This window comes from Pezoporus wallicus, unplaced genomic scaffold, assembly GCF_028554395.1.
Source record: "Pezoporus wallicus isolate ANWC-B61680 ecotype Strahan unplaced genomic scaffold, APGP_CSIRO_Pwel_v1 contig_10094, whole genome shotgun sequence".
In the NCBI taxonomy this organism is placed as follows: Eukaryota; Metazoa; Chordata; class Aves; order Psittaciformes; family Psittacidae; genus Pezoporus; species Pezoporus wallicus.
The window spans coordinates 1-72,089 of record NW_026639160.1 but is presented as its reverse complement, the minus strand read 5'-3'; the positions used below and the strand labels follow the sequence as shown (position 1 = coordinate 72,089).

General features: G+C 39.6%; 2 protein-coding genes across 2 annotated transcripts in view; both read right to left on the bottom strand.

The window, feature by feature from the left end:
- The window catches only part of NXNL2 (nucleoredoxin like 2), a 7,735-nt gene extending 5,783 nt beyond the window's left edge, over positions 1 to 1,952 (bottom strand). Inside the window, 2 exon segments of the mRNA XM_057413808.1 lie at positions 1,496 to 1,823; positions 1,826 to 1,952. Coding sequence (XP_057269791.1) covers positions 1,496 to 1,823; positions 1,826 to 1,952 — 455 coding nt within the window.
- An 11,712-nt stretch (positions 1,953 to 13,664) lies between these two features.
- SPIN1 (spindlin 1) lies at positions 13,665 to 71,152 on the bottom strand. Its single transcript, XM_057413799.1, has 6 exons — positions 71,080 to 71,152; positions 43,920 to 44,141; positions 29,536 to 29,584; positions 23,585 to 23,838; positions 19,710 to 19,943; positions 13,665 to 16,898 (listed from the first exon to the last, which is right to left on the bottom strand). Exons 2-6 carry the CDS (start codon positions 43,969 to 43,971, stop codon positions 16,699 to 16,701), a joined length of 789 nt encoding a protein of 262 aa, XP_057269782.1. The 5' UTR covers positions 43,972 to 44,141; positions 71,080 to 71,152; the 3' UTR covers positions 13,665 to 16,698.
- Positions 71,153 to 72,089: the final 937 nt, after the last annotated feature.

Here is a 72,089-nt window from a genome sequence, read left to right as displayed (position 1 = left end):
GGATTAGTAGATACCAAATAAAATTACTGCCTGGGGAGCCTTTGAAGAACTGTGGAAAACAGCATTGCTATTTCAATCTAATTTTAAGTCAGTGGAAACTGTCATTAAAAAGGCATAACATTAATTGCCTGCTGACATCCAGGAATAAGCCAAGAAAGGATGAAATAGCTTCTGGCTTCAGGCATGAGGTTGCCAAAGTGCACTGATTAGTAAAACCTGCTCCACACCGAGTAGTAGTAGGTTTCACAGCTCTATCCTGGGTGGCACACAGGAATGGATCTACAATTAAATGAATACTAGTATAGACTTCTCTGTTAGAACAAATCTCGCTGTGAGTTTAACTACCCAGCTTATGTTTAAAAGTCACATTAACTCCTTGACTTTGATGTCATCTGTAACAATGTTTTCCACAATCTACTTGCACATTATTTATGGGGGTGAGGAGGGGGTGGAAATCCCTTTACAGTACTTATACATACCTTTAGTCCCTAGTTATAGGCACTTCAGTAGCCACAAACATCTCACCTGTTCCCCCATAATCCCATCTATACTTCTTCTTATGAGCTAAATCATGTTTCTGACAGCCACACAAATGAACCTGCATCCTTAATTTATATCATCAAGACACATGATTCTTGATATTATCCTTCACCCTGTTACTTTTCAGCATTTCCTTTCCTTTTGCTATTCTGCTGAGCAAGCTGCCTACACGAACGCCCCTTTAGGGACCTATGAGCAAAAGATTTTCAACCTGGCTGCCACGTGCATCTATTTGCCTCAGCTACACCGCAGCTGTTACGATGTTTCTTTTTCATCTAGCTTACCTGTATCTGCTCCAAACGCTCCAGTTTGATACGCTCTCCTCTAAGCTGTAAAGCTACAAGTTCTGCTGCTTCTTCACTTGCCTTTTCTCCAGAGCATTAAAAAGCTAGGCAACTCAGAACAATCTAAACAGCAATTACTGCTGTGCTGAAAAACAACCGTTTGCAGTTATTTTTGACTCACTGTTCAGGTCATCTCAATACGCGGAAGTCGTTATTAAGCCTTCTTCAAAGCTCTTTTAAATTCTAAATTAGCTACACAAACCTAGTTTTCCTTCATCGCGTTCTTTACAGATGTCCATAGGCTAAAGCCCCAGTTACTTCTGTGAAGCAACTAAGCTGTTAGTTCAGTGTTAGTTTGTGGCACACCTTCGCGGGAGCCCAGGGAGGTCCCCCTAACAGTACCCGCTGCCACAGGGCAGGAGGGAGACAGGACTGTTCTGACGGGGTGCTGAACAGTGCGCTCCCCCGAAAGGACCCCAGTGCAGCCTGGGGGCAGGCGTGGATCAGAAGGGCAGGCGGAGGTCCCGCGGTGCTTTAGCAACGAGGACGTCGTGGTCACACCTCCCTACTGCTAAACCACCCGCACTTCGGAGGAGGGTGTCCGCAGAGACACAGCCCGCAGCACTGCCCCGGGCCCTGGCGGGCGGGGGGCCGCTGCCACCGGTACTCACTGTTTGTAGGGGTCGTGGAAGGGCAGGGCCAGCCAGTCCCCGTGCATGTCATTCATGTAGCCCGCCATCTCCTCGGCGCTGTGGTCGGAGGAGATGAAGACGACCTCGAAGGGGGCAGGAGGGCGCTTCCCCTCCAGCAACTCCTTATAGAAGTCGCAGAGGATGGGGGTGAAGTCGCGGCACGGCGAGCACCAGCCAGCGGAGAAGTACAAGCCCACGACCTTGTTTTGCAGGGCCTCCTCGGGGTCCACGCTGCAGCCGTTCTTGCTGACCAGGAGCCTCCCGCTGAACACATCCACCATGTTGACGCCGGCCGGCCACGCGGGACTGCAGGTGGCACCGAGGGCTGCGAGTCCAGGCTGCTCTCGGAGAGTCCCCGCGGTGGCACCTCCGCGCTGGGACCAACCTTCCCGCTGCCGCCGCAAACAGAGCACCCAAACCGGTCACCACAGCGCATCCCGGAGCGTTCCCCTCCTCGCCGCCTTTATAGCGGTCCGCACCGCCCGCGCCCGCCCGCCGCTGACTGACAGCCTCCTTCGCCAATGGCCGCGTCTGGAGGGCGTGGCAGCGCCCCGCCCTGCCGGAGCCGTCGCTGCCCGGTGTGACTGACCACCTGCCGGCGGGACAGACCCGGCGCCCCCCGCAGTCCGGAGGGCACTCGAGGCCGCGCTGTGGACTGCAGGGGCAGCGCGGCGGGACGCTGCCGGCTGCCCGGGGAACGCTGGCAGCGGGGTCCGCAAAAACACAGTGGGGCGCCGGTGGTTGTGGCAGAGCGTGCGACAGTGGTGCCGTGCCCCGCGCAGCCTTCGACGAGCCAGGGCACCGTCCCGCCGGGAGGACCGGGTGCGGCGCGGTAGGGTGTGGGATCAGCGTAGGCGTGAAGTTACCTTCGCTGTTACGCGGATTTCGGCGCAGTGACTGGTGCCCTCCGCCTTTGTCACCTGCGGACACGTTGTCTAAGGAGGATATTGCAAAACAAGAAGTGTGATCTAGAGACGCTCTGGTGGTACCCCACGTGGGGCTCTGTGTCCAGATCTGGGGCTCCAACACAAGAGAGACGTGGACATGAGAAAGAGACATACATAGCAGTAGTGAAATGGAAGTAAAAAATGCTTAGACTTGCTAACTCCTATATAATACAACACATGCTTAGGGGCGGTGTAATTCATGCACTTCTGGTCTCTATAGGCTACGTACAAGTTAAATTAGGAGAATCACAGAACACCAGGTTAGAAGTGACCTCAAGGATCATCTGGTTCCGCCTCCCTAGGCAAAGCATGACCTAGATTAGGTGTCCCAGCACCCTGTGCAGCTGAACCTTACAAGTGCCCAGCGCTGTGGAATCCACCACTTCCCTGTGGAGGTTACTCCAGTGACTGATTGTTCCAGGAAAAACTTTCCTCTTGTGACCAGTCAGAATCTCCCCAGCAGTAACTTGCACCCATGACCCCTCAGCTTTTCCATGTGACTTCTTGTAAAATGAGAATCTCCATTTCCTTTGTAGCCATCCCTCAAATATTGGAACACGGTAATAAGGTCTCCCCTAAGTCTTCTTTAATGAACATACACTTCACTCTTTCCTTCATGCACCTTTTTTATAGCTGGCACTGTTCTGCCTATTAAAGGATTTGATCCAGTAAACACAATAAGCAGTCTCATAACTAGTGGTACATGCATAATAATGGATTTTTAAGTGAAAAGGTGTGAAACGCAAACATTCCATGTTCTTGTAATTCTTAAGGGGTCTATAGGAAATGCATACCTGCATAACACAATTGGCATTGACAAGTCCTATATACATCCAGTGAAGTTGTAAGGCAAAAGCTGACTGTTTGCTAGAAGGAGAGTGTTACCTGGGTGAAGGCTTGTTAGACCTGTGTTCAATTTAATCATTAGCACACCATGTACTAAATTATATAGTAATTAAAAAATAGAAATGACCAACCCAATCAAGATAACTGGTTGGGCAAAAGTATATGGAATACAATCCCTGTAGAAGTCAGATTAGAAAATAGAGAATTCCACTGTGTGTGAACACTAGACAGTCAGAAAAATCAGACCCAAAAGAGACATCAAGGGATGGAATGCACAGAATAAAAGAAACACACCAGTGGATGAAAGAGTTAAAAATGTAGGAAAAATTGATACAACTAGATGAAGTAACTGGGTTTTAATTCATTTTCACAGTACATATCAATATACTTTACAGGAAAGAGTTATAATCTGAGTTGTTGATGAGAAACAGGTAAAATTACTTTCCACAGTGTACAGTGTGAAAAAAGTGAAAGTTCTTAGTCTCAACCCAATACATTAACCAGTGAGCTGTGAAAAGAGCCAGTGCACAAAGAAATACTGAGCAAACAAAAAATCAATTTTACCAAACACAATCTGCCAAGTAAAGTAGTTATTGGATATCCACAGCAATCCTTACAGCTGCCACATTTGGTACTCCCTTTCCTCCATTGGGATCATGAGACCGAAGCACACGAGTCATTACTACATAGTCAGCACTAATACAAATACTTTGTGAATGTTCCTTCCTCACTGTTCTTGGACCTGCTTCCCTTATGTAACCTCCAAACACAAAATAAATAACATATTCTTTTTTTCCTTTCAAATGGGAAAATCAACCAAACAAGTAGTGCATAGGTTCTTCAAATCACAATTTTATTACTGTTATTCAGACTGTTCTGTGAATAACAATATACTTCAGACATCAAAGCCTAGCTACAAGAGACTCTTGCTTTTCCAGGAGAGGAGAAATACTGGGATGTAGCTTAAGTGTTCTTGGCACCATGAGATCCCAGCACCAATTCATGACTGAATAAGAGCTGTGACAGATATCAATGAACCAAAATATTTTAGTACAGAAGACACTATTTAGGTAAGGAATATTGCCTTTATTTAGGCAACAAGATTTCTGCAAACAACAAGTAATAATTATTATAAGTAATAATTGTTATTTGGCATTTGGAACATACCCCTTGGTCCCAGCTTAATATGCATTTTTGGCATAAATAAACAATAGCACATACAGCAAAGAGGACAGGATGCCATTAGAAATAATTGTAAATTAGCTGGAATTGAGAGATTGCAAGGAACATATTTTTCTTTTAATCAGGAGATACTCAAACCTATTAATAGATTCCAACTAAGCAAAAGTCTATAACAAAAAGTGCAACAACTTTTCAAAAAATACATTCTTCGCATTGTTCCCTGGATTCAAAATCATAGCAATGCTGAATATTGGGAAAATAGCAAAGGTACACAAATTTCTTCTTGCAGCACAAAAACCCTGATTCAACCATCCTTTGCCTCTAACTTTATCCTGGTTTGTGTATCGAATTGCCAGATAGCCTTAGATAATCTAAATATAACAGTGCTGTAGCTTTTCTGACTTCCAGACAGGTACAAAAGGGAAGCAATTCAGCAGCAGCATGGCAACAAGGAGCAGCGTTGGTGCCTGCAGCAGTGGAAAAGTACTGTAATAAAATTCTGCTCAAGTTTGTTTGCTTTGGGACACTCCTTCCTCTTCATTCTTTATCCTTTTGGCAGTCTGGTGTAATTAAGTAGACTTTTCTTTTTTTTTTTGTGATAAGAGCTCTTCACTAGGTGCACCCTTTTCAGGGTCAGAATCATCCAATAGTAGATCCAGCATTTCTATGTGCTATCAGCAGTATAAGGCTGCGTGAGACTTCCTGTAGAATAGGAATCCTTAGTCTTTAGTTCTCTGCATCACTATCTAATTCTATTTGTTCCCAGAGCTTTTAATGGACGAAGGAGTCCTGATTGTCACAAGGATTCTGTTACAAGGAAGGATTCCAGAGTTTTGGTGGTAGTTTCAGTTGCTTTAAATAATTTGATGGGCGCATATAAAAGTAAGTGGCCTCTGCTGTATAAACACATGCTTTTCTGGCAAAACTCAAATGAGAGGCTTCAGTTCTGGAGAAGACAGCCTGCACATACTCCTGCCAATCTTGTTAGTGGCCCCTGTTCCGGTTAGATTGACTTGTAATTATTTAATTAATCCAAGGATTGCAGGTGATCATTTGCCATATATCAGTTCTGGTGATTTGAAACAGTTATATTTTAAAGAAGTGTTATATTCTCTTATTTCTAGAAAGAGAGATGACAGTACCAAAAAGCTCGTCATGTATAATGGCATCATTTCAGCATAATAACATTTTTTCCAGCTTCACCTTTAAAAAAGATACTTGAAATGACCTGTTGTTTTATTAGATTATTATGTTTGATACACTCATAATATGTAATGCCAGTACAGACAGAGCATGCTTTGAGTACTCAGACTTGGTCTGTACTGCCCTCATTCCAGTTTCCCACTGAATGCACATCTTTATCAGCTAACAGAAGAACAAGTCCTGGGAAAAAAAAAAAAAAAAAGCCAAGCCGATGTAAGTGTTAGAGGGCTGCAAGCTAGAATACTTTCCTGCAAATAAGCAAGCTGCCAGCACAGCTGTTGGAGCTGCTGGTAGGAGCTCCTAATAGGAGTTTTGGCAAAGCAGATTGACCCTGATGCAGTCATTTCTCTCAGGGGTGTGCACATAGAGTCCAGGAGGGATTTTGTGTCTAGCATCCTGATTTTAATAAGAAATCTCTGGGGGTTTTTTTTTGTTTGTTTGTTTTTTGTTTTTTTTTTTTTCTGTTTGCATAAAGAGAATGATATTCTAAGGCTGGGATTTGCTGTAATTTATATTGTACGAGTTTTATCTTATCACCTTCCCTTTGCACAGACATACCCAGAATAGATAACACTCCTAGCCTTTAGTCCCACACTGTCTCATTCTAAAACCATTAGAAACCGAGAAATAATTAAGAGCTAAGACTGTTAAAACATGATGTGGTTTTTGCATTAAGAAAGAAACATCACTAGAAAATTGGCATAGGGTGAAAGCTCCACTACAGAAAGAAAAAGCCTAGGAAAAGAAGACCTCATCTTTCAGCTGAACATTCATTAAGAAAACAGAGACTATATTTTAGAGCTCTGAAATGATGCTTAAATTGGGAGAATTAAATATGTCAAAGATTCAGGTGTCTCCTGATAGTCTCTCTGACGCATTAGCTTTGCTTTTCATATAATCATATCATTTTCAGTTACATACAAAATTACCCTAGCTTGGGGGTGGTGGAGGGGGACAAGAATTGTAAACAAGGTTGTTGAGTACAATAAATCCTTATGCTATTGTAGTGAGTTAATCTTGCCTGGCTGCCAGAGGGGTCACCCAGCTGTTCCTCATTCTTCCTCCTCCTCAACAGAACAGGGAGAGAAAGCATGATGAAAATCTTCATCAGCTGAGATAAAAGACAGGGAGAATGCTCACCAATTACCATCATAAGCAAGACAAACTTGACCTGGGGGACATTAAATTAATGCCAATTAATTTGCTCTCCAAACAGCGCAGGCAGAGCCGGAGGGGGTGTGTGTGCGGTGTATGACCAGATCAGAACACTCCATCCCTGCTACTCATTCCTCATTCTTTTCCCCGGGTCCAGCAAGGGGGCTCTCCCACAGAAGCAGTTCTCACAAACTGATTCAGTATGACTCCTTTCCATGGGCTGCAGTCCTTCAAGAACAGAATGCTCCAGTGCAGGTTCCCCATGGGCTGCAGTTCTTACCATGAGCCTGCTCCAGCATGGGCTCTCTGTGACCTGCAGTTTCCTTCAGGGCATGTCCACCTGGCTGCAGCATTGGGTCCTCCATGGGCTGCAGATGGAATCTGCTCCATGGTGGATGTCCTTGGGATGCAGGGCCACAGCCTGCCTCACCATGGTCTGCACCACAGGCACCTCCTCCCCTCCATCTTCACTGACTCTGGTGTTTGCAGGGCTGTTTCTCTCATATTCTTACTCCTTTCTCACAGCTCTTTGCAGCATTTTGTACCCTTTCTCTCATATGCTTTCCCTGAGGCACCACCAGCTTGGCTGGTGGGCTCAGCTGTGTCCTGAGGTGGGTCTCTGGGGCTGGCTGTGCCCAACACAGGGGTAGCTGCTGGCCTCTTCTCCCAGAGGCTACCCCTACACTCTCCCCACTGCCAACACCTTGACATGTATACCCAATACAGCTATATTACATTCCTGCATCCCAAGAATAACTTCATCCAAAAATTTGTTCTATGGCTGAAACAATTCAGAGAAATAAGTATTTGAACTCAATCATCTTTATCCTCTTCATAGTCAAGAAATCAGAAGGCTGTTTACTCTAAAAACTGGCTGCTCCAGAGACCCTTCTGGGGCTAAGCCACAGGAACACATCACTGGAAATGGGACACAGTGAAGAGGCAGAATGTCAGGCCCAGGGTGCAAGGACCTTGAAGCTCTACTTCGCAGGTTATTTGCTGCTAGAAGGGCAGATACGTTTCCTGCATAGATATGGAGTTAAGTTTTAAAGAAGCCTCAAAACATAAGTCTTCAATATTGACAGTGAAACTGTTAGCGTCGAGACAAACACATAACCACCGGAATGGTTATATGAGGTGCTTTATTGAGGCGCCGGGAACCAGGGCGCACCCAAATACGGTTCTGACCCTGTCACATCGTGTTCACAATTTATGCATAAAAGTTTCGCAATTAATGCATATTCAACGTGTGTTGCTACATTAACTAATATATATGCATCAAGGATTACTTCATTAGTCCATTACGACACCAGCCTCTTCTGCGCTTGCCCAGCCCCCTCTGGTGGTCCTCCCGATGAACTAAAGAGTCTTCCTCACCTTGTTCTGTTCACCTTTCCGTTCTTTGGACAGGCCCCAACCATTATGTGGACACCAGCATTCTCACATCCTCACTTGGCTTGTCCTTTTATGTTGAAATGATTTCACAAAGCTACCAATATTGCAGAGATGAAATTTTCTGCTGCTTAAGGTACATGGTTTCTATTTCTAGACAAAGCTTCCTTTTAAGCAATACAAAAATTATGAACGTCTGTATGCACAGTTCCTTGTTCTAAACTACAAAGTCTTAGGCCAGACATCCTGTGTTCTTGTGGTTATGTTAGTTTCTACTGCTAAGGCTACCATTGTGGTGTTTGGTTATAAAGCAACTAAGATACAGAACAGCAAAGTTACAACATTCTTCTAATATACAGAAGTCTACTAGTGATTCGAAAACTTTTCTAATATAGTAATTTCTATTGCTCTATATAATTATTTTAACGTAAAATTTCACTCTTTTTCTAACAAAACCACATCGCATTCTGCATCCCCAGTTGGCTGTGGCACAAATCCTTTCTGTGAGATGGACTTGGGCCTTGAAAGCAAGTAACAGATTGAGACAGGACTCCTCTACACCACAGCATCAAGGCAGAGCCTTCGTCATGGGTTATTAACCACCTTGCAAAGAGGTCACTATGGCATGGGACAGGGCCAACTTTAATTTAGCCCAGTGATTAAAGGATTATTGCTTCAGAACTAAGTATCTATATCTCTGTAGCTATGATAGAGCCTTATAAAAAGTGGGTTTGGTTGCTGCTCTACCTTGGTGGTGCCTGCTGTCTTACTGCCATCCCAAAAGGCAGTCCAGCTAACTGGACCATTGTCAGTCCATTGGCCAGGTGACTTCTTCACTCCATAGCACCATTTTCTCTGGTGGTTATTCTGCACCTTTACCCTGCCAGGATCAATGATTTATCCCAGTAAGATAAACAAAACCAACACAAACCAAACAAAATTGCATTAGTTATTTCTAAGATCCTTGCCAGTAATATAATCAGTTAGTTTATGGAAAAGCAGGTATCTACAGGATTCAAATTTCATCTCCAGCAGCACAGTATGTACTTTGTTTTTATTGACTCACAGTGGACAAAGTCATCAGCATTGCTCATCTTTTCAATCTAGAACATATATTGAATGTAAAAAACAGGTTTTAATCCACAGAGGAGCATCTCAGCATAAAGCATGTAGTAAAAAATGGTTTTCAGGGATATGAACACATGTATCACAGATCTTCTGCAGTGACATTTTTATCATTCTTCAAGCTTTTCCTTCCTTCTACCCATGACAGCATTCTATAAACATCTCAAGCAATTCAGACCTCTGTTTCTACACTTTCAGATTATCTGTAGGAATATGATTGGTTAGTAATAATTAGTAGTAATTTAGGTAGTTAGAATTTTGTAGTCTGCAAGTGCTGTTTGCTGAACTAAAAATTCAGACTTTAGAGTACATATAATGTTGATTTGGGCCATTTGCCTGCATAACTTATGTCTTATATATGAGAATTTCTGTTTATGAAACTAATTCTGTGGAAGACAAAATGCTATGAATCTTCTCCCACATACACTGCTAGCCTTGTAATACCAAGTTAAGATCAGGATAATGATGTTCGGACTTACAGCATTAGAAAGAATTGTCCATCGTAGGCAAGAATTAGTAATTTCCTTTTGTGCTCTGTAAAAACATTTTATGAGCATCTTCTTGGTCAGTCTTACTTCCATTCATTTGAAATAAACTCATGTTCTCAGCTCACGATCAGTATATGCTGGGTCCATTTTTATTTTTTCTCCTGCCATCACAAGTTCTGAATCAGAGTAGTTAGCTTTTCTGCCTCGCTTTTTCAGGAAATGGCACCATAATTCCACTGTTTCATTTTGTTCTTCCCATCTGCCAGGTTCTGAGTAGAAAACACACTGAGCCACACTTATAATAGCAGAGAGTTTTGTGTCAGGCAGAATGAGTTTCCATTTAAGGCAGAAGACTGTGAATGGGTGAACAAAGCCAGACATTAACAAGGATTCCCAGCAAGACACCTTCCCTAATGAAACGTGTGGTGATGTAACAGAAAAGTACTTCTAAAACTTGCTATTGCTATCCTTTTTATATTTTTGAACATAACCTTTGAATCATTACAGGTTTCTTCTCCAATGCTTTTGCTGTTAGCATTGATTTGTTTTGTTCTAACAGCTTAAAAGGTTACTTTGGTTTTTGATTCATTAAATTCATGAGAGTTTAAGTTAGACACCTGCTTCTGTAAGTTAAAAATAGGTAGGAGTTACTCTTCAGTGTTGTAAAATCAAATTAATTTGAACTTTTATGGAAAGCATAACCAGTATTCCCACTGCATGACTCCAATTGTAAAAGTCTTTGTGAAGGTAATTTAGGAAGTCATCATACAGTCCAGTTCAAAGGTGAGTATATACTATGTGTAGCTAGTTAGTGTAATGGGACTAAAAATCATCATCCCAAAATCCAGTTGAGTGAAACGGGTAAAGCCCTTTTCTTTTTCATACTCAGTGCCGCCCTGTTACTGAGCAAACTTCCATACAAATGTAATAGTCTCCTCTCCCAAAATAGTGGCTGTTTACATGACAATAATTAACATGAATATGCATTTAAAGCTGTCGATTACTCAGATGTCAGGTCTGGGTGGAACATGATTAAGAAGTAACCGAAGAAGTTTGCTGAAATCAATGTGCAGATGTCCACATTCATTACCAACATCAGCTTCTAACAGATCAGTCTATAGTGCAGACCTGAGGAACAATGCGGCACCAAAATGCACCCAAATGTTCAAAAAGGACTTGTAGAAGTCAGATTCCACTGAATACAAATAAACTTAAGGATTAATTGCATGGGGATGGGTTGAAACAGCACCAAAGCATATGGGTTTTTTAACCGTCAGGCTGGAAAACCATTTACACTGTGTACAAGTGAAGTTATGCAAATCATAACTGATTTCAGAAAAATAGTGTGCAGAAATACAAAATCAACATCTAAGCAGAACAGGGAAGATTTAAATTGACACCAGCTTACTTACACTGCTGAGAACCCAACTGGTATGTTGTGCATATGTAGTTCCGCACTCTGACTTTGGAGGAAGTATCAGGGAATTCACAGGCAGTGATTAAACTGGGAAGCACAGAGCTTGGAAGAAGTGCTAAGTAGCCTGACAGCTTTCCCAAGCTGCCTATCCTGAAATGAATTAAAATGGTAAGGTATTGATTCTGGCAGAGAGTGATGTAACATTCCAAGACAAGAACTTACCAAAAAAGAAAATATACACATTGAAAAAACTGCTTCTAAGTGTGTGAAAAAAAATATGTTATTAGCCAGTGCTTGAGGATGAATGAGCACACCTCTCCTTTTAGACTTTAATGAGCTTAAATTGCAGCAGCCCAGCCTTCTCCAAAATATCCTTACTAAAGCTTATCCTTTCAAAAATATAATGGGAGTCCACTGAAGTCCTCAGTGGCTCAACTGCTTACAGCATGACTAGTTTCGAAAATACTGGTTTCAAAATAAGTAACTCACTGAGCAGCGAGAAGCTATTTTTCTGAAAGTATAAACTGTTCATATGCACGAGGAGCCTGACACATACGAAAACAGAATACAGTAGTATTAAGGCTGTAGCTCCAGGCAGGACTCCTACCCCCACTCTCCTAAATCTGTGGGACGTTACTGTCTTCAAAGCATTGACATTTGAGCTGCTTGCGAAGGAGCTTAGTAAGTAACCAGCTTTCAGGGGCAGTTTCATTACTAGAGTAACAGAGAACAGAAGTTTTTTGTTTTCATAAAGCTCCTTCCTATATGATGACAATTGATGCTACAAGACTGAGGGTGGCTCATCAGCTGAAATAAAGAACAGGTTCAGGAATTAGTCATAAAAAATTAGTGTTGTCTATTTTTAACTATAATTTAATGTAGCCAGCTCACAGAGAACATGTGCTTTTTGGATGGGGTACTTTTGTTAAAGCAAAGCCTCAAGACTCTCCCTAATTGGCAGATGTACACAACATAAATCTTCACTGGGACCAACCTCTCAGGCAACAGGATGCAATAAATAGGACACTGATCTAAGGGAACTGAAGAGGCTTGGGTATTCATCCCAACTGTAAGCTGGCATGCCCGAAGATCTTCAGTATCTTCAACACTTGGCACCAAGCTTGACATCAAAAAATGTATTCTGGGGTATCCATGTAACACTTTCCTCTTTGTTATCAGAAATGAGGTAGGAATAAATAAATCCTGTTCAATATTGAAATCTGCCTTAACAACATAACAATATTAATTCTAATGCATTAATTATAATAACTTATGTGACTTTAAAAAAATCTGCATCCGTTATTGCCTTTGTTCATCACCTCTAATTCAGATCAACTATGCTTATCATTTATAAAAAGTGTGCTTCATTTTGAATTTTATTAATTCAAAGCAGTCAAATGTATCACACAAACACTATCAAATGCTTCTGCTGTTTCCAGCTGCTGAAATACTTTTTTATCATATGGAAACAGACTCCTTCACAGACTTGCATAATCCCCTGGAGGGGAGTGTTTCTGTGTTTGGTAAAATACAGTTTAAGCAGTGTTTCACCTTTGCCAAGTTCTATCTTATCAGCATTTATACTTACTTGGAAAAAAGAGAGAAAAAAAAAAAAAAAGATTTGGCTTTGCAAGCAAACTTGCTTCATGGGGCAAGTACTATCTATACTAGCATACATGGCTCAGCATTAAAATAATAAATCCTGTTTAATTAGAAAACTGAAGAAACTGCTTCTTCACAATTGGAAATCACATCGCTACGTTTTGCTCATGAGAACAAAGTTTACAGTCGTAAGTTGCACATAAAGGGTTTATTTTAAATGTTTTAAGGATAGAGTTACATCATAATTATAAAAATTACTTACAGAATTAAGTAACAGATTTAAAGTGTTTATACTTCTAAATGCAGAGAACAGGGAACTGTCTACATTGTTCAAAATAAAATAAAAATAATGAAACCAAGCTCTAACGATGAAGTCATTACCTAATTTAAAAATGTGAACACGAAGACCTTTGAACTATACACATACCAAGAACCATCCAAATTGCACTAATGATGTAAAATACAAAAAGCACAGCATTTTCAAGGAACCAGAAACTGTTTTTACCACGATTTTTTTCCCCTAAAGCAACGGAAGTCAATTCTACCTGAAGATAAAGCCTCCATTTTAAAATAATTTCCTTAAAGAAGGCTTCTAGCTATAAAAAAAAAAAAAAGAAAAAACGGACAAAACAAACCCCCCAAAAACAACCAAAGAAACAAAACAAAAAAAAACCCAATCTAAAACCCCAACAAAAATCAACCAACCAAAAAACCCAAAAAGGGTTTTCACCATAGCCTACTCCAACATTGTTTAGGGATTGGCACTCAAAAGAAAGAAGAAAAATGTAGTGTTTTGTTAATCAACTGCAATTTTATTTTTTTCTGTAACAGAATACTTGGTCCCTTCAAATGCTGTATGACACATACAACTGGAAAATTACCTTCTGTTGGCACTATGCTCGTCTCACCGGTGCATTTAATCCTACTAACAACCATTAAAACAGCACAATAAGCAAATTCACAAAAAACTGAACACAAAATAAAAACGGAACAAAACAAAAACCTAAACATTTTAACATGCAACTTTAGTTTGTTACATTGAATGTTCTAACCCTCTAAGCATGCAAAAAAGGATGGTCTGCATTTAATTTTTTTTTCCCTTTAAAAAGTTTTACATGGCAGCCTGACATCACACACACGCACACACACAATATACAACAATACTACAGCAGGTAAATGTGAAAGGCGAATAACTTTTATACAAAGATCCATGGCTTGTGCCATCACAAGCCCTATGTGGTTTTGGAAAGTAATGTTGAACCCCTATAACAAGGAACCAACATTTAGTTACCAGGGTAACGCAAGCACTGCATGCAGATCTGAAACATGAGCCTAAAACAAAGCCCAAAGCAGATGGGCAGGGAGTGGAATTAGTCTCAAGCCTCAAAAACGGTGGTCTAAGCTATTAAAAGAAAAAAAAAAAAAAGAGGCAAAATAAAAGATGAAAAGAAATACCCACTGAACAGACAATGGGGACATCAAAAAACAACCATTAAATTTACAGTTTATAGATTATACTCTAATTGGCAGAATACATGGTGTATCCAAGAGGCTTGCAGAAAACCCACAAATGCAAGCCTAATGCTAAAATTGTTCCAGTAGACCTAAACCTCAGATATTTCAAAACAAACCTTGTATTCCTCAGATGTATAGCATAAAGTTCAGTGTACTAGGTTATTCATGTATCTTGTGTATAATCAATACACTCACTCATTCTTGTGCCACAGATATCAACTTGGGCTCATGGAGCCAGGCTCAGCTTTGAGATTTACATGCAGGACTCTTAAGAGTCAATAGAAAACACATAACAGATCTGCAGGATGAAAACACTGTGTTGCAAATCTGCTTTGTTCAAAACGAAAGGAACGTTTACGACTTGGGTACCTAGTGCTTAAGGACTGCATTGAGAAGCTATTCACTGAAAGACAGCAGCCTGCCTTTGGTTGCCCATGATGAAATACTGGACATATGCAATATAATAGCAATGGACAAAGAATTAAGGTATCATATTTATATGGAGAGTATTTATTACCATTCAACAGCATAATGAGGCACAAGCCTTAAGGCTAAAATATGAAATCAGGCAAAAAAGTTGACAAAGGGGCTTAAACCACTGAGTCTTCAATATCAAGAATACCCACAACAGAGGTCACTCGGACCTCTGATCTCCAATTAACAGCATCTCTCCTGCATCCTTCCACTAATGGCATATGGTTGGATTATCAGAGTATTTGTTCCTTCCATCAACAGTGTTGACTGTCTTCACATACTGTATTTCTGTGAAGCAGTTCTTTGAAACTTGCAGAGCTCTGCCTTTATGTACCATGATGATTTTGTTGCTGTGCCGATCCTTGTTGCAGTTCTCATGCTTTTAAAGACTGCCATACTTAAAATTCTCTACTTAAAAACCTTTACAACTAACTTGCAAGATTAAAACTATGACAGGATTTTGCTGTTGTGGGCTGCTATTTATATCCACAATCTAATGCAGATGACTGAACCACTGAGACTACCTACAGCTTCCATCAGATAGTACACCACTGGCATGCAGAACTCTAGTGTTCATAGAATGAAATTCATGTTAACAGCATACCTCAAAGCAAGTACAATGTACACCACAAAAGGCAACAGGTTTAAGCTGTAGATTTCTCCAGACACTCCTTATGTGGAAAAGCCAGAAAAAGAATTAATTGGGAAGATGCCTTCCTGAACCAAAATGGTTAAGAACAAAACAAAGAAATGCAACAGACTGAGCAGAAGGCAACAAATGCTTCTCCTTCCCTAAAGTAAATCTTGAGTGTGAAAGGACACCCCCTCCCCACTCCCTTGGCATGAGATTGTATTTATTTATTTAACTACTGTTAGGCTTCTAAGTCCACACATAAACATTCAGGTTGCTAGGTTCTGATATTAAATAAGAGACTACTGATTGCCAATGTGTAGTCTAAAGTCTTCTGAAGTAGCATATATACTGTTAAAGTTGCGGCACCAAGCACTTGGGTTTTGCTAAGAAGTGTGTATAACAAAGAAAGAAAGAAGTACAACATTTAGGATTGAAGGCAGCCTTGTGGCATGTATTTTACTGGTTCCTACAACTTGTCAGTATGGGCCATTAACCTGCATTTTCTAATTAACTGGTTATACAGATTAAACGCATTTTTATAGTTTAAAGCCTTTTCACTGAAAGGTGCATTAAGTCCAACACTTGGTATCCTACTGCCCTGTGACTAGTAAAAATGCACAGGTATTCCTATGTACTGCAAGTTCTTAAAAAGCTAAATTCGAAACAAAGTGTAGAAACACAGCAGACTGATGTTACTTGGGTTAGGCACTCCTCAATGCTGAACAAACTGTTGAGACCTTTCAAAAAAGTCACCTCTGTCCCAACCCTGAAAACAAGGACTGCTAGTAGCCAAAAAATTAAATTTAATGTTACAAAAGAAGGCATATCAAAATATCAAACTACACCTGCATGTGGCAGTTGAACAAGTGAGTGCAAAGTTGAAGAAAAAGTTAAAATCTATGAAAAAATTTAGATTAATGGTTACAATACTAGATCAACTTTACACAGCTTGAATTTGCAGCTGTTCTTTGCTTTTAACTCCCTCCTGCCCAAATATATCAACTTCCTTCACCAAAAGGAGCTCTCTTACACAAAATGTCACATTTGTTTATATTATTCAGAACAAAACAGTTTTGCTGGCAGAGATTGTGGGTTCGCAGGGACATTTAAGCTTTCATTAAACTGGAAAGCAGTCAAGTCTTTGTGTCTACAAATTTTACATTTAACAGTTCCACAAATTTGGCAAAAGTTCACAATGATGTCTAGGATGTCTTCACCAAATCGTAGACATAAATATGGAAATCATCATCAAACTTGATGAAATAGACAGATGGTTTGGCTTCAACTTGATGAATGACCATGCCAGTCCTTTTTGAGCCATCTTCTTTGGCATATTCCACTTGTTTGCCTACCAGGCTGTCCACAACTTCACCTGGTTCCCGTTCTGCAGGAGGCGAGTCATCTGTAACACAAAACCAGTGTATTTTGATAGACATTAATGGAATTTTTCAATATGGAAAACTACTGCAGAGTCTCCTTTAAAACTCACATGGAATTATCAGAATTTTTAAATACAGAGTATGCAGAAAGTTAGTTTTGTTCAGACAAGTATCTAATGATTGCCATGCTTCTAGAAACTGCAGTTGCAGATGAACTTTTGAGTAGAATTGTCTTCATTTTTTTAAGACAAAAATGGCACTCTGATTGGTAAGAGAAGTAAAGCCTTTGACATGAATGTTTATCCACACATTATAGAAAATCTCTGTGGATAATTAATTTAAGCCACTACCAGAAAAAGGCACTGGCCTCCTTAGCAGAAAGGCAGCCAAACTGAAATCTACCTCTTCCCACATGCATTATTCAGTGTTTCAATGCATGCACACCACTGCAACTAAAACATCTCTTCTAAAGTGCAAGTGTAAACTCCTCATGAAAAGAGGCTTTGGACTCCATAGTGGAGTAATGCTGTGGATAAAGTCTAACCATGTTATTTTCTTGTCTGGCAAAACTTAACCCAGAATATCCTTGTATTACAGATTATGCCTATGCCTGATTTGGGTACAAAAATGCATGACCTGTAACATGCTATTTACCAAGGGGTTGGTTACAACCTGATCACAAAACAAATGTGACAGTAGGTGAAAAGACAGTACTGGAGAACTGGAAGCTAACCACAACGTATTTTCTCAGTTTATCTTCTTTTTTGACCAGTTTAGGTAAACCTGTGTTTTGTATCGCAGGAAGGAAATTTCTTAGTAAAGGTCACACCTGATGTAGCTTTTTATTTTGGAAATCTTAAGCTTTTAAATTAATATTTTTGTTCCAAGTTCACATTAAGCAACCTGTACAGAGTTCACCCATTTCCTTTTCTGTTTTGAGAACTGTGAAAGAGCTCGCAAATAAAAAAGCCCAAAACATCATGGAATTAACAGACTGGCTTACACTTAAGATTCTTCCACAAACTTGAGAAGTTCCTCTTTCAATTTTTGTTTCAGTACCTCTGTAAATGCACTAGCACATGTGGCTATTATCTTCTTAATACCAGTTTTATGTGAACAGTCTCCTCGGCAAAGATGCAAGTTGAACTCTTATATTTGCATTCAAAAGGAATTACAAAGTGTTGACCAAGTTTTGTATCAGATCCAGCAACACATTTTCCCATCATGAAGAAAAGTTTTACAGGAATTACCCAAATTTTGGTCTCTTGACATATGCGAAACCTGTCTTTGAAAAGAGAGCGCTCCCTAGAAATATAAGTTATAACTACTGTGGCAAGTTCCACCAAATTTATAGATGTACTTCCCAGATAGTCTAAAACCTGATTTGAAAAATAATACTGTTAACACTCAATCATTCACTTCAGGACACAATTAAAAAGATGTGGAAAGCATTCAGATTCAGTGAAGGTGGCAAATACTTAAGAGTGTTTCATAAACAGGTAAGCAGTAAATAGTCTGGTGGTGAGCATGAATGAAAAGGTGCACTAAAACCAATTAGATCTTAAATGGAAGGAAAGCACATAAGCTCTTTCCCCATCCCTGACCCCAAAGGTGCAAGAAAACAAAGCAGACTTAAAATACATTCCAAGTCCTTTTAAACAGTTAAGATAAAGAACAAGTTAACTGAAGGTTCAAATCTGAAAGAGCTTGCTTTATTTTCTTCAGGACAAGGAAGGTCACTTTTCCATTAACATTTGTGGATCACTCTTTACAAGTAGCAAATATGTTTTTTTCTCCCCCCTCCTAACAGCTATTAAGGGTGGGGAAAAAAAAATAAATATCTAAACACAGATGATTAACTACAGACACGCAAGTAAGTGCCACTTAGCCAGCAGATTGTTATCAGTGCTAGACCTGAAGGACAGGAGTCTCAAACTCCACAAACTGGCTGTAATCAATACTTCTGTAAAGCACTATGTAGCCAACCACTACAGTTACCTAATTATTAATTTTCTTTAAAGCCCAGATTTCCCCTTTCGCAGAGTCTGTTTTAGGTAAATGGAAGAAATAAAAAAGTATTCTTTACAAGCATTTTTTAGTTCTTTCCCCTTCGTCCCCAGTTCCCCTCTTTGCACTGGCTATTCAAATCTCTTGAACAATACTGATTCTGTGAAAATCCTTCTAAATTAATCAGAAAAGTCCCAATGACTTTCATTTCAAGAAGGGAGGAAAAAATATCCCTCAATCTGAAATATTCTTCTTGCTAGTGTGTTGAAATATGTGAGAGAAAATTAATTTTTACAAGATTAGTACTTCTTTCCCTCAAGAAACTACTCAGAAGTTTTTCACACTGAAGACACCTAGCCCAACAAAATGAATCTATTAGTTGGTCCCAAAATACTACTCCCAGAAGAACTGCTTCAGAAACACAAGTCAAGTGCCATTTGGATGAGCTGAGGTACTTCTGCCAGAAAACAACAGTGGAAAACTTCTGGTTTGTCAGTTTCATTAAGAAATCCAAGTAGAAACTCATCCACAGTAGGACGTAGCTATTTTCACCAGAATTAGGAATAACTATGGAAAATGATTTTGCCTGCATATGTCACTGCTGATAAAAGTAAAATTTCAGCAGTTAACACAGATGTTCTTTGTTGTGCCATAACCTTTGTTAGCTGTTATCCTTAGGAAAAAAAAAAAAAAGAATAATAAAAAAGGCAATGACCAGAGTAACAAACAAGATCTTTTTCATTTCTCCTGTCCATAAATAAAACACAGCCAAGATTAATATAAAAAGCTACCACTTTCTAGAAGAAAACAGTAACTGGCTTACTTACTTGAATCAGGCATAATGCGAAGGTCGCCTTCTTTATAATCATCTAAGAGTTGGTACATGTACAAGACGGGATCTTTCTCGTAGGTAATATAAAACCACGTGTTCATAATAGGAGCTCGAGCCAAAACCATCCCCCTCCATTCATCTTTTGAGCCATCCTCTGTCTCAAACATATGTTCCACAGCTTTACCAATCATTGTGTCTGCCAGGTGGGCATCACTAATTCGAGATGAAGCTGAAATGACAGCATTTTGTAAGTTCATTCAAATGCACAGCTATTATGTATGTCTTTGTGAAAAATAACCTTTACCCTGACTTATAAGCAGCTTTTGTTTGGAAGGCAATTTGTATACAAAACAAATACTGTCCATTCCAGAGAATTTACTATTGAAGAGCTGCAGAACCTCAAAATCTTACTAAAGTAACAATACACCATTGTACTCCCTATGGTTAAGCAATCAAGGGTAAATGGAAGGTAAAGGGAGATAACTGAGGCCACAGCAGAGCAGGCTCTTTGTATTTTAACTAGACACTGGATGGGGAGAGAGGCAGGCAGCAGAGAAGAGGAAGACAGGCCAATCACAAAAGAATTCTATGAAGTTATGAATGACACTTTGGGGTTTTGTTCCCTCTAATGCCACTCTAGAGACTGCTACCAATTGCTCTGCAGCCAGAAGAAGCACCAGCTTATTTTATTTATGAATTAGTAATTCCTTGCTTAAATAAACACTGAACTTTGCTGATTTTGAGGATCAAAAAGCCTTGTTACTAATCAAGTTATTTCACTCAGAAGACAGAATCATAGAATAGTTAGGGCTGGAACGGACCTTAAGATCATCTAGTTCCAACCCCCCTGCCATAGGCAGGGACACCTCACACTAAACCATATCACCCAAAACCTCGTCCAACCTGGTCTTGAACACTGCCATGGACAGAGCATTCACAACCTCCCTGGGCAACCTATTCCCGTGCCTCACCACCCTAACAGGAAAGAATTTCCTTCTTATATCCAATCTAAACTTCCCCTGTTTAAGTTTTAACCCATTACCCCTTGTCCTATCACTATAGTCCCTAAGGAAGAGTCCCTCCCCAACATCCCTATAGACCCCCTTCAGATACTGGAAGGCTGCTATGAGGTCTCCACGCAGCCTTCTCTTCTCCAGGCTGAACAGCCCCAACTTTCTCAGCCTGTCTTCATATGGGAGGTGCTCCAGAACCCTGATCATCCTCGTGGCCCTTCTTTGGCCTTGTTCCAACAGTTCCATGTTCTTTTTATGTTGAGGACACCAGAACTGCACACAATGCTCCAAGTGAGGTCTCATGAGAGCAGAGTAGAGGGGCAGGATCACCTCCTTCGACCTGCTGGTCATGCTCCTTTTGATGCAGCCCAGGATACGGTTGGCTTTCTGGGCTGCAAGCGCACACTGAAGCCGTCTCATGTTCGTTTTCTCATCAACCAACACCCCCAAGTCCTTGTCTGCAGGGCTGCTCTGAATCTCTTCTCTGCCCAACCTGTAGCTGTGCCTGGGACTGTTCCAACCCAGGTGCAGGACCTTGCACTTGTCATGGTTAAACTTCATAAGGTTGGCATCAGCCCACCTCACAAGCATGTCAAGGTCCCTCTGGATGGCATTCCTTCCTTCCAGGGTATCAACCGAACCACACAGCTTGGTGTCATTGGCAAACTTGCTGAGGGCGCACTCAATCCCACTGTCCATGTCAGTGACGAAGATGTTAAACAAGACCAGTCCCAACACTGATCCCTGAGGGACACCACTCCTTACTGGTCTCCAGCTGGACATTGAGCCATTGACCACAACCCTCTGCATGCGGCCAGCCAGCCAGTTCTTTATTCACTGAGTGGTCAATCCATCAAATTGATGTCTCTCCAATTTAGAGACAAGGATGTCGTGTGGGACAGTGTCGAACGCTTTACAGAGGTCCAAGTAGATGGTATCAACTGCTCTACCCCTGTCCATCAGTTCTGTAGCCCCCTCACAGAAGGCCCCATCATAGAAGGTCAGGCAGGATTTCCCCTTAGTGAAGCCATGCTGGCTGTCACCAAGCACCTTGTTGATTTTCATGTGCCTTAGCATGCCTTCCAGGAGAATCTGCTCCAAGATTTTGGCAGGCACAGAGGTGAGACTGACTGGTCTGTAATTCCCCGGGTCATCCATTTTCCCCTTCTTGAAAATCGGGGTTATAGTTCCCTTTCTCCAGTCATCAGGAACTTCACCTGACTGCCATGATTTCTCAAATATGATGGCCAGTGGCTTCACAACTTCATTTGCCAGCTCCTTCAGGACCCGCGGATGGATTTCATCAGGACCCACGGACTTGTGCACATTCAGATTTTTAAGATGGTCTCGAACCAGACTCTCTCCTACAGCTGGCCCAAGGTCTTCATTCTCACAGTCCCTGCGTCTGCCTTCCAAGACTTGGGTGGTTTGGTCAAAGCCTTTGCCAGTGAAGACTGAGGCAAAGAAGTCATTTGGAACCTCAGCCTTCTCCAAATCCCGTGTAGCCAGTTCTCCCGAGAGCTTCCTGAGGGGGCCTACATTCTCCCTAGTCTGTTTTTTATTTGCTATGTACCTGTATAATCCCTTCCTGTTATCCTTAATATCCCTAGCCAGGTTTAATTCTAACTGGGCCTTAGCTTTCCTAACCTGGTCCTAGCTTCCCGGACAACATCCCTGTACTCTTCCCATACCACCTGTCCTTGCTTCCACTTATTATAAGCCTCTTTTTCATTTGAATTTTCCTCAGGAGCTCCTTATCCATCCAAGGAGGTCTCCTGGCCCTCCTGCTGCATTTCTTTCTAGTTGGGATGCAACACTCCTGAGCTTGTAGCAGGTGATCCTTGAATATCAGCCAAGAGTCTTGGGCCCCCCTGCCCTCCAGGGCTATATCCCATGGAACCTTACTAAGCAGGTTCCTGAAAGAGGCCAAAGTCTGCTCTCTTGAAGTCCAGGGCAGTGAGCTTGCTGCACGCTCTTCTCACTGTCCTGAGGATCTCAAATTCGACCATCTTGTGATCGCTGCATCCAAGACTGCCCTGGAGCACCACATTTCCAATGAGCCCTTCCCTGTTGGTGAGCATAAGGTCAAGCATGGCACCTCTTCTTGTCAGCTCCTCTGTTACTTGCAGAAGGAAGTTGTCTTCCACACAATCGAGGAACCTCCTGGATTGCTTGTTCTGGGCTGTACCATCCTTCCAACAGATATCAGGGTGGTTGAAGTCCCCCATGAGAACAAGGGCCTGTGAGCGTGAGGCTTTTCCTATCTGTCTATAAAGTACTTCATCCACAGGCTCTCCTTGATCAGGCGGTCTGTAACAGATCCCCACAGTAATGTCTCCCATAGCTATATTCCCTTTAACCCTGACCCACAAACTCCCTGTGGACTGCTCACCTGTCCCCAGACAGAATTCCATACTCTCCAGCCTGTCCCTAACATAAAGGGCAACTCCCCGTCCCCACCTGCCATTTCTCCTCCCATTATTAAAAGTACTTCAGGAAATTACATGCGGAAATGTGACATTAGTACTGTCAAGACACAGAACAGAAAACACCAACCATTTAATTCTAACAGAAATATCAATGTTAATCTAAACAAAACCTACAGAATGTACTGCCTATTACTTTAAGGCTGAAGACAACAACGCACTCACTGGTATCATCAAATCTTTGTGGAATCAAGAAAATTTAAACAGAGCATTTAGATTACCTGCCATGAGACATCAATGAAATTGACTAGTAACATTAAAGTGGTCAGATGTTATCTTGAGGGAAGTCCAGAATGATTAATAGAGAATATTTAATAGCAGATGTCAGGTTATAGGTATGTGAATTTAGGAGAAAAACCCAAAACACTTACCAACTCTGTCTGGAAGAACTTCAAGTGCTGAAACTCTTTCATCTTTGTGCAGTTCTAGTCCATACACACAGTCAAATCCATCATACTTTATAAGATAGAGAGAGGGATTTACAGGAACTTGATCAAGAACTGTGCCCTTCCATTGTGTTACAGGTCCACTACCTTCTTTCCATCCATGCTGTATTCTGCAGCCTACAATATTTCTTCGTGGCTGAGAAATAGGTTTGCTTGGTCCCACATTGTTTCTATGCTTTCTGTACACAGATACAAATACAATATTAAACAAGCACATACATGTATTCAAAATTCTACTCCAGACGAGCTGTATGCTTGACATGGCATTTTATAGTTATGTGCACCTTGTTCAAATTTGGGTATAAAGCATATTATACTATATTGGAAATAAGAAAAACACACTGAAAAGTAGTGAAACAATGTTTATGTGTGTGGCAAAGTTAGTTTACTGAGTTGTTTCTAAAACTAGTTTGCTTAAGCAAAAAACCAAACAAACAACTATTTTAGCCATTGTTACACTGAATGTCAAAAGTCAAACTCACCTGATCAGGTCTCAAGGCACAAGTTATCTGGCAATATTACAACTTTACTACCTGGCTGCTTCCTGTAGAAGAATAAACACAAATCCTGTCCCAGGATGAGGAAATCAGTGGAAACATTACCAGTGGCTGACTAAAATTCTTTCACAGGGTGTTTGTTTTCCCTACCTGTGTTTTCACCTGAAGGTGATTTAGCTTCCTTCTCTGTTTAGAGATATTTTTGACTCCTGAGTATTTTTAAAGATACATGCTAGCAACACTTCTCTTGCATTCCTTCTTAGTATAGCAAAATGGTATGCAATAGCAATAGAATGGATGCTCCTTAATGTGGAAAGGAGACCTTATAGCAGCCTTCCAGTAGCTAAAGGGGGCCTACAAGGATGCTGGAGAGGGACTCTTCATCAGGGACTGTAGTGGTAGGACAAGGGGTAATGGGTTTAAACTTAAAACAGGGGAGGATTTAGGCTGGATATAAGGAAGAAATTCTTTACTGTGAGGGTGGTGAGGCACTGGAACAGGCTGTGCAAAATAGTTGCAAATGCTCCATCCCTGGAAGTGTTCACAGCCAGGCTGGACAGGGCCTCAGGTGACGTGGTTTAGCATGAGGTGTCCCTGCCCATGGCAGGGGGGTTGGAACTACATGTTAAGGTGCTTTCCAACCCTAACCATTCTATGATTCTGTGAGTCTATAACAGATCAAATATACTTTTTTAGCCTTCTACCATTTTCATGGAAGCCATATGGAGATTCCCTCTGGCAAGTAACAGTTGTTCTGATCAATGGTCATGTAAGCTGGTAATGGTCATTTGACAGTTTCAAATAATTGCAAGTTTTGTTCTACTCAGTTATTAAAAACAAAAAGTGACAATTCTGAATACAGATTAAATAAACTAATAAATATGATAGACTATTGATGATAAATATTTTATATATTTTAGCATGTTACAATACACATATTGATTCCTAAAAAGGTTATTGAGAGGGTTGCTGGATAAAATTTCTCATGAATGCCAACTAGTTGTAAAGAAATTTTTGGTTTACTACTTGTAGTACTTTTTTATTTAAATGGCAGTAAAACGTGCACACCGGTAGCATGCTTAAAAGCAACGTCTAACAGAGACTATCAGCTGCAGAGAATAATACTCTTCCTTAGTCTACAGATAGTGACCAATGCTCTCAGAGAAGCCCCTATATGATCCGAAAAAGTAACAATCACACCAGTGAAATCCTGGAAGCATTTTTTTAGAATAATGCACTCACTCCATGACATTGTAATGCTTAATGGACATGGGAATGCTTGATGCTGAAATTATACCCATTAAAAACAAGGCATAAGATTCCTTTAGCAGCTTTTCCCACCACCAGACCTTCATTCACCATGAAAATACTAGCAGAGGGGTTTATCAAATTTCACTTTTGTTATCATTTGAGCTTTTTAGCAAGATCAAACTGCAGGTTTTATATTCTTAACTTTGATAGCACAGATTTTTCTAGAACACCAACCTCTTCCAGTTAAGAGACACTGTTTAGAATGGATTTTCAAATCCTAGTTCTTGCTTAAGCACACACACACATATATACACACGTGTACGTTTTTTGGTGGGTTTGTTTGTTGTTTTTTTTTTTTTTAACTGGAACAGTGCAAGTAATAGTTTACTACTACAAAATGAGATCAGAGGCCTGGTCTGTGGCACAATAAAAACGTTTTGTATGCAGCTTATTTATTCCAATGAATCATAATTCCATTCTAAAGCAGAACAAAATCAACTGAACATTAAAGCGTCATCTGTTTTTATCAATTTTAAGCAGTTCGTCTATGCTGCTAATCATCGTTGAAAAAGGTAAAAATAACACTATTGATGTTCAACCTCATGGTCAATTCTACTCTCTTTCTAATCCACTTAAATGTTTAAATTGGAACAATAAAGCAAAAAGCTTCACACTCATTCAAAAATTATGATGGAAAAAGATTACATAACTGAGTTCAAACTGAGTTCGCTACCTTTAAAATGCCTCAGAGAGCAAAAAACATTATATATTTAATTCCAAGTCAAGTACCCTTCAGGTGTACTTGCAGTTCAAATTTTTGTTTGGGGATACTGAATAGCCATTCATTCTCATTTGCACTGGTCCATAGTGCAAGAAATGAGATTTTCAAACTAGTAATTTACCAAGGAAAATCAACTTCTTGCAGCTGACCATGCGGTAAAAAAAGCAAGCACAGGTTTATAACTATCAATAAATAATACATATGGATATATTTCCATGTAAGACATCCAAGTAACCAACTCAAATCACTCCTCAATAGTGCATTATTTCTGTGAGACACCAAGTAATACAAATGTACACAATCTTCATGATGCTACATCCAGAAGGCTCAACACATTTTTTTCATTACAATTTTTTCATCGCAATTATCTTTAAAAATCCACAAAGATTTGCTCTTGAAGATGAATTTTCCTGGACACATAAAACATGGAGCCAGGAAAACAAGAAAATGCCAAGTACTGAAAACAGCTGTTGACATATCAGACACATCCTCACTATAAACAGCCCTTCAGTCCTCAAAAGTTTCAGATCCTCTTCTTTATCATGAAGAGCAATAAGCTGGTAAGTAAAACCTAGCTGGCATGAGAAAGTTTCATTATCAGGACCAGACAGTTTAGAAGCTTTTTAAGGACTATGCAGGCAGAAGGAATTCTTCCTGGATTTTGAAGCTGTGTTTATATGGCTCTCACACAAATTTTTATTTGGCAGCTGCTACCAGGGAAACAAATGTAGTGCAGAACTGCACAGGACTGGTAGCAGAAAAATCAACCATTACTTCAGGGTTGTACTTAAATGACAAACCAGAATTTATAAAAAGCACAATAGCAATTCCCAATAGCCTATAAAGTCAACTATTTTATCCATGTAGGTTTGGTTGCCATGGTTTATTTTTCTGTTGTCGTTGGGGTTGTTTGGTTGGTTGGTTTCGTCTCTTAAACACCTTATCATCTCATCTCAGAAAGCCACCACATGGTAGTACTAAATAAAAAGCCAGAAGGGTGGAAGAAAACCATACACAACTGATGTGCTAAAAAGACAACTGTGAAAAAAAGGAAAGGAAAACTATGAAGCAGTATAAATGCAGAACAGCAGCAACAGTCAGTACAATTTCAAGCCTTTTGTGGTACTAAGCAGAAAAGTTAGGATCCAAAACTTTTGACAATTGTGATCTTACTACAGACTATCACTAACAGCAGAATGGTGATGACAAAATTGTTATTAACTACTTTTCACAATATTCAGACTGTAAGGCACATTAGTTGAGGCAAAAGTTTTAAAGTACTTCTAGTACTCTCTCAAAAGCCATCATTCAGTTGTGAATTTCATCTTCAGATGCTTCAGGAACCAAGACCAAATGTTAGCTTGATCAGAATTCTGAAATTTAAGTTCACTTGTAGCTAAATAGCAGGTATAACCTGCACCTTCGAGTCCTTGAATTGCCAACTACAAGAAATAGAGAGCCTATGAAGAAAGGATTGTTTTATATTTATGCCATTTCTTGCACTCGGTTGTTATGCACCAAGGGTGGAAAGAATGGTATCTGGGAGATTACTGACTGACTGATGTCAGTAAGGTCAGCTTCATATTGACAGAGATTACCACTGCCCACTGACAAAGCACTTGGAAGAACTGCCCTAGAACCATGGGAACTGTTCCCATAAGGTTCAAAAGTTAACTACCATTTGTAGAGGAACAGTGCAGAAGACTCATCCACGCTGCTCATTCTATCACATCCTCAATTACTGAGTCATGCCCTGTTTTATCCTCTCGGCTTTTGGCTCCTTCCTCTGCCACAAACCTTCTAAAGCTAGTTTGAAGTCTGCTTGACGGCCTTTGAGTGACATTAGACTTGTTTCTCTTTTTCTTTAAATGAGTAGTAACTAAATTGGTGACAAAGTATGCATTACTAACTCATAGTCTATCATAATGGCTCAGAGTAGTATCAGTGTATATTATTACATGGTCACTCATAGCCTACTCATTTATAATAAATATGAAAAATTCTCTACTACTATGCCTCATTCTCAGAATGAATCAGGGGACAGCACACAAGAAGTCATCTTGATCTGGTACAAAAACCCCTTAATAAATACTTAACAATCGAACTACACTAAATTAACATAAAACTAAGCTGGGCCCTCAAGTTAAATGCCTCAAAATCTTGTCACTTAGGATCAAAACTTCTTATACCCCATAAAAGCCCTTCATGCTAACAAATTTACAGCCTATTTAGGTATTTAAATAACTGTATATTAACACAACAGTAAAGACAAATCTAGCCACCCTCAAGTACAAAAGGCAACCCACCTCTGATAGTCTTCCCATCATACACTCCTTTCTCTGAGCGGTTGAAAGAGAACAAGAGAAATTAAGTTTTAACCAACTCTAACTGTCCCTACACAAATAAATGTTTCTCTTTGCCCTCTATGAAGATAGACAAGAATGGATAATGATGAGCTGGTGGAAGGAATTAGAGTAGTTTTACATCAGGTGTTGTCTGTGGGAAACAGTTAACACTGTTAGCAGTGATTAACTATCTTAATTGTGGAAAATACACCTGCCAAACAAAGGTTTTGATTGATGCACCACTATAAGTCTTTACACTTAGACTACAGATAGTAACATTTTAGTAAATTTCACACTTACCCAGCTTAGATTTCTCCCACCAGAGATGTAGCCAGATATAACACCTCGCTGTTTGACACTAATAACAATTATGCCCAGAACATCACCGGTATTTTCACATAGCTACTCACCCATGTTCAGCTGCTACTATTTAAGAATGTTGTAGAGGGAAAAAAACATTACATGAATGCGTGGGACAAGCAGGTATCCTTCAACATGAATTATCAGCCTCCTTAGAGAAGTATTTCAATATATTCTTTATTTTAAAAAAGTGAAAATTCCTCTTAAAAACTACACTTGTAGTGAATACAAGATTAGATATTTTTAATATTACTTCCAGACTGGGTTATTGGTAAGCATGCTTTGCAGTTTTTATTGGCTGGGTGACAATACATGAACTCTGTGCCAGAGAACAGAGATCCTACAGTATGGGCAGTTAATTTCTGGCTTGGAACTCCTTTTCTCTGAATTTCAGAAAGAATTTGAAAATTGTATTCAAGGACAATGTCATAAGAACAGTCAGAACCATGTTTAAAACTCTTATTTGTAAGGGCATTCTTTCCTATTACCCTCCTGAAAGAATTGAAAGTCTGACTCAACACACAGACTGAGGATTATTCCACATGATTTTCAAGAACAAAGTCAGTGGAACAATACAGATATATTTCTAGAACAGCATTTCCAGTTTCTGAGAGCTATACTTTAGTACAAATATTAACTTACTTGTGGGAAGTTCTTTTCTTCATCATGCTGGCAGACACTCCTGTATGACCTACAATATAAATGATGTTGAAATTATTGAAAAATAAAGTGTGCCCACAAAGCCAAAACCAGCCATCTTACACTAGTCTTCCTTTTTTATTCAAAATGCAAAGAATCCAAACACTTCGTGTTATGACTGATCAAGTAATTGCTACAATGGAAGAAAGCTCTGCAGAGACAAACACAGCCTACCTGCACATAAAACATGTTCCCCAACCCCTCCCTCCTTCCCGGTCTTCACTCTCCATTTCTCTACCTCCTCCCCACCAGTAGCACAAGGGGATGGGAATGGGGGCTGTGGTCCATCCATCTCAAGCTGTCTCTGATGCTCCTTCCTCCTCAGGGGAGGACTCCTCACACTCTTTCCCTGCTACAGAGTGGGATCCCTCACATGGGAGGCAGTCCTCCATGAACTTTGCCAGCATGGGTCCTTCCCATGGGCTACAGCTCTTTACAACCTGCTCCAGCGTGGGTCTCTTTCACGGGTGCAGTCCTTCAGGAACAGACTGCTCCAGCATGGGTCTCTTCCATGGGTGCATCCTTCAGGTACAGACTGCTCCAGCATGGGTCTTTTTCACAGGTGCAGTCCTTCAGGAACAGACTGCTCCAGCATGGGTCCCTTCCATGGGGTGCATCCTTCAGGAACAAACTGCTCCAGTGGGGGTTCCTACCATGGGCTGTACCCTTCAGGAACAGACTACTCCAGTGTGGGTCCCTTCCATGGGGTGCATCCTTCAGAAACCAACTTCTCCAGTGTGGGTTTCCCATGGGATCACAAGTCCTGCAGCAAACCTGCTCCACTGTGGGCTCCTCCCTCCATGGGGACACAGCTCCTGCCAGGAGCCTGTTCCAGTGCAGGCTTCCCACACAATCACAACATCCTTCAGGCATCCTCCTGCTGCAGCATGCGGGGGCTGCAGGTGGAACCTGCTCCACCACAGACCTCCATGGGCTGCAGGGGCACAGCCTGCCTCACCATGGGCTGCACCATGGGCTGCAGGGGCATCTCTGCTCTGGTGCCTGGAGCACCTCCTTCCCTCCTGACTTTGGTGTCTGCAGGGCTGCTTCTCTCATAGTCTCAATTCTTTTCTTCTGGCTACTGTTTGCCAGCAGGATTTTTCCCTTCTTAATGTTATCCCCGAGGTGCTACCACTGTCACTGATGGGTTCAGCCTTGGTCACCAGTGGGTCTGTCTTGCATCTGGCTGACATTGATTCTGTCAGACATGGGGGAACCTTCTAGCAGCTTCTCACAGAGACCATTTCTGTAGCTGCCCCCCAACAGCTTTCCACGCAGACTCAATACAGAAACTCAGGGATGAACATAAAGACTGACAGATCACAATTATTAAAAAGAAAGCTGAACACATTAGGGACCGGTGTGGTCCTGTTCTAGGGAAACGCTGTAATCACTGAGATGATCCAACAGCTACAACAGTTAAATGAATCAACAGGCTATGTAACTTTCCAACTGGCTCAGTAACTTTTCATCCTTGAGTTAATCAAAAAGGCACAAATACATGACAGACCAGCACTGGGGAAGTATATACAAATCTCACCCTAACAGAGCACAAGAAGAAGGAATATGAGCCGCCCTGAGAAGAGCAATAGGCTTGACCTAGCTTCAACCTATGTATTTTTCACAATGAAGAGCAACCAACCATTGGAATAACGTCCCCAAGGAAGTGGTGGACTCCTCAGCATTGGACACTTCTAAGATCCAGCTGGACAGGGCACTAAGACATCCTGTCTAGCCTGTTTTTGCTAGTTGGACAAGATGATCCTTGAGGTCCCTTCCAACCTGGAATTCTATGATTCTGACTCCCTTCTAGCGACTGGGCACATCTAGTGCTGTGATGGTGAGCATTTTATAGAGACTAGTAAGCAGAACCACATTTGTATTGAGCTGCAGTTGGGTAATACAGTTAGTATATTCTGCTAAGTATTGTTGATTTTATGGTTGTAACATTCTGCTTAGCACAAAGCTAAGTATTAAAACATTAAACCCCCCTCATGTGCAACACACAAGAAAACGTGGTCAGGAAACAGTGGACTCTTGGAACTAATAGGTTTAATGGCCATGACAGCCTGTGCTTCTTGGGGGACTGGCTGCGCACTGGTTGTTGGTGACCAGTTGTTTTCATTTGCAGCACTTGGCTTTCCTAGGTTTGATTTCCTCTAACTTCTTCTCTTTTCCTTATAATTTTTAAGTTATTATAATAGCATATTTTTAATTTTTAAATTTTTATCTCACAAGGTTTTTTTTCCTCATTTTTATTCTTCCAGTTCTCTCCCCATCCCATGTGGTGACTAGTTGACAGATGGAATTTACTGTGATGTTCATGATGATTATTCCTACAATCCAGGAAAATAACGTAACTTTAAAAGTGGTTGCTCCCACTATAAAAAAAAAAAAAGAAAAAGAAAAAAGAAAAATCAAGCAAACACCAGCTGCATTGTGAGACTTTTTATATTCTTAGTTAACTGATCTCCAATTTTCAGCTAAACCAGGACAGGCACCCCTAGAATTTTTACAGGGAAAAGGAGCAAATTGGGTTACTCTCAGTACAGCAGAAGCTCAAGACTTAGTATTAAGGACTGGGGATCCTCCTAAAATACCTGCTGGTCGCTGGGGAAGGATAGGGGGCAGGCAAAGGAGACAGTGGTGGAAGAACACTTCAGAGTTGCAAATCACCATGCTGAAATCTGCCATCTCAGACATGCTGGACAGATCCAAGCCTGATGTCAGGACAGCCAGCCATCAAGCCTCCTGAGCATGACAGTGCAGAGAAGACTGGTCAGACACAGACCAACTGTGTGGGTTTTTACAGGGTTCAGGACAAAAGGCAGTGAATTAGATCACACCACCAAGAGGCCACTGTGATTGTCACTGTCATAGTACAATTTCTGTATTATGACTATGTTGTGATTTCAGTATATTGCTCTAAATCCCATGTAATGTCAAGTGTCTTCAGTTGACACCAAAACGTTGAACCCTCCTTGCCTGCAATATCTAAAAGAGCCTGGTCAGACTGCCGGACTGACAACTGTCTAACAAACATCTCGCGTATGTACAAACGTGGCCAGAATTTCAACTACAGATGCTTAAATTAACATTTACAGAGAAATATTTGAGGTTTTCTATAGGTCTAAGCAAACCAATTCTTTTAATGTTAACACTATATGCATGTTCCAAGCATAGCTTTGGAATATATGTGATGAAAACTTTCATGATAGTCACAGTGTCACACAAGAGTTGAACAATAAAAGTATCATTAACCATCAAAAGTCTTCATAAATATTTTAATCTTTACATTTTTATCTGAAAAATTCAAGAGGGCATACAGAAAGTGACAAAAATGGTAGAATTAGCATAATATTACATCTTATGCTTAAAACAGTCAAGCTCATACCAAATCCTTAAGAACCTGCATTTCCAGCTGTAATGACATCTGAAACATTTGGGTTTCAAAAATTAACCCTTACAAGCCAATTACTACAGTAAATATCCTCTTTGCAATTTTTGGCTGTTATAAGACCAGATAATTGAACTGCATGCTTTTAAGAACTATTAGCTGGAAATTTAAAAAACCAAAAAGCTTGATTAGAAACCTAAAGACTTTGGGACTTCACTATAACCACTAAACAAGCTTTCTGATCATACTGTCAGTTACTGTCTGTATATTTTATTAATACATAACATGTTTTATGACAAATATGGTGGTGTTATTAAAAACATTTATCAGAAAAGATATCTATTCTTATAAAGTGGAGGAACTGCATCATCAAACACTGTATTTTACATTACTGCCTGTTGAAAGCCAGATTTTGGCTAAATTGGCTCAAATACCTAAAACCACAGAAGTAACACCCATATTCTGTAAATGGTCCATCACAATACTTGGTTTCTGTCCTCCTCTCAAGGTTTCTCAACCCACGCATAAGAACAGAGGTCCAAAGCATTAGCCTTCCAAAGTGTCAATCAGGAATGCTAGAGGTACACAAAAGGCTACAGAAGCTGTAATAAACACAAAGGAGAAGATATGCAGACCACTGAGAATGGGTGTCTGTCCAGTTCACTAACTTCTCACCTTGAGAACCTCATACTTTTGACAGGATTCAACTGCTTCATTTATGTAGTGAAGTATAAACCAAAGCCAGCTATGACAAATAAGCACTCTTCCCCTTCTATGACAGTCAATACCTTAAGACAGGTCCCAGTAACAGAATCATAGAATCATTAAATTGTCAGGGTTGGAAGGGACCTTAAAGATCATCTAGTTCCAACCCCATTACCATGGGCAGGGACACTTCTTACCAGACCAGGTTGCTCAAAGCCCTGTTCAACGTAGCCTTGAACATTTCCAGGGATGGGGCAGCCACAGCTTCTCTGGGCAACCTGTGCCAGTGCCTCACCATGATCATAGTAAAAAAGCTTCTTCCTAATGTCTAATCTGAATATCCCCTCTTTCAGTTTAAAATCATTCTCTTCTGTCCTGTCACTACTTGCCCTTGTACAAGGTCCCTCTCCACATTTCTCATAGGCCCCCTTTAGGTACTGGAAGGCTGCTATAAGGTCTCCCTGGAGTCTTCTCTTTTCCAAGCTGAACAACCCCAGCTCTCTCAGCCTGTCTTCATAGAAGATGTGCTTCAGCCCTCTGATGACCTTTGTGGCCTCCTCTGGACTCACTAAAGGAGGTCCACATGCATGTTGTGTCGGGAGTTCCAGAGCTGAACACAGTACTTCAGATAAGGTCTCATTAGAGTGGAGCAGAGGGGAAGAATTACCTTCCTCAACCTGCTGGTCAGGCTTCCTTTTGATGTGACCCAGGACATGGCTGGCTTTCTGGGCTGCAAGCACACACTGCCAGCTCATGTTGAGCTGCTAATTAACGAACACGCTTAAGACCCTCTTGCACGGCTGCTCTGAATCCAGTCTCTGCCCAGCCTGGGACTGCTCTGACCTGGGTGCAGGAATTTGCACCTGGCATTGTTGAATTTCATGAGGTTGTCACTGGCCACCTCTCAAGCCTGTCAAGATGCCTCTGGGTGGCATCCCTTCCCTCCAGTGTGCTGACCACATCCCACAGCTTGGAGTCACTGGCAAACTTGCTGAGGGTGCATTCAATCCCACCGTCCACATTGCCAACAAAAATATTCATAGAACCATAAAACAGTTTGGGCTGGAAGGGACCTTCAAAGGTCATCTAGTTCAACCCCCCTGCAATGAGCAGGGACATCTTGAACTAGATCAACATGAACAGCACCAGTCTCAATACCAGCCCCTGAGGAGCACCACTTGTCATGGGCTTCCACTTGGACACTGAGCCATTGACCACAACTCTGAGTGTGGCCATATACAAAGTTATGGCATTTGGATGTTTAATAAAACAAAACAGGCTTTCAAGAAGGTACAACAGCAAATATTTGAAGATCATAGGACAAACTCACCAACACCTACATGCTTACTTGCCAGAATTCATTTTAGTATTTTGCAGTAGCTGAATCGAGTAATGTCTCAAGTGGATGCAAACTCTTTTTAAAGGTATCTCAGGTTACTCTATTGAACTGTGTAGCACTTCACTTGGCTAGGCAGCTGAAAAAACTGCAGCAGAGTTCACTGAATTAAGATTTTTGCTCCCTCCAGCACCTCTAAATATGGGGATGAAACAGCAGAGAATCCTTAAATTTTACATACTTTAGTAACAAGATCAAAATCATAATTATCTGATAAATCTACCTGCCCGATTCTTTCTTGGTCCAAGAGAATTTCTTTAACAATAAGTTTTTCCACTGCAACTGGAAAGCTGCAAGAAACCTAAGGGCCAAAGATCAGTAATATCCAGAGTTTGCAATTGTATCTAACCTTTGGAGTGGAAGAGGAAGATGGTGCAGTCATCAACAGTGCCACTTTATCATTTCTCACTTGGGAAAGCATTTTCCTTACTACTAAAGAGATGTATTCAAATAGTACACCCATAATCCTTGCAATCTTCTGTGAGGATTTTGAAATCAAGACAAAGAAGGCAGCTTAAGCAGTTCACACACATTAACACTAGGACAGCTTGTTTTAACAGCTGCACTGTTAAACACATATATGCGCACCCTCCCTGACCACACCCCCAAATTTCACTGCCTGATCTGCTTTCAGTCACTGTAAAACAAGGATAATGTCCACAGGAAATAACACTAACATATGAGAACTGCTCTAAACTGCTTTTTCTCTCATTATCAAAATAATCCAGAAGCAATGGCTTAAAGTAACTGCTGTAACAATTACAGATATTATTTATAACCCAAAGACGATGCAGGTTTTATACCTTAGGAAACTGGTTCCGCACTTGAAGACTATATACTACATAATGCTGTAACCCTCAAAACTGCATCAGTAAGATGTATACACTTCTGTCTAACAGCAGCATGTGAAAGACCATTTCCCTAATAACAGCTTACACTGAAGTCCACAGATGGCACAAAGATGGTATGTTCAAACAAACACCAGTAGCAAAAAGTATGCTGAACAGTCCCTGTCACACAGGGGAAAAGCTGTGGACCCCAAAGTACCTCTATAACCACCATCTTCCTCGCAAAATATCATCTGACCCTTGCCAAGATAAAACGTATCTTTCAAGCAGCTAATACAACATAGTCTTTGAATGGCTGCAAAAACTATCCTTTTGAAGTGGAAAATCCCATTATGAACAATTCACAATAAACGTATTTCAAAATGCTGTTCAATTTTTCTTTTCCCTGTAGGAATAAGCAGTGAAATGTAAATATGAAAATACTTCTGACGTGTGAGGATATCTTAAGTTCTGTATTACTTTGCTTTTTGCACAATTAAAGGAAGTAGTAAAGCTACCACAAAATAAATCAGACAGGAAACTTACCTTTATGTGGCAAGAAACCAGCTCTGCAGAAGACTCTTCTTTCACAATTCAGAATTGTCAAGAGATTGCAGAGTCTCTTTACACTTATTTGTAAATGTATGACAGTTTAATGAGTGATGCCAGTGATGTCTTACGGCTATGTTTTAATGATTTAAAATATTCTTTGTGATAATTTTAACTTAACATACACATATACTGCTGAGCTCCACCTTCACCTAACGAGTGCAGAACACAACAAAGCAGTAACTGTCTTACATAGATTCTCCTGAAACCTCCAGTACTAACTTAACAGCTTGGGACAAAAGCCTAATTAGCATTAGTCATTCTGCATCCTATGTCCAGTTCAAAGCACAACAGCATTTAAAAAATCCCAAACATTTCAAAGGTAGCAGTACCTTCATGCAAATCTGTCACGAGAAAAAACAACTGCATACAAAGTGCTTTGGGGTCAAGCAGTTTGATCACAAGTGGCAATGTGACTTCAAAGATGTCAACACTAATTAGAGAACAATAAAGATGAGTTATTACATTCTTAATATAGCATGAATGTCACTGACTAAATGGGTCTAAATTCGCAATCTTTACCTCCTTTTAACTATGGAAAGACAAGTCTTAACTAGACACTCCATTCCATAATTTAGGAAACACTCAAAATACTCCGCAAATAAGCTGCCCTGAATTTTAAAATAGAAAAAATTAACACTGAACAAAAATCAAAGTAAATGGATTAGTTTTAGTCATCTTTGTAATAAACAGTGAAGACTGAAACTTTGATGACTCTGAGGAAGGAGAAAATATGTTTCAGTCAGTCATGTAAGAGCACAGAAACACATATTTTGTAATAGAAAGTGAACACAAAACTCCAACTCCCAATAGAAAGTGAACACAACTCTAACAGAAAGCGAACACAACACACTCCAATAGAAAGCAAACACAAAACTCTAAGAACAACAGAATTCAGCATTTAACTGCCACGTGGTTGTGGCAAAATTAGAAACGATGTTTCTGAATACTACTACTTAACTAGACAAAGAAAAGGGGTAAGACAAGACACACTAGAACATTCTTCCTTAAGGCTGACTCCAAGGGAAGTATACATGTCTCTTCAGCTGCAGAGTATAAGCAGAGAGAAAAGGGAGAAGGACAAGACAAAGCTACTGGCAATGTTTTTATGCTGTCTGATGTAACATCAGACAGCACCATTCAATTCATGAACACTGGACAGGCTTTTCGAAAGCACCATTAGCTTACCTCTCTGATCATCCCATGTTTACAATAAGTACTGAGAGCTGGATATTTTAAAGTTGTATTTCAGAATCTTCTCTGGGAACAGCAGTAATACCACATGAATTACTCTGTATCTGGACACTATTTCAGAATTACTTTCAGGGACAAAACTCTTTGTCGTGCTTCTACTCACCTAGTATTGCCCAACCTGAACTTAAAAGAGTTTGGGGAAGGAAGAGAGTTCTTTTAATCAAAGTACAGAGCAAAAATTAATTTTGACTCTGCCAAAAATTTTCACTGCAATCCTAAGTCACTTCTAGGAGTGGGATCTCTTTCCTTAGTTCACAAAGACAATAGTGCAACAATTTTAAATGGGAAACAAATGCAAAAGCTTGTAAATACACAGCATTAAACAGGTGATCACTAGATTAAATGACAAATGAAAGTGTAAATATAAGGGTAATTGCAACTCATTTTACAACCAACTGTACTACAGTGTTAATTAAAAAAAAAAAAAGAAGTAAATTAAAAACCCCTCCAAACAAACAAACAAAACTCCAACCAAAAACCCCAAACTGTGTTCCCTGATACTGGAGACAGCCATTCACTATAATTGGTCTCTCTAATGAGAGACAGGCACACTGCCATGCACAGGACCAGCTGGCTGATGCTGCTGTCTCTACAACAAGACAAAATCAAAGTCAGCTGTAGAAAACTTTGATAATGCATTATTTTACTTTTTTTAATTTTTTAAAATTAGATTTTCTGAAAAATTATTCTCCTGGAAAGCATCGTAAGGCACATGAAAAACAACAAGGTGGTTAGCGACAGCCAGCATGGCTTCACTAAGAGAAAAACCGGCCTGACCAATTCGGTGTCCTTCTATGATGGGGATACAGAACTGATGAACAGGGGTAGAGCAGTTGATGTCATCTACCTGGACTTGTGCAAAACATTCAACACTGTCCTGCACGATACCCTCGTCTCTAAATTGGAGAGAGATCAATTTGATAGGTGGACCACTCAGTGAATAAAGAACTGGCTGGATGGCCGCACGCAAAGGGTTCTGGTCAATGGCTCAATGTCCAGTTGGAGACCAGTAACAAGCGGTGTCCCTCAGGGATCGGTGCTGTTCAACATCTTTGGTGGTGACATGGACAGTGGGATTGAGTACGTCCTCAGCAAGTTTGCCGATGACACCAAGCTACGTGGGTCAGTTGATATGCTGGAGGGAAGGAATGCCATCCAGAGGGACCTTGACATGCTTGTGAGGTGGGCTGATGCCAGCCTTATGAAGTTTAACCATGATGAGTGCAGGGTCCTACACCTGGGTCAGAGCAATCCCAGGCACAGCTACAGGTTGGGCAGAGAAGAGATTCAGAGAAGCCCTGTGGAGAAGGGCTTGGGGGTTGACGGCTGATGAAAAACTGAACATGAGCCAGCTTCAGTGCGCACTTGCAGCCCAGAAAGCCAACCGTATCCTGGGCTGCATCAAAAGGATCGTGACCAGCAGGTCGAAGGAGGTGATCCTGCCCCTCTACTCTGCTCTTGTGAGACCTCACTTGGAGCATTGTGTTACAGTTCCGGTGTCCTCAACTTAAAAAAGGACATGGAACTGCTGGAACAAGTCCAGAGGAGGGCCACGAGGATGATCAGGGGAGTGGAGCACCTCCCGTATGAAGACGGGCTGAGAAAGTTGGGGCTGTTCAGCCTGGAGAAGAGAAGGCTACGTGAAGACCTCATAGCAGCCTTCCAGTATCTGAAGGGGGACTACAAGAATGCTGGGGAGGGACTCTTCTTTAGGGACTGTAGCCATAGGACAAGGGGTAATGGGTTAAAACTTAAACAAGGGAAGTTCAGGTTAGAAATAAGGAAGAAGCTCTTTACTGTGAGAGTGGTGAGGCACTGGAATGGGTTGCCCAGGGAAGTTGTGCGTCCTCCATCCCTGGCAGTGTTCAGGGCCAGGTTGGACAGAGCCTTGGGTGATACGGTTTAGTGTGAGGTGTCCCTGCCCATGGCAGGGGGGTTGGAACTAGATGATCTTAAGGTCCTTTCCATTCCTAACTATTCTATGATTCTATGATTTTGCCCCATATGTGACACAACCACTAATTTATCTATACCTCAAGTTTTTTTGTAGCCTGTACAAGATCTACTGTATATATGTGCGTATATACAGGCAGTCTGTACATTCATATACATATGCAGTCTGCTAGAATCTCACAATATTTTTACATGATTAACAGATCAAACATATAGTTCGTAAGGGATTTCCAGTCTTGCACCATATCTTTTAACCAGAAGGAAGAATGAACAATAGGAAGACTATACTAATGCTATATTATCTACTACCAGATGATTGCAATTTTATAGGAAAGACTTCCAAGAAACTTATTTTACATTTTAAGTATCTAGCTGTTCTGAAACACTATTTGTTCATGCAGTTTCTTGGAAGTGGCAAACATCTTTAAAAAAGGAAGGCAATAAATGTCAAAATATAATAATGCTGTAAAGCACAGCAAATACTGTTTAAAAGCGGTTAGTGCCCAAGACTTGTTTTATAGTGTCCTAGCAAATCACAGATGCTCATGAGACCTTCAAGATATCCTCACAAGAACACCTTATCCAGCCCTAATCCTGGGGAAAGAGACTTCACTGCACCAGGTTGCCCAAAGTCCCATTCAACCTGACCTTGAACACCTGCAATGATGTGACATCTACAACTTCTCCCCGCAATCTGTTCCAGCATCTTACCTTCACTGCGTCTTTACCCTTACCTTCCAGGGTCTCTACCCTCACTGTAAAAGATTTCTTCCTCATATTCAATCTAAATCTACTGTCCTTCTGTTTAAAACCACCATGACCTGTAATATCACTACAGGACCTGGCTTTCTCCAACAAATGGACTCCTTATGAGGTATGTATCTTTTCCAGGCTGAACAACCCCAGCTCTCTCACCTGCGCTCACAGGAGAGGTGTTCCAGCATTCAGAGCACCTTTTTGGCCTCCTTTGGACTCAAGCAGGTCCATGTTCCCTTTCTGCTGAGGGCCCCAGAGCTCAACGTAGTACTGCAGGTGGGGTCTCACCAGAACAGAGGGAATCACCTCCTTCAACCTGCTGGTCACGCTTCTTTTGATGCAGCCCAGCGTAAGTGTGGCTTTCAGGGCTGTGAGAGCATACTGCCGGCTTCAGTCCAGCTTTTCATCCATCAGCACCCCCAAGTCCTTCTCGGCAGAACTACCGTCAATCCAATCATGTCCCCATCTGTACTGATATTGAGAATGCCCCAGTCTCAATACAGATATTGCCCAGGTAAGGGCCTTGCACTTGGTCTTGTTGAACTTCGAGGTTTGCACTGGCACATGCCTCAAGCCTGTCAAGGCCCCTGTGGATGGCATCCCTTCCCTCCAGTGTGCTGACTACACCATACAGGTTGGTGTCATCAGCAAATCTGCTGAGGGTGCACTTAATCCCACTATTTCATTTATGAAGATACTAAATAATATTGGTCCCAGTACTGACCCTTGAGGGACATCACTCACTACTGGTTTCCAGCTGGATATAGAACTGTTTACTGTTAACTCTTCAGGTGCAGTCATCCAGAACAGGGAGAGTTGCCACCTAAACCGTTCTGTCACTTCACCTGGTTGTAGTTTTCTCTCCTAGAGATACTTTTTAAAAAATAAGAAAGATCAAACAACCACTCACTATGATCTCAATTTAAGTCTCACTGCAAGACCTCTTTTACAGCCACCAAAATAAAAATTCTATAAACTCTGATGAACTCAATTACTACATTTGCTGTTCTTTTCAAAGGAAGAATTTGACTGCCATTAGTGAAAGTACCACTGTCATAAACATTCTGTCCTGCTTGCTCAGCAGCTGCCTTTAAAGGTCTAGTGCCCAACCTTCACTATAGAATGGGCTACAGTCTCCTAATGATGCTGCCTGCTGCACTCCTTCCTAATGCATATCCATAATAAAGAAACAGAAAATAATTCCATATCTGTCCCAATTATTTTACCATGCCAAAAAGTAGTAAAAGCTGTCCAGCCTCGGCTCACCAACTATCATCAGGAGGAGCAGCAGCAAGAACAGCAGGGCAGCCAGCAGTTGCCTAGGCCACAACTATGCCAAGAGTTGAGGGATGCCAAATGTGTACAATTTATGGGTTGTATTTAAGTAACAGTGATACTACATTAACCAAATAAATAAAGACTTCTCAGTTAAGATTAAAGAACTTTACAAAGAAAAAGATAAATTGTAACTTATCTAGGGTTACTACCCCCTCCCCCAATAGCATCTAAGGAAATCTGTGTATCAATTTTAATGACAATTTGGCATGGCACCAGTTATAGCTAAAAAATATCATGAACAAATAATAGAAAATGCAACTAAAAAAAAATTATATACTTATTTGGAAAGAACAAATAGAAAGTGCAATTTTTTTCAAGACATTTAAGTAAAGTTTCCTAGTCTAGGTTTTTTGGGTTTTGGTTTGGGATTTATTTTTTTTTTTAACGAAAAGAAAAGATCTAACCACATAATTACCCTTTATGTAAGTTTCATGTTATGACACTTCAAATCTGTGCTGTAGCTTGTTGTTCATCACATGTCACACAGAAGTTATTAAAATTATCCTAACAGTTACCTTAAAAACCTAGTGTCTGCATTCTTTGAACTTTAGCACAGCGCCCAGTTAATGCTTAGCAATCAACAAGACTTCAGTTAAGTACCCGGCCCAAGCCTGCTCCCCTTGATTTTCTCTTACAAATACAATTCTACTCCCACACGTATTCTGCTAGTGTCAAGAGGAAGGATGACGCATCAGTTGACAGTGAAAACTCACTGAACCAAATGATTTAGACTTTGTACTGATTCTTTCCATTGGAACTATTTATTAAAAATATTTGCCAAAGTTACCTTTGAAATGAATAAATTCTTCAAATGAGCAGCAAATTAAACATTAACGTAAGCTAATCACAGGTAAACAGTTTTAAAAGTTTCCAGAGGGTTTCAGTAAAAAATCCAGAATCAGTTGCTTCAGTTGTCAATGAATTGGAGGAGTATTTGAAAGCACTACAGTGGACTATTGCTTGTGTATTTTAAAAGTTAACTGATCTCTCTGATTTATACATGACATTTGCTTCATTTCTTGAAATAGTTCGAAAGTACCAATTCACAATGGCTGGTGATAGCAAATATGCTACATCATGTGTCTACAAAGTCTTTAGCCTCACAGGTCACTGACTTTCTGCTGAAGCAGAAAATAGGAAGGACACTTCCCCCTCACAGAAATAATTTTAGAGCAGAAAAAATTACTAAATATACAAAATGATTTACATTACCCAAGTTCATTAAAAATGAAATAATTAAACAGATGATTGAAGAGCGCTCATCAGCCTTTTCATTCTCAGACTGCTGGTCTGTAGAATTCTTACCTTGCAAATGCTAACTTCTACTCCCTGACACACTGAGGCAGAATGCACAGCCAAGGCAGAGTCTTATCTTAATTTGTACAGAACCAAGCATCAACCTACAGAACAATTCTTCACTGGTCATGTGATGCTTTTTTTGCCTCAATGCTGATAATCCTTACGACAGAGCACACAAGACCAACTGAGATTCATCAGCCCTTCAAGCTGCTGAACTCTGAGTAAGCCTACCTAGTCATGAACACTGACACATATTTTACATTTGTTTGAATAAAAAATTGCTTTCAAATACCTTGACTAACCTATTTCAGTTTAGAGAGCACACACAGCAGCAACCCTATTTGAATTTTTGTGGTGTTTTCAAGAGATTCTCTTTTACAATTATTAGCTGGTCAGCTTCTGTTAAAACCATTAAGTTTTACTCTAACTTGTAAATATATGATGAATAAATTTCCGTTTATGTTCCAGCTCTTCTCTGATGAAAAAGGGAAATTCTCCCCTTGATATGCCAATGTAATTCTACAACACTGATGTTTTCACTTTTTAGAACTTTATGTAACTTACAAGTCTAATAAAACTTCAATATTCTATATTAAATACTTCTGTATTTTTGCATTGCTAAATTAAATTTACATAAATCCTTTTAATTCGCCAGCTTCTATAACAAAAGTATATGTTCTTCTAAGACAGGAATGGTAACACCTTACACATATTAAAAAAAAATAAAGTCTATAAAGTAAGAACAGTTTTTACCCTCTAAAACCAAACAAAACCACCCAGAAAAATACCTTACCTGCATCAGCTCTGGACCGTTGACCTGGTGATTTTCCAAATGGGGTCTTCATTCATCTGTGTTTAAGTGAGCAGCAAAGCTGCTGGACTAGGGTGAAAATCCAGTTCTTCCCAACTCCCAGGGTATCTTCTTACTCTTGGAAGAAGACAGCTACTTATTAATCCACCAATCATGAATTTGTCCTTCCTCAAATGTAGAAGATGTATTTTCAGTTACAGTATTCTGGAAAAAAATTAAAGACCCACATAAAGCATAAGTAATTTGATTTGAGACTTTGTTAAGATCAAAAAATATTTTAACTCTTAATGCTTGTTTTCATACTCAAAACCAAGTTCCCTCATATTCCATAAATCTGAGAACATTCAGCAAACAGAGCAAATATAGTCAAGAATACAGCAAAACAAATACTAGGGGTGGTACTTTTCCTTCATACTCATAAGGCAAGTTCTCTATCACAAAGTCTACCACTTACAGAAAGGAAAGCCTCCTTAAAAACCACTGAGCTTAGTGCAGGGAAGAATGGCTACTAGCTTAGAAGAAACTGTACTACCTTCACCTTAGGTAACATACAAATCAACTACTTTCATTTATTTGGAATGAAACACTCTCACACCCACTAGCAGAACAGCTTTGCTTCATAGAAGTTAAAAAAAAAAAAAATCTGTTGAAAATACCCAACACAAAAGGTAACAAAACCACCAATTTTATTTCAGTTTTGGAACCTGCTGTCCATTTTCATACAGGGCTTAAAAGCAGAGGAACACCCCTAACTAGTGACCCAACTGGGTGACACAGAAGTGTACCTTATGCTTGTGCCTTACTGCATAAGGGAAGGTACAGGACATGCCTCAAGGTATGGTGAAACTCTTCTGCAGAAAAATACATTTACATCTCACATTTGTCAATTCCCTCATGAATCACACCCATTAACTTCCAGGAGTGTCAGAGCAGTACAGAGGAATTGCTAGGAAATGACAGAGGAATATCCTAGGAAAAAATAGCAATAAGGAGACAAACTTTTAGCAATTTGCAGTTCTGAGGAAGATTGCTACTATGTCTGGAAGACCTAGCAGACATTCACAGTCAGGAATTTGTTACAATTTGTGAAATTTAAGTTAAAAATTAATTTACAGGAAATTATTAGTTTTTTCATGTCATCTTTTCCAGAAATCTACCAAAGTATACATAACAATGCTACATGACACCAGGACAACAGTCAACTCTTAAAAAGCACTTGAAGATGTAATAGGAAACAATTAGCTTGCTAACTACTTTACTAGAACAAAACCAGTTTTGTTCTAGTAAACTCAAAACTATTTTACTATGGATAAAATGCATTCATACGGAAAAGAAACTCTTGAGTTCAGAGCACTGCTGTGATTATACTACCATATCAAGTCTCACAGGCACTGCAGAAGTGTACAGGAGAGATCCCATTTTTTTCCACCAAGAGAGCTATTAGTTAAGAATCAACTGTAATGTAGTATTATACTATTCTACTTTAAAGACCCATAAGCAAAACAAAAAGAGGGCACAAAACAAAGAAAGGTAAAACAAAAAAAAACACACCCCCAAAACCATAAACCAAAAAACCTCCACAAAACCACAAACTATGAAAAGCTCTCAAAGTTAGAAACTAGCATGCCTTTTTGCAGTACACCACTGACCTGTTATTCAAGAAGCTGTAAGTATTTTATAACATCTGAATTTATTATATACTATTCCCACCCCAATTTGCAATTCATGGAAAAACCATGAAGTACTATGTATTTGCACTGATTATTAAGCAGGTATGTTTATAAAGATTACCAGATAACTTTTATTTAATGGTGTGTCCCCAGTCATTACTACACTACAAACATGAAGTCATACCTCTAAAAAGGGAAACTAAATCCTAATCCTTTTGAAGTCATAATTCATTTGCTAGCACTTAATGAAGTATTTCACTGTGTTCTTGGGACCAAAGAACACAAAGCTAATGAAGTAAAAATCTGATTCAGCAGTTCAAACTGATTTTCTAGAAACTAAGCCAGTAACAGTTATAAGTTCAAAACCTCACTGAAGATTTTCACTGAAAGCAAATGAAACTTGAGTTTTCCTAAACCTACTATTTTCAATTGAATTTACATTTCAGTTGCACACTGACGGTTCTGAAGATATTAGTAAGAAGGGATAAAACCTGTTTTGTGAAAATAAACTTACATACTTCAAGAACATCTTGACTTTTAAAGCACAATGACTTTTTCACATGATGAAAAATAAATAAAATCCTGTAAAACTTTGGATTCTTAAACATGATGAATGAGAAACACCATGTTTAATGCCAGCATGCAAATACAGTAAGCCTTTAATATGGAAAAATTATAAAAAACCAAACAAACAAATCAAAAAAACCCTCACAGAATGCAAAACCTTTCCTTACAAAATTTTATTACAAATCTTGAAGAATGTCATTTTCCACATCAAAGCAGAAAACACAACACGCTTCTGACATACTCAGTAGCAATAAACTATACTGTTATGGAAGAACAGAAACTCCTTGTTTGGATGTACAGAAGATTACTTATGAAGCAACAAATTTTTAGGGTAATTCTGCCAAAAGCAGCATACACAACAAAAAACACCCAAGAAGCTTTTTTGAATCCAAAGCAACAGATCCAAAACATGTTATAGTAGTCTTTACAGGCTGCCAGTAACTTTCAGAAGAGAAGAGCCACAGCCTACCAGTTAGGCATGGATTTCCCCAACACCTGACAGCACAGGTCTCCAGCAGTGAAGCTGCAGGTTTCATACAGATAGGCATTCTTTTGACTTGTCACAGCTGCAACTTGTCACAGCTGCAACTACTCATCAGCCCAGGTGTTCTGCTTGTTAGTTTTTCTAAAGCTTCCTAGATCACAGCACATTTAAAAAAAAAAAAAAAAGTGGAAATTTATGACTATTTTATCTGAGAGTGTTCTAATTATTGTGGAGTGTTTCACAGAAGGTTAAGAGACTAAAAATGCAAACCCTATAAACTGTCAATCATACCAGTTTTAATAAGAATGGTATAATCATACTATCAAAGTAGGGAGGAAGACAACATTAAGACAGAAAAAAACCGAAGCTGTGTTATAAAATTGGTTTTGCAGTGAAAAGGCAAAAGGAGGAAAAAACAGCATGCACAGTGACACAGCATTCACTGTGAACCAGCTTAACCGTCTCCATAAACATACTTAAAAACACAAAAATGTTTTAATATGTGCTTTTAACGCCACTGAAAGTAAGCATCATCACCTAAAATAATTCTCTAGTTTAACCTTCAGTTAACACCGATGCCTGCTTTTGCACCAAACTACATATATTTCCCTGCAACATCACAGCACGATGTTGTTTACTGCATTCTAGTGAAAACTGCATGACCCTACTTTCCATGGAAGACGTATGTTAGTGGCACAACTAGTATCAAGGTATCATAGCTGTGCTAATTAATACTAGTAGTACCAAACCCCAAAAGTGAAGTGCTTTACTTCTAAATAACATACCTACATTTTACCACCATGAACACAGAAGGAAATACTATAAGAACATTTGCTGAGACACTGCTTTTAGGGTAACAGGTGGGAAGAAGGGAGAGCAGTAACATACTGCTTGTACCTCTTAGATACTGAGATGCAAATTCAGGTTGCACAACCCGAGATGCTAACTACAGGCCAGTACATCTCAGGAGCATATTCCTGCTTCCAGAGCTGTCAGTGACCAGGCCTCCTGGCACCACCTGGCAGGTTCCAACTTTTCACTTTGGTATGTAAAATACTTTTCTTGCATGCATTTCTCCGATGAAACTTTGCACTGGCAGTTATTAGTGGAGGGCGAGCACGTCACGACAATGTTCTGTGGAAGAAGTCATTCTGAAATGAAATACAAGGAAATCTCTTCGACTGATAAGTACCACTTCATTTCCATAACTCCGCCCACAACTGCTAGTATGGGTGTCAACTGAAGTAGAACAGTGGTTTCAGCACTAACAAGTCAAGATGAAGCACAGATGTTTTTTAGACTTCCTAATTCTTACCATGTGGACAGAAAGGATCATGCTATGTAAGTATTCTGCAACCCCTCATGAGAGAAAAGTATCTCCTAAATAACAAAGGAGAATAAAAACATATGCCCAGTTTTAGTTTTTGTTACTTCCCTTCCCCGCACCCCAATATAAGCCCCAAATGCTTTCCTATGGTTTAAGAATTCGGCCAAATGCCAAATTTGTTTTGAAGTATTCTACAGGCTCAATCAGCATTTTGGTCACTAAGAACTCAGGATTTTGTCTGATGTCTAAGAAGAAAGACTGCTGTACGTAAAATCCGACCATATGGGATTTACAGCTGACAACCACAAAGAGCAATGCACTTCAAATATGGATTTATGAGCTGAAAGTCCCCAAATCAAGTATTACTCTCCCTCCCCTATGATACTCCAAAGTTTCCTCTCTACCCATAGATGTGTTACTTGTCTACAATTGTACAGAAACAAGGAGCACTGGCACGCAATTGTGCGTGCATATATGCACACACAAAACCATGTGTATTTGGGTGGATGGGGCTCTAAGCAACCTGATTTAGTGAAATACACCCCTGGCCATGGCAGGGTGGGGAGGCTAGACCAGATGATCTTTAAAGATTCCTTCCTACACAAACCACACTCTGATTCTATGACAGATACAAAAACATAAATAAAAATTTAAGCTACCTTCACACTACAATGTATAGTGATGCAACAGCAGATTATTCAGCAGAAGACTGAAAGAATCTGAAATTTGTGCAAACTATCTCTTGTTAACAGGGTGTCTATTCAAGTGAGTTTTGTTGAGAATGGGACTACAAATACTGTTGTTTCTGCCAAGGAAGAAGCAACACGTGGGTACACTCGAATTCTAGGGATAAGACTACGATACTTCATGTTTTTAACCTTTCAGCAAACTCCTGTATTTTAAGTGTTTTAATAATATGGAATAGATGAGACAGAACACTGCAGTTTCTATTTATAACTTATTAAAATCTTTTAGCATAAAAAAATGGACATACGCTTTACCATAATAACAGTGATTTGCTGAGAAGTTCTGAAGACAAGAACTTCACATTACAGCATTAAACCAGGTAAGTTAATATAATGTAGGAATTCTAAAAAAAACTGAGAACACTAGAGTAGAACATCTATCAACAGTAATATTATATTGAAGAATTACCCCAGTGCTTCAGACATAGACTGGTAGCTTTACAAAGTATTTCTTCTGAAAGAGTAGTTTCCCGTCTTAGGCAACAGTTGGAACAAGTTTTGTCAAAACATCTTTCAGCAAATGTCCCTACCATAGCTCTACTTCAGTGAGAAGCAGTGTTTCAGGTGAAATGTGCATTATATTTTATTGCTTTTTTACATTAACTTCATTAAGTTGAAGCATTAGTATAGTTTTACAAGAACACACACAAATGTTAATGCTCAGAAACTGCATTCAAAATTCTTACACACAAAACGAAAGAACAGTAAGAAAAATCCTGAAAGTATACTTTCCAATGCTTCCTATACATGTGTCATGGTTTAACCCTAGCCAGCAACTTGGGGTTTTACTTCTGAATTAGCAAAATTTAGCTGTTACTAAAAGACAACAGCATAGCTTGCTCTTTATTACTCCTGTATTTTCCTCCTGACATACATTAAAACAGCCTGTCTCACTTACTCCAATTTAGCTTTTGAAAAAACTTATTTCTGCGACAGATGTAATTCAAAATAAACTTTTGACAGTGTATAATTCAGCCATTCTGTAAAGGCAACCGTAAGAACTTCACTGGAATCGTACTATAAAATAGTATTTTAAACAAACTTGCTTATCTTTCTTAATTTCAGGGACTTAATGACCACTATTCCCAGCATCAGAGTATTATCTTGCAAGACTAATTTTCAGAACTCCCACACTACTGTTCTAAATTATAATAAAATACAAGTACAGAAAGCAGAAGACCACAGCATTCTCAGCCCCTATGCACCTACCTCTGTATTTAAAGAGAGCAAAACAAAAAAAAAACAAACCACAAAACAAACAACCCAACCAAAATCTTACAGGTTAAATTCTAACACGTTTTTCCTCCAAAAGCCTGTTTATGAGTTTTTGCCTTGTCTGCATTACCCTTACACTTACATAAATAGTTACTATGGGAGATGTAAGGCTCAGAAATTGTGTTCTCATCTGCATTAGAGCAATAGCCTGGAACACGTACACACAAGTATGATCTTTCACTTTCTATGGAAAAAACACCAAACAGAAAAGCAAAACCCAGGGTAATGACATTTGACACTACCATCCTGAACAGCTGCTCTAAACTACAGGAAGAACACACTACATCCCATTCAGACATGTTCTGCTGGCATCTGCTCCTTGAAAAGCCCTGGATAGAAAGATCTATGTCAGGAAATTAATTCTAAGCACCCTACAATGAAGAGTAGGGTATTTGTCTTAAACATTCATGAAGTATGCTTTGCATTCTTAAATACAATCCAAAGGTGAAAAACAACCGTTAGTGAGATTTCCTGAGTATTTTCCAGTTTAAGACAACAGTTGATGAATCTGACTAAAGCCAGATCAACTAAACTGATTGTTAAAGTTTATTAAGCACTAAAGGAGGCAAAATCTCTCCAGACAGTAGGAACTACTTTTTTTGAAAGTTTATGTATCTAGAATGAAACGCCTACTTTCTAGAAACACACCACCACAGCACTTAACTGTGTGTAAAACCTACTGCAATTGAGAGACTTCTTTTCAGACTGCTAAACTACAGATTACAGTGATGTCATCCTGTAATTTGACTGACAGACATCAATCATGTAACTATATTCATATTTTAAGCTAGCCCTCAGCACAGAGTCCATATACAAAATGAATATGGGATTCTGGCCTCGAAAAGTGAGTCTTCACAAGTGGCATACCATAGTATAGTTCCAAGGGCTTCCCCATGAAATGTACTGCATTTACACATACCAAAGATTTTACTCAGTGGGCCACAAGTGGAAATGGAGAACAAGTAATAAACTGTTCTAGATAAACTACCAGAGATGACTCAACTAGCAGCCATTAGCCTGACAGAGCCTAACAGCTATCTGACAAATAGCTATCTGAGCATCTGAACAGTGAAAGAAGAGCTGTATCTCAGCTACATTTCAATTTACCTTTTTTCCAATAGATTAAAGCTATTACAGATAGCTAGTAGTAACTTTTGACCATAACAGCAATCAAAAATTAGGTGCCTATTCCATAGTGCAGCCTGTATGCCCTTTATATTATTTTCTCCCTCCTTCTCTCCCAGTTCCTTCCCACTAATCTTTGTATCATTATCTGTTTGCACAATATCATTGTTTTCACCTGCCATTGGGATACCCCTTAGAGAAAATACCTGGCTTTCTCCCTTTACAGAGCCTTTTATATAGATGATAGAGAACTGGTATTTGGCTTCAGGGTTATAAAGTCCTAGGCTGTGCAAGTCTAGTTTTTCTTTTTACTCTCCAGTGGGCATGAAAAAAAAAAAACCCTTTCAAAACCAAGGTGTCCAAAGATTCTTATTGAACATAAGCAGAAGTTGAAGCCTCACCATCAGAGACCTGAAGTATCTTCTACTGAATATAAAAGTTAGGAATCTCAACAATATATGTCCAATTTATTGTCCAATTCTCCAATGTATGTCCAAGTAGCTCAAGGAATCACTGTGAGAGAAAGTTTATAGTGCAGTTATGATAGTGAAACCCTACTCTAGAAGTCTACCCTACTCTAGAAGTCTACAAAGCTATGCGATCAATGCACAGCCTTCCCATAACAAGATTTATTTTCTAGCATGAAATAAGATCACAGTATAAGAATAAAGAATTAAGGGTAAAATTGATCAGAAGTGCCTTAATTGTTAACAAGTGAGCCACATTTATTTTCTTGCTGACTTCAGAAAGTCAGAGGACTACTTCAAGAAAGCATCATGATTTCTTAAATGTCTAGTCAAGTGCTACACAGAATTAACAGTTACCCTACTCAACCAGCAGTTACGAAATTGAAATGGTTATCTCCGCCACTTCATATAGAAAGTTCTTTGAATGGTCTCAGAGGTTTCACATTATGTCTCGGTGTCATCAAGACTTCATGCAGCAGCAAAATGTAACTGCCAAGTAATTAAGAGTGACAATTTTGGCACCAATATTAAGTTTTATAACTAAACTTAATCACTTGGGTTTTATCAGAATCACTTGATGCATTCAAGATTTCCTAAATACATGCTTTCAGATTCTTTTAACAGAGTAAGAACTGTTAAGTGAAACAGAAAGTGGGACAAGAGCCCCCAGGAAATAAATTTTTGATCAAGCAAATAAGCTAGAGAAGCCTGCTTCACAGCATATTAAAATTGCAAGTTTTCTCTTGATCTTACTGCAGCAAATTCTGTGCTATTAAGAACAATGTAAACAGAACCCACGATCAAATTACAGAACTGCAATGTGAACTGTCAGAGCCCAAACCGCTGAAACTCCAAGATAACAACGTAACTAACGTTTAATTTTTAGATTTCCCATTTCAGGGCAATTAAAAAAAATGTACTCAAAAAGTACGCAAACTACACACAACGTAAAGAGCAGTGTACAATATGGCACATCCTGAAAACAATCTAAAGTATTCAAACCTTATCTAAAAATTAAGGCATAATTCAGAAATCAAACCCTGGAAATACTGAATTTAAATTAAACTTTGTTTTTTCATAAATACACTGCTTGGTAAGCTAAAAAATGGCTTCCAAACTAATTTTTTTTTTAGAAGACTTATTATAAAGAACTCTTGGAAAATCTTCTGTTACTCTAATTCATGTAAACCATCATGAACTTTCTCCCATGGTAGGATCCTTGGGACTTGCAATACTACACAGCCATTTAGTAAGAGTTAACCAAATATTAAAGGCAAAGTCATGCACCTGTTACATTAGCTTCAGTCTCATCACATATGTCTATCTCTATAAAGACACAATTCTTTTCATGTTCTTTAGAGTTCTGTTTTTCGTGCATTTCGCAACATTTTAAGTACATGGATAATAACTGTTCTAGAGCTAAGCCTTAATGTGTACACAACAGAAGCGACTATTAACACTGCATATATACATTCAAGCAATTCGATTGAGGGTATCATTTAAGAAGTCTGTGCTGCTGTTGACACCTAGTTTGCATGGCTCTGCCCACATTTATTATGTATCAGTGACACTTTCAGTTTGCCTAGGTCTCTTTACCTGTCAACACCATGTGACACTTGACCATAGTTTCTGAAGATATATGCCATTCCACAATACTGAATTAAAGCAAACCAAGAAGTCTTTCACTTCTGTCTAAACTTCGTACTTACACTCTTTCTGCATTATCTTTCTCCCCAACTTCAGCCTCCAGTATTCCTTGCACTTATGTAACTCATTCTACCATTTCTTTATAGAAAAATTCCTCCAGTCATTTGACAATGACCAGTTCAATCGGCTGCTCTTTTTATATAGTTCCTCATACCAATACTCTCTTGGGATCACTGCAGCATTTCTTCTGTCCTAGCCTGTTTGCAAACTAGCTGCAGTTCATCCTTCTCTCTGCTTTCTCATTTCTGAGGGCTACTTGTTACAAAAAAACCTTTTAGCCACCACCCATGAAAAACTGCATACAGCAAAAAACAAAATTTTTCAAAAAGCACAAAGCAGAACACAGAATACAAACAGAAGTCTCACTGGTTGTCTTCAGCAGCAAAAATGACACATTACCAAATTACAGCTGCAATGCTATCCAGCCCACACAGTGCTGGATAGAAAGAAAACATATGCAGGGACTTGGGGAGCTCTGCTGCCAAACCCCAGTGGGTCTTTGCTAAATATGCATGAACAAGAATTGCTCAGTGCTTATTTGTTCAGAGTTAAGGTTTTTATTAGCAGTTCACCAAGGATTTTTTTCTTCATAAAAAACACACTATGTCCTTATCAAACATATGTATACTCTCTGTACTCTTCAGTTTCACCTCTCTGATCTAAAGGTTAAAATACTGGCTCACGAAGGGTACAGTTTCCTTCTGCAGGGAAAAACCCAACCCTACTTTTCATAATTATATCATGATGAAGAAAATTAAGCAATTTTGACTGAAGTTTTATTAGAAGTTGATTCCAAAGAGCCTAAAGCATACATCCAGAATAAGAGACATGAGTCCTAATGGCTCATCTCAGGCAGTCAACAGCAATTGAGCACAAGCCCTCCTGAATTTGAAGGTGAGCAGCCTCCAGCATAAACAGAATCATGGGCAGACTCACACAACCACAGACCCCAGTACCAGAGAATTCTTAGATGGCTCCTTTAGAAGCATTTCCCATCTACACAACCATGCCACTAGTCCAAAATGCAATAAAAGGAAAACATTTTTAATACCTAATCTTACACCAACATATTCTGACCAGCTCTTGCACACTTCTATTAGAGGATGGATGTTTCTTCACAAAGTTTTAGAACCAGTGGTCCCTTTGCACCTTCCACCCAATGATCTCTCATTTACAATTATATTCATTAGGCCATTCAAATTAGTAAAAACCCCATAGCAGAAATTCAGTTGATCAGCTATCTCATTGAAAATCTAAAGGTGAATACGCTTTTTCACATATTGGGAGCTCTTAGTTCACACACTCATTGCAGTGAAGTACTGAATCTTCATTACTGTATCACATTTATCGGAAAACTAACGGGTATTTGACAAGTCAAATAATTTGAAATATTCAAGTTTTAGCCAGCCAACAGCAAAATACAGGGCACATACAAGCAACCAGACTGCAATTTCTTTTTTTTTTGAGAAAATGTTTTTTTTTTAATATTATTTGAATATATCCGAACTATTGCCTTTGTACTTCAAATGAGAACAATATTTTTTCATTACAATACATAAAACTCAACACTTCATGCCCTGACTTCACTAACCTTTCTACCTTGATGGGTGAATATGCAACTGAAAACAGATGATTTTACTCACCATTCAGCAACTAACTTTCAGGAAGACAGCTAATGAAAACTAGCACTGGTCAGAATGCATTTCAGGCATGTGCATCCATGCATACATAACTGTGTACAGCATGAGAGAGAACTATACTGATTAACTGCAGTGACCTCTTCACTTGTGTTTAGAACAGCTCTCAACACAGAAAGAACTTTACTACTATAGCTGAACACAAAACATAATTATCGCATTTGACACATAAGCACTCTGCATACATAAGCAAAGGACAGTCTTGAGAATGAGCAACATAACTAACACTTCTAGAGACAGAACAAAGTTTTCCTACTTTATTGTTATTAAAATCAGTAAACCAATTAAGGCTATCAGTTGTAGATCTACAGGAAGTCCATGTCTGTTCCATCTACACAAGGGGAAGCTTCCCTTTTACAGGAGGCAATCACATAATATTCTTTCCAACCTGCTTACTATTCATCACTTTGTTCAAACAGTATAAGTATGTAAGTATATGATTATTAACCACACAACAGTTTCTTCCCTGTTTTCTGCAGCTAAAGTTTTCAGAGAAGGTACGATTCTCATTTACAGTTTTATTACTTCCAACAGTATCTTCTATCACAATTAAGAGATGACTTCCTACTCTACATGGTGTGCAACCTGTGACAACAAAACTGCTGGTATTAAAAATGCTTAAAACCTTGTCAGTATTCTTTTATGGGCCAAATACTCCAGCTGCGAACAATGCACTGAACATTTGGCCCAATTTTTCAGCAATTCAGCATCTCTCTCGTGCTGTTTTTAACAGCATCTAAGTATTGCAAAATACATTTCAAGATTCTCTACAAATACAGCTGTATCTAGAAGGCCTCCAGAAGCACAAGTATTCCTCATGGTAACTAGTTCCACCAGCAATGACTGGAATCATTGATTTAAAAAAATAAATAAATTATTGTAATTCAGCCTTAGACATGTGAGTTGCACCTCCCTACAAAGTAGTCATACCTAAGGCTGAGCTTTCCTAGTCCTTTGAAACAAAAGCTAACTTTTCTAGGTTTTAATGTCAATGCTTAAAGGTTCTCCAAATCACCCATTACAACTCCCAACTTAGGCAATCATATACTTTTAAACTCTCCATTTACATTACACTTAAAATCTTTCCACCTGTAAAGTTGGCTGGAATCAAGCTCCACTCCTGAGGTCCTCTACTAACACAGTGTAACACTTAAGCAGGAAAAAAAACAAGAGTGTGATTTAATGTGATCTTGATTCTGTGAAAAGTATTACAAAGGGATGCTTTTCTGTATTAAGATTTGGGGACTGAGCTTATGTCTCTGCTGCAAGAGCAAAGCTTGCTTGGGAAGAAACCTTTCTGCCTTCTCTTCCCTTAATTCCTGAGAGCACAGGCAATAAAATTACAACTTCACTGACAAGCTGGTGAATTTTATTTCTTCTGTTACAAACTAATAATACACTAATAATATAATAATAATAATAATAATAAACACTACTAATACATAGGCAGTCCAGTGACCTACTAGGATTATAACCCTAGACCTCAAAGCAAGATGAGTTTATCACACCATACAACTCTTTTCATGTGGCTTATGAAAAACATTATTCTAGCTCTTTTTTTTCTTTTGAGAACAGGGAAGAACAGCTCTTCCAGTACCTTCTGAATTATTCTGTCTGCTGAAGGCTTCAAAGACACATAATAAATGCCTTCCCCTCTCCTCACAACATGTACAGTAAACCAGCACCTTAGAGAAGCAGGTCTTAAATAAAAGATTCTCAAAATGATCACCTATTTTAACCTGGTTCCTTGATGGTATGTTAAATTGATTATAGCTAATGCATATTATTTACCAAGTCTTGTGTTTACTACTCCTCTTTACTTTCCATTCTTGCGTTAAAAGTGTGCGACTTAAAAATTCTTCTGTCAGATTTCGTAAGCATGCTTCCATTTTCACTAATGGAATCTGAATGAAAATTAATCCAATGACATGCTAAGAATGGTTTATCAGAACTTTCCAGACCATGTAACATATTACGCCTTCAAGAATCTTCTACAGCTGAAGAAGGTAACCTTCCTAACAAAAATTACCTCTCAGTGCACACTACAATTTATTCCTTATACTTACAGGTCCTGTATCAGTGTTTGTTGGTTTTTTTTTTATCTGAAGGCCAGCTGATTGACAAAAAAGAAAAAAAAATTATCCTCAACCTCTGTTCTTGATATAATTCCCTCATAATACTTGACTGTATTTAGAAAAACAATTCTAAGATACTACATACTTCCCTCTCTCAAAATTCACAAAAGCTCTTATAACCAATTACAGATCCTTATGGAGCAAAAATAGTGCAATTTTTTTTTTTTAAACCAGACGTAAATAATGATGAGATAATGACAAGTTTCCACACAAGCAATCTGGTATACACAAACACATGAAAACACGGCAAGTGTCTGTAAGTGTAACGCAATACCTGCATCATGCACACAGACAAAAAAGCTTAATCCAATGAACTTAAACAGCAAGAACTCTGCCATTTTGCCCTCACAAGCTTTTAATGGCAGTCATTGACTGAACACCTCTCAACCCTTAGGTCACAATGAAATGTGGCTTACTAGTTCTAACGTGCAAAACAATCACAGATGTGGGACAATTCACTATAGGTTTTTCAAAATCTGTTTCCTAAACAGTGGTAAAAGTTTGGCAGTTACTTGAAGCTAATGTAAGCTCAACAGAAAGTAAGGGATCCCTATATATAACTGCAGACAAATCTGCATCATTCCAAACCATTTAGCGACTCATGCTGTTTAAACTGCTCAGAGAACTCCAAACAAACTGGAGAAAGACTCACCCTTTGGCACAACAGAAAGGGGACAAAAAAAAAAAAAAATGTAAGTAGAAATATTATCCTTCAGCAAGATCTGTGAATATTGAATTGTCAAGAAAACATTCCAGCACAGCTCCACAACAATCTTTCAACTTGCAACCTTATTTATGTATCGGGGATAGAAGTCACTGAAGTGAAAGCAACACAAAAAACACCTTTATATTTAGTTTTATGTTGGGTATAACTGGCAAATTAATACCATTCCCTGAACTTTAGGAACTTGTGTAGCATGTAGCCTCTGCCACACCTGCATGTACAGGATACACTGAGTGATTTTTGCAATAGCTACGGAAATGCAAATATGTAACACTGACTCCTCCTCCTTCCCTGATGCTATCAAATAACTTAGTCAGAGGCTAGCTAGTTTTTTCATTTGTGGAATTAAAAAAAACAGGAACTGACAAAGAAAAACAAAGACAATGACTAACTCTGCTTTTATAAGAAGGTGTACTTTTACATTTTTCATCCTTCACTTTTTATATAAAAAGCAGCAAGAAGTTTCATTAGTGCAGACCAATACTGTTCAATTAGCTCACCTCTGTCCAGAAGCTTTTAAAGTTCTCCACCTTCCCTTGATGAGTGGATAGGTGTGCCTACAATAGATGATCATCTCAGCTGGTCCAGCTCAACAGATAAGGATTCTCCTATTGCTTGGGTCTTTGAATCAACTGGAAACAGTTTGGGAAACTCTGATCAAAGCCTTCTTCACTATGTTTAGTAATCTGCAGCTATGTATGCTCCTGGAGTTCTTCAGAGAAAGAAAAAAGGCCAGAAAATGCCTATAACCCACAACTAAAGGAACTGTACATCAGTGGTTACGGAATTTGCCTCCAAAGAGCACTGATCTTTAAATACCAAACCTCAAGTCATACGGGCTGATTAGAAGTAAGTGACAGCGACAGCACTACAGGTTCACTAAACTAGACACGCTATGAATACATCAGCTGATGGTTAAAATTAACAATAGGCATAAGATTTTGCCTGAAGACAGCTAGTTATCAACACGCACAGGCAAAACCCCCAACTACTGATAGAATGAAGTGACAAAATAATCCAACAAATAACAAAATTTCTGAGGTAGAAGTGGTTGGGAATGGGAATGATAAACACATGCCATATCCAGAATGCATAATGAAAGAAAAAAAAAAGTTATTTTCAATTACAGGTTTGAAGTTTCACCTCACATAAAACAAATTTAGCTTTCTGAATTTCCCTCAGGTTTCAGGGGGAAAAGACAAAATAAGAATACATACAAATCACTAACATTAGATAGGTAAGTTCTGCAAAGATTTATTCTAGAAAGCCTGGGAGGTTTACTCTGTCTTTTAGGGCTTATAAACAGTTAATGTCAGCATTTGTCTAAAATTAAGCTGATTTAAATGTAATAGTCTCTTATTTGATCTGCCTTCCACCTTCACAGTGTCACAACCACATTCAGTAATAGTTGGCTGAAGGACTCACTGACTTTCTGCAATTATGCTTGCCCTCTGAGTAATTCCTTCTTTCCCACGCTAGTCCAAAAAATACATAGAGTCCTGGTTTAAGGCCAGCTGGTAACTTAGAACCACTCAGCCACCTTTTTCCCCTCCCCCCCCCCCCCCCAGCTCCCAGAGGGATGGGGAGGAGAATCAAAATAATGGAAACCCCATGGGTTGAGATAAGAACAGTCCAGTAACTAAGGTATCATGCAAAACTACTACTACTGCCACTAAAAACAACAAGGGAAGTAACAAGGGGAAAGAATATGAAACTAAAAGGGGGAAAAGGAAAAGAAAACAGCAAAACACAAGTGATGCACAATGCAATTGCTCACCACCTGCTGACCAATACAGAGCCCAAACCAAGCAGGGATCTGGGCCTTCCGGGTAACTCTCCCCAGTTTATATACTGGGCATGATGTGCTATGGTATGGAATACTCCTTTGGCTAGTCTGGGTCAGGTGTCCTGTCTCTGCTTCCTCCCGGCTTTCTATACCCTCTCCTCACCAGCAGAGCATGAAACTGAAGTCCTTGATCAGGGTAAGCATTACTTAGCAACAACTAAAAACATTGGTGTTTTATCAGCATTGCTCTCAGGCTAAAGTCGCAAACACTGCACTATGCCAGCTACTAAGAAGGATTAAAAAAAAAAAAACAGAAAAAACTGTTACAGCTGAACCCAGGACACATACCTAAAATCGAACACAATAATAAAAAAAGTTGGGTCTAAAATTTCATATTAAAAATATACACAGTGGCTGCTCTACTGAATAGGAATCAAGCTAAAGGAGGACTAAGAAAACTTATTAATGCCAAATGAGCTTGAAGCATCTTCATTAAAAAATGTGCTTATCAATATAAAAGTCCAAGTTCAACATTAATTCATGTACAGGTTTTTAAATAAAAATCAGTTTATAGTCTACTTCCTTTCCAACAGCTGAGAAGCACAAGTGACACATTTATCTACACACAAGCCTTTCAGTCATTCTTTGTCACAGAAAACCTAATTTTGGGAAAAAAAATAATAAAAAAAAAACCATTACTGCCATATTATGCACACCTTTAGTACCAGAACTATAGAGACACATGCATAGAGCATTTTTAAAGAGTTATTTTAGAGCTATAATCTACTTTCCTCAAGCAATTGTTCTGCTACAGAACCGAAATAAACAGCTGTGAGTTTAGCCAAGCAGCTTTAAAAACAGTGGTAAGGTTTATCACTTACTTAAGAAAATAAGAACCCAAATAATGTATTATAATTGTAAGCAAGTTTTCTCAGTTTGGTTTGGTAACAAAGACAGGTCTCTGGAAACTAAAGGGCAATGTCCACTTGAAGAAGTAAGACATTTCTCTGTTCCCTACTTACTTGTCTCCTCATAGAGAACACTTAGGTCTTCAGGCTTTGTTTGAAGACTAGGCTTATTTTTGTGTTGTTCTGAAAAGCAGTGTTCCAAACTCAAAAGAATCACCCAAAGATTCTGGAAGAACAAGCCCAGGGCAAACATACTCAGCCTTGCTGTTAGAAGGTAATGGACTGGTAAGTTAGTGCACTTAGCCAAGTCTATTAGGTTAACTAACTGTGGCAAATCAATCTCTTGAGTTCGTATCTCAGGCTGGCTGGTCTTTCTAAGGGACATTTGAAGTGTACAAAAGCCAGTTCTCAGCAATCCAGGCTTGTAACTCTGCTACACAGGTATTGTACACAAATGCTACTATACAGACACTGCTTCCAGCATTAAGGGAATGTAAGCTTTCTACCCTATTTTTAAAGACACAAGGAAAGATAAAAAGAGCTATCATTTGACAGACCACTTTCAAGCTTATCTCACTAGCAGCCTGTGGAGCATAAGGAACTCATTATTCTTGGACATGTGTTCCAAGACCTTACAGCCTAGCACACTGAGAAGATGCCACAGCAACAATAAATTCAAAATAGGCAGAATTAAAATATTTCCCCAAGTCAAGCTTAAGAATGTGACATCAGTTAGTTCTGCAAGACCAAATATTTTGCTGACATAATTGAAACGTTTCTTTCCCTCACTAATGCAGCAGGTTTCTACGACTTTATTAATGATGAAGGCCCACAGTGAAGAATGTATTTTGTCTCCTGCACTCAGAAGCGAGAGTTCATGCTTTAACAAACACTGATTCTTAAGTGTGAAAAACTAGGGACTATGGTATTGTTTATTAAGATTTATGCTAAGCCTGATGTAAAGATTAGACAACAAAAGAAAAGATAACCGTGGTCGCTTGTGCAGACTAAACCAGACACCGCTTGCGCAAGTTTTGAGGAAATATCTGCAAGTTTTGAGGAAATATCTGCAAGATGTTCTAAAAAAACTGGCAGACATATGGGTGGGGGCAACTATTGCTTTGCTTAAGTGCTTTACTTGCATAAGTTGACACCAAAATTACTTACAAACCGCAGGACGCTTACTAAGGGCTTTTGCAAAACAATTCTAAAAATTATTGCACAGCAAGTTGAAGACCATATATGGAAAAGGATATCTAAAGGTAACCGAGGAGGACTTCAAGCCTTCAGCCTCAAGGACCACCAGGAGGCAGAAAAAAGACCCCCTAACAACAACTGGGGCATGCGCAGAGTACTCCGTTGAAGATACGAATGCGGAACTGGAGGACTGATAAAAAGGGACTGTTAGAACTGTTCGGCGCGGCAGTTGGTGGAACACAGACTCCCCTGTCGTCCAGCGCTGTCTTTGCTCATATTCTACTTGCTATAATTAATAAAATTTCAATTGGATTATGATCCGTTGTGGTCCTAATTTATAACATTAAGGTTTGCTTCCAATTTCTGCAGCTGTTTTATAATTTACTCATAACATAACCGTTATGTGTCTTCAAGATGAGCAGCGTCAGGCCACCAACTTAGTGGAGAGGACCAAAAGACATCAAAAACATTGTGAGGGGAAAGTCAGCCAAGTAATCATACATCAACACTTTAGACTTGTGCTACAGCAAAACCAGTTTTGAAGGCAGACCAAAATATATGAGGTTTACAAATTCTTATTAGGACAATCTATAACAGCAAAAAAAAAGTAAAAATTTAATTGTTATGAACCTCAATTTAAGTAGCCAATAAGGATATTGACAAATAAGTAGCAATTCAGCACTTAAAAAAACTGGGCCACAAAACAGTTTGAGGAACCAGGTTAGAAATAGCTATTTATGCTAGCTCTGCATACAACTAAAAATATGATAAGCTATACTATGAGCCCATTTACTCACAGTTTTCAGATATGTATGTCTAAAACTTCCCCGATAATCAACACCACGATAACTACAATCAAAACAGACAGTGTTTAATGAATTAGAAATATTAATTTGAGTCTCTGCTGGACAAAAATACTACTGCCTCTGATAAAAAAGGCAGGTCTCAAATCAAGTGACAGTAGGGGAGGAACTAGAGTGAAGTTATTGGTTAAACTAAGGTCTCCTCTAGTAACAAAAAATGGACATTTGCTAGGAATTACTATAGTAGCAGAGTAAACAGTAACATTTTTCAAACTAAAGCATGATCACACAGAGACCCTAAACTCATACTCAAAGCGTAAGAATTTTTCTCCCTATGCATCTGATTGTAAGAAAAGCTTAAATTAGACAATTTGAATCAGTAATAATTTTCATCCTATCTTTGCAATGATCAGAAAAAAAAAATGTGGAAAAAGGACTCTGGAAAAATTATCTCTTGCCTTTAATCTGCATCTTGTAAAAGCTGAGCAACCAGCCATGAACAAAATTACTTATTTTCTTCACCTTCGGCCATTTTAACTTAGATTAAAGCAGTTCTCATACAAATTCATTTAAGTAACTGTCCACACTGGAAATGTAAATGACTGAAGTGAAAGCATTTGCTGTTAAGAATGGTAAGTCTCTTGTTATGGCTACTAACCCATAATATGATCTTCATTTTTTTGGAACTGCAGTATATTCACTTACTGTCTACAATGTTAATGGTGAATAGCTCAACAGATGTCAAAGCTGTAATATGTAGTAACAGCAAGGCACTGAAAACAAAATTCAGCATTGTATTACAAGCTCTAGCTACAGCTAACTGCAGTTTTTATAAATTTGCATGGTCAGTGAAATAACAGTACTTAAAAACAAAAATTGTTACTTATAAAAGAGCAATATAGCTGTATAGAAAAGATATCAGAGATTTGTAATACCAGTAATTTAAATACTGTAGTCAATACTGGATTCATGAACAAGGACAATGACAATTTATTAAACTGATGATCATACTTCTTTCTATATGAGAACCATCAGCATTGTGCTGTTACATGGTATCTTCCTTGCTTATATGCAGGCCTTTCAGACTTCTGATTGAAAACACAACACATCCTGCATTGGGGGGGGGGTTGGGGGGGGTGGGAGAGGGATGTAGGACAACAGCGAGAGAAAAATCAAGCGGTGAAACCAGCGACTATCCCTAAAAGCAGTAGAGACCTTGGAATGGAACAGACCAACACTGATACTGCTGGTGCTTTTTAAATATACTCATGAAATTGATCCAAAGATCTTGAAGTACTTAAGATGAGGAACTATTTCAAGTTATTTCAAAAGTTATGTATTGGACTGTGGAAAAAAAGTAAGAGAACACCTACATTAATGCAAGTGTATGACAATTGCTGATCAGAAACAGCTGCGTTAAGACACTCTCGTTCTGTAGTAGCAGAACAGTGACAAAACAATGGCAAGAAAGGAGTCAAGACTGAGGACCACCTTGGAATCTCATTTCCTACCAAAACAGCAAACATGTTTTCCTTTCTTAGACTTTGATAATAAGCTCTCATCAAAACCCCTGCTTTGAAATCACTGTGCATGCAGCACAAATGGGAATGAAGTGAGAAAATAAGTTAATCCAGATAGGATTTCAGTGAGAATTAACAGCAACAGAGACAAGTAAAAGTAGACTTTTCCCTTTTTAGCTTCATAATGTAATTTTCTTTCTAGAAAGCTTTATATCTGACTTGAACTAGATACCCTAACAAACATTCAATGGTATTTCCTGAGATTTTGTATCAATCTGGGTAATGGTAATATGAAAAACACCCCCCCCAAAAAAAAACTAAACAAAACCTTACATCCCTTATATGTTACTTGCTGAGAGGGCTAACCAAGCTTGAGTCCACTCAGCTGAGAAACAGAGAAGGGGAGAAACAGGAATTCAGGAAGTGAAAAAATGAGGCATCTTCCAATGAAAACAGGATCTCAGAAGGCAAGATATACTTACCTATAAAAGCAGGAGAGGCTTTTTAGAAGTCTGTCCTCCACAAAAGCAGAGCACACACAAGGACAACCACACCTCTGCCTTTTAAACTGACCCCTGCAACATATTCAACCTTGTGCCACACACACCCAAATATGAAGGCTTCCAGAAATGCGCTTAGAGACCTTATTAGGACTGAAAACTAGGAAGCTTATTCACAGCAAAGTCTTACACCCTCTCAACTTTTTCAAATAATTTATACATATGTGGAAAACAAAAATCCCACCTCAAATGAATCCTTATGAATTCCATTCTTCAAGCATCTAGCCTAAAATCAGCTGTAATACAATACTTCCTTCACTCCTAGATCCTCACTAAGGTCACAACAAGAAATTACCATTCAAAAAATGTACTTTTCCTACATTATTAATACAGTCACATGTTCCTAGTGATAAGAAATTACATAAATTTGTCTCATCTCTCTATACACGCTACAGGTGTAACTGAGGGTAGGAGTGGATCTCTCCCTCAACTTAAAACAGTTAGAAAAGCTTACGAACCAGAAGACAGCCCTTTCTGTCTTATGGCTAGCACCTAACAATAAAGTGTGCTTTTTTTGACACAATGGAGGTACAGAAGATGGAGAGACGTAATTCACCCTAAGTGTACTCCTGCAGTCTAGGGACTAAAAGAGGTTTCTCTCATTATTCACTCCTAGAAAATCCTCTTCCTCCTCCCTGTTGCAGTAGAGAGAGATTGACTCTGAGGACAGGCACTGTGAACGCTCCTTAGCCCTACCAACAGGATGTTAACCATATAAGTATCCAACAATCTGTGTTTCCGTGTATATAAAACACCTACATGTTCCTTAACCCTAAAAACACTTAACAGATTTCTATGAAGTCCTATGAAAGGCATAATTTACTGTTACCCTATTTTTTTAATATACTTTTGTCAAAACATGGATTTAGGCCTATCAGAGCTCACAAAACTGCATTTCCACTGATGAGAAAACAACCATTAACAAATTTGTATGTCATCTTTCACCATTAAGACAAAAAACTTCTTGAAGGGGATTAATGAAGAAAGAAGTAGTTATACCTATTTAATAAAGCTCTCTTCAACTGAAGGTTTTGAGACGGAAGTAGTAAATTAATTTCTAACATATTTTCTCCGATTCTGCTTTCACTTTGATGTTCAAATCACTGCCTAAGACACACATGGCTACAAAACAGAACAGGCAAGTGATTATCCAGAATCATACAGACATAGCCAACTGTCTTCCAAATATAATTGTATAAGCTACACAATCTACATTGCCCAAGTATTTTTTCCTTAGTTTTTTCATTCCTAGAAAATTTAATGACGACTAATCTGCAGATGCTTTTACAGTCCACGCTGAAAGACATAAATTAGATGTGCAGACGAACAGACACAATACTTACCAGTATATGATAGGTACTTAACCTTTGCATGCTTAAAGCATAAGTACTGAACTGAATTTTAGCAGACATGTTTGTCAAGGCATTTGGAAAAGGTTATCAAGAAAATTCTAAACAAACATCACCGGGGAACTATTCTAGGACATGCCTTCTTCTAGGCTACTCAGCTCACAGCACTTACATTAAATCCAGAAAGCTGAAGTGCTCCCTATTTAAAAATCTCAATAGCAAACAAGATTATACAAAGGACTCAAACTACCTTTGTTATGTGTACTAGAGAACTATGCTCCCTTCTGTGCAGGGAACAAAGAATTAGGACAATGCATTTTGCAACAGAGTAATTATCTGATTTTAATAAATACCAGGCCGAAGTCTGACATCTAACAAACCTTTTAGCTCTTACTCATTTGAGGTAAGAGATGAGGCTCTATCAAAGTTCATTTTTACATTTCAATTGAATTAATAAAAGTTGTTAAAAAAATATTCCTGTAAGGGGCTGAAATTTAAGTCTAGAAGCTGAAATTCTGCAGATCTTGGCATGATGGCACAGACCAGGTAGAACAACTTCCTAAGCTTTAGAAAAAGTCAAAACACCACTGGAAAAAAAGTCAATCTTACTGCTTTTTCTTTTTTTTTTGTGGGGGGACTGGCTATGTTTGGCTAATGCAGCATCAGTGGTACATTAAAGGTAGTGTCACACCTCACAACCAAGTAAGTCCAGTAATCTTAAAACAGGTTGAACACACAAACACTCCTGGTATTCATTAATTGTTCTGGTCTAACATGAACCTAGGAGAAGAACGAAAGCAACATAATGGGGGCGGGAAGCCTCTGAGGTACATATTCAGAAGGAACTGTCACCTTAACAGGTTACTCCCAAAGTTACAGTTATTTTACCAAGATCGAGATCTCAGGATTCAAGCTGAGCACTATTAGAAGAGGACTACCAGCTACAAGAAGTCAGAGAATAGGACCTGTGTCCGGCTGGGCCAGAAGTGGTGAAGTGGAAGCGATGAGTTCAAAGACAGCAAGCAGACTGAAGAGTTAGTCACCATGATAAAAATGTTCTCCCTATGCAAAGCCACTGTAAAACTGCAACATGATAACTGGAAAACTGAGGGAAAATACAATAAATGAGTAACCAAAATTATACAATTCTATTTGGTTCAAACTACCATATGGAAACGAAACCGAAGTTCAGCAGTCACCCTGTGTAAGTTTAGTACTTACAAACCAGAAACCCACAGAACTGCTCTTGAAACAAGAACCTACTCTCCCCAGTACTTGTAGGTCCAGACACTGAATACCATACTGGAACATTCAACAATAACATTAAAAATAAACAAATAAAATAAACAAAGATAACCCATCACAAAACAAAGCAACAAACAAACCAAGCAAGCAAACAAAACGCCAAGCCAATGGCTAATCAGCTCTATAGGGTTTATAACCTTTACAGTCTTATCAAAAAGACTGTAAAAATCTACTTGTAAGTGCTTACAGTATACTGTTGTTAACTCTGACTCTGTAAGCACCTAAAAAAAACCCAAAAAAAAACAAAAACCCCACACCACCAAAAAAGAACAGAAAATATTTCAACATCTCAACCACCTCGGAGTAACTACAAAGGCTAGCAGTCAGCACAAGTAATGACAACAATTTCTATATAGTTCAGCATTTTGTGGAATCATTTCAATGAAGTTTCCATGTAAGCAAGTCAAACAAGACCTCATATGGCATAGATTTATGGTGGTTTCACAACATACACTACAGGAAACAAACATACAAAGACATCCTGGATTTACAGAACTATTCTCAACAACCTGATAGCCAAATCAATTCACCTCCTGAATTCTGTATGACATCAGCAAATTCATTTTTTACGCTACAGTGGAAAGTTAACTGCAACCACCACATGGCAAAACCAGCAAGTTTTAATTAAATTATTTCACCACTGTTTGGGTGAGGTTGAAGAGTTGCCTTTATAATTAACTGTTCATAGATAAATACAAATCAGTTAACCACACTGTTGCAGAGAACTCACTTATCTATGTCAGAGATACGGATGGATGCAGTCTGTACATTTACAACAGGAAGGTCAGATTCTTCATTCTTCTGGATAGAAAGTAGACACATCTTGAAAGTACTCATTAAGAAAACCAGTGTCAAGGAAGAAAAATAAGCATTTGACTTTCAGCCATAAAACCACTGAACTCTGAAAAGTACTAAGAGAAGGAAGACAAGAAAAACAACAAAGCAAAAAATCTCTCACACCTGGTACGAGAAACATGCTATTTAACCATACAACAGGAAATATCTTTCCATAATAGTGATTCTCAGTTCACCTTCAGTGAACTGATTTTGAAAGATGGTTTTTAAACCACTTTGTTTCACCTTCAGTCACCTACAAAAACATATTCTCATGTCTAACCATCAAGAAGTCAAGATTGATCTTTCTAATACCTAAGGAAAGAAAGGAAAGCAGGCAAGGAAAACCAAAAGGGAAACACAAAAGGTTTATAGCAGCAGAATTCATTAAGAAAAAAAAGGCAGTTTGTTCTCATCAGAAAACAGGAGTTTTACGGAAAATCTTTCATTTGTCAAACATTAAGCAAAGTATACATTAAAAAATAACACTTTAAAACAGCTACTGCATCAGCTAGATGTTTACAGATCTGAATATGTCAAACAGTGGAGCTTGGCAACAGATAGCAAGAAAAGATATAGGCTAAGAAGTCAATGGAAAAATACTACCCAAACTGAGAATATATGTATATTGAAGAACAGGATCAACTAACAGTGTTTATTATCTTTAGTACTTTATATTTTAGCTGGTAATTTCATAAATACTTAGAACTACACTGGGTCATAATTTACTTGATCAAAGATTCACTGAAAAGTATTTCTTCTTTCATCGATTTTTAATATCTTCCAGCAAGCTGATTACTTAGACTGTGTTTCTTGCAGCCATCTTCTTCCTCAGCTTTGCTGTCCAATATGAAAAAGTAAATTGTTTTGGAAAACAAGATTTTACTAGTACTGCCTTTTTTATTTGGGTTGAACACAGGCAAGCACTGCAAATGGCAAAAACACTGCAGATTTTTTCCCTTAGTGGTACCAAAGACACAAAGATGTGGCAAGTTCTTCAATTAGATCAGCTTCTCATGGCATATGAAGACCCACAGTAATGATTTTTGACCAAATTAACACAACCAAGACAAAAACTATCTTCTAGTTTCATAGAAAAGAACAAAATTGCAAGCAATAGCAAGGATACTATAGAGAAGAAACCGCATGAAAGTACTTAAGTAGACCTGAATTTTATAAAGTAAAATTCTAGTTCTAGCAACAAAACTGCAAGGTACCAGAGCTAAACATGCCTGGTTTTAAGAGATCCGTTATTTAAATGGATGCCTTGAAGACGGAATATTTTCATTTTGCTCTTCAGATGAAGGATCAACTCAAGTATCCAAAGGCCTACTCTGAGGGAGGAGCTGCGTACCTCAGTGCAATTCACAGAGTAAGAGAGCAATAACTTCAAAAGTTGGAGGCTATCACAATGAATGTCTGACTCGTGGTATTGGTGGCATTACCACTACTGTCTTCAGGTTAACGTAAAAAAAGAAACAAAGAAACAAACCCCCAAAACAACAACAACAAAAAAAACCAAAACCCTAACACAACAAACAAAAAACCTCCACCAAACCCGCAATAAAAAGTAACTGCTGCAGAGATCTATTGATGTAACAAGTTACTGACTTCTGCTCATACTTTTCCATCTAGAAGCAGAGCAGTTGGCTCAGCAGCCATGACGTAGATACACATTCCAAAATGATCCTGTAACTTGGATGACTCCTCAAGTTTTACGCTGTTGTAAACTCATTATGACAAATTATTTTCTCGTTACCTCTAGTTAATCAACTCTTGCTAATGGGGATGGAAAAAGCAGCAGAAGTATTAACATACAATACTTAATTCTAACATTGAAGTGTTATTTCTATTTCAGTAAAATCAGTATGATTATGCCATGCCAGTGCTTCTCCACTAGAAGCTTCCAAAGCAAAGTAGCCAAAGATGACAGACAGGAAGTTCATCACTTTAGGGTAGTGTTCAGATATTAACAGAAGCTATGGCTACCCATGAATAAAGGCTGTGTCTTTAAATACAATCTTTGAAAAATGAAACATTAACTATGAATTAATCCGTCTAGAAAGCCATATAAATCATGTCTTTGCACCTTCGGCATTCACCCTGAAGTTACAAACCTGTTCCACGTCAGATCACTTGTAATACGTTCAACAAATTACCTTCAAACGTTATTTTGGTTTTACGTCATAAGCAAGAAAATATGTAATACTCATCAAAGCCGGAAGAGGGTGCTGTGAGTAACTGAGGCTGGGGGTACGGAACTGAGCATTTGCCTTGCGCTAGTAGAGGTCAGAGCATGCCGTCTTGTTTTAGTTTGGCAGCTCGCTTAAGTTCACAGTGCCATGCCTTTTTTTTACAAAAAAGGAGTACGAAAAGCAGGCGCGCTCCTTTTAGCGAAAAGGAAATGCTTTGGATTGTGCTGCTGTCATTACAAGGGCAAATCAATCTGTGACAGAAAACTAGCAACACAAAGACCTGGCAAGAGTTAATTCCAGTTTTATAACCCCTTGATTTGTGAGCTGTTTAAGATACTGGCAAGGAAATACAGGGAATGCAAAGAAATCCAAAAAGATATGCCACGCTTTTTACCTACACAATGCCTATTCTGACATAACTAGTTCAGGTCTTTTTGATGTGACTGTGCTGAGTTGATACCTTACACCTAACTACGAAATGAAAGAAACGGCCCTACATCATTCTCTTCAAGTGCAACACAGTATTTCATCTCTGCCAGCACTTTGGTGCATCAGCCTCCCCCACCCCAAAAAAAAGGAAAAGATACGCACATTCCAATCAAGCCTCTCTCATCGGGGCTCCCCCACCTCCCCCCTCCTGCCCTCCCTTCCTCCCTCGCCCCAGGCCTTGCCAGGTTCCCAAATCCCTTTCGATTTTTAGGTTTCATTTTGTTGTAAACAGCAAAACGAAAGGAGAAAGCTTCCAAAGCGAGGATCCTTACCCTTGAAATCCCGCCATGCGCGCAATAAGGAGGGTGAATTGTTTTCCTCCTTTTTTTGGATGGGAGATGAAGGGGGAGGGGAAGAAACAAAAGCCTAAACGGAGGAGAGGCTAAGCAGCGGAGACAGAGGGAGAAGGCGGAGACCCTGGTGGCGGAGCAGGGCGAGCGTCAGCCATGTTGTGTGTATGTTGGTCCAGTATTTACAAACCTGCAGCTGCAGCAGCGCTTGGAGTCTGGGAGAGAGGGGAACGCAGGGCGAGAGAGAGAAAGGCGAGCAGCGAGGAGAGGCAGGCACAGAGAGAGGGGGAAGGAAGGGAGGGAGGGCGGAGGGAGGAGAGGAAGCGGCAGCACCAGCAGACAAAGGATCCCCGCGCAGCGCCAGCGCAGCGCGCACACACTCGCGCACACTCACGCGCGCTCCCGGGCGCCTCATACCGCGGCAGCGCTGCCCGCAGCCCTGCCGCTGACAGCCCCGGGCGGCGGCTCCCCCCGCACCCTCCAACTGGCCCGGCCGCGCCGACACCGTGTTCACGCCCCCTTCGACCAGCTTTCCGCGGCGGGGGCGCCGGACTGGGGCACGCTTCACCCCGCCTCCACCTCCCCCTGCGTGCGCTACCAGGGGGAGGCTGATCCGAAGGCAGCCCCTCTGCGGGCCCCAGTCCATACACAGTGGCTTCGCAGAAGTTAACGATAGGGGGGTTGGGGGAGAGTAGCGGCCCAAAACTCTTCCCTCCGGTAGGGGATAGAGGGTGGCTGCTGAGAGGGGCCCGTGCCAGGTGAAATCGGCAGCCCCCCGGAGCCCGGAAGGGTGCGGGTTGCCAGGCAGCCGTGGCGCTGCGGAAGACGGGAGAGCTGAAACGGCAACACAAGCCCGAGACCCCCGCAGCTTCCGGGTGGGCTGCTGAGCCGGGCGGCGTGGGCGGGACGGGCGGCGGAGGAGGGGGGCGCGGGGCCGGGACGCCGCGGGTGGGTACAGAATGTCAACCCCGGGGGAGGGGAGGCGAGGCTGG

Coding starts and splice junctions, on each gene's coding strand:
- SPIN1 (XM_057413799.1), bottom strand. CDS start 43,971: ATGAAGACCCCATTTGGAAAATCACCAGGTCAACGGTCCAGAGCTGAT. Junction 29,585..43,919: donor ACGGTCCAGAGCTGATGCAG/GTAAGGTATTTT, acceptor TTTATATTGTAG/GTCATACAGGAGTGTCTGCC. Junction 23,839..29,535: donor AAGAAAAGAACTTCCCACAA/GTAAGTTAATAT, acceptor ATCTGTGTACAG/AAAGCATAGAAACAATGTGG.